This window comes from Phragmites australis, chromosome 7, assembly GCF_958298935.1.
Source record: "Phragmites australis chromosome 7, lpPhrAust1.1, whole genome shotgun sequence".
Classification (NCBI taxonomy): Eukaryota; Viridiplantae; Streptophyta; class Magnoliopsida; order Poales; family Poaceae; genus Phragmites; species Phragmites australis.
Genome location: NC_084927.1, coordinates 3634633 through 3706570, shown reverse-complemented (window position 1 = coordinate 3706570; position 71938 = coordinate 3634633). Strand labels below are relative to the sequence as shown.

Genomic DNA, 71938 nt, shown 5'->3' with positions numbered 1-71938 from the left:
AATCCAATTGTCATCCTGCAATTCTTCTTAACTGATCTATACTTTCTCTTTGCAAGCTTGAACAAATCCGGCCCAATTACTTTTGGGGCCAATCCATCAACCCAGCTTTCATGCCAAAACTTTGCCTTCTCGTCATTTCCAATAGTGACTACCGTGGAAACCATGAAAAAGTCTATCTATTTTGTCACACGGCACTTGAAGCTACGCCCATGGTCATTGCGTGTCTGTCCATTGGTACCACAACCATCTGACTCTTAGAGCTCTTGCAAATTTTTCCAGCTCCAAAATACCTAGACCTCCTAGATCTTTCGGCCTCATTGTGGTGCTCCAATTTACCAGAGAATGTGCCCAGGTAACCTTTTCTGGGGCTTCCCCCTTCCAAAGGAAAGCTCTTCTAATGCGATCGATCTTCTTGGCAAGCCATTTCTGCAACAGGAACACCGTAAGGTGATAAGTCGGTTGTGTCGAGAGAACAATTTTGACTAAAGTGTCTCTTCCCGCTAAGGAGAACAATTAGCCTTTCCAACCTGGAAGTCTACCTCCAAGCTTATCAATCAAAGGTTGAATGCCAATTTTCCTTAATTTCCTTGTGTGCAGTGGGAGCCCAAGGTACTTACACGGGAATGATTTGATCTACCCTGGGAAGTTTGAGAGGAGTTTGTCAATGTTCACATTCATGGCATCTAATTGGAAATAATTCCATCTTAGATAAGCTCGTAATCAGGCCGGAGCATCTCCCAAATGCCATTAGAACCTTATTTAAGGTCTTGAGCTCTTGCTTGTTCAAATTGATGAATATGGCTACATCATCGGCATACAGGGAACACCTTAGCTTGGCCTTTGTAGGTAGCACCGGGTACAGAAAGCCTTTCTCCTTTGCCATCTGCACTAGTCTTTGCAGCAGATCAATCGCTATGATAAAAATCATAGGTGATAACGGATCCCCCTATCTTAGGCCTTGCGCATGGAAAATGTCTTGACCCGCTGCCCCGTTTAGTAGAATACGAGAGGAAGATGAGGCCAGAAGTTGACATATCCAATCACACCATTTGTGGCCAAACCCAAGCCTGACCACACCTGTATTAGATATTGTCAGTTTACGTAATCAAAAGCCTTCGATATGTCAAGCTTCATAAATAGTGACGGTCTCTTTTTCTTATGCAATTTCTTTGTGAAGCTTTGTACGTAAACAAAGTTGTCATGAATGCATCAATTTTTTACAAAAGCGCTTTGGCTTCTTGAGACAATGTCATGGAGTCTTGGTGCAAGTCTATTTGCCAACAACTTGGATATGATCTTGGAAAAACTATTGATGAGGCTTATTGGTCTGAAATCAGTCAAACGTATTGCATCTGGTTTTTTGGAAGCAAACAGACATTGGCATTATTGAGGATAGTGATTTTAGGGCCGGACTGCATGGTGAGGAGCTTGCCAGTTGCAGCTATCCAATATATATGGTGCAATGTTGAAATCCTGCCATTCCTTCACAAGTATTGAAATCTTAACTCCAAACTTAATATGACTTGCTGAATTCACCTGCTATTATGGGTACTACATGGTGCAAGGTTCAAACTGAGCCCTATAATAACCCAGAAATTAACATAACAGATGTCCAGAGACCAAAGTTGTTTTTTTTTCAACATTTTATATTATTTTTTTGACATGGTCCACATATGACACAGACTGAAGATACATATTTGAACAGGGGAATGGAAGTACAACGGGCAGTTGAAATTCGCGAATTCTGAAATTACTATTGGTGACCTACACTACTATAAAAATTATTTCTAGAGGTGGGTGGTAACTCATTTTCATAGGCGTTTAATGCACCCGCCTGCGATCGAAGGCCTGTAGAAATAAATGATTTCCACAGGCGCAAAAGTGACCGCCTGTGGAAATCTATTACCACAGGCGGTTCACTTAAGAAACCACCTGTGAAAATAGGTTTCCTCAGGCAGTTTCTTAAGCGGACCGCCTGTGAAAATTGATTTCCACAGACGGTTCCTTAAGCGGACCGCCTGCGATAATCGGTCCCTCAATCGATATTTTTTTAATCGAAAAAAAGCAAAAAAAAAATTGACCAACCAGGAACCCCCACGCGGTCGCGACGTCGCAAGTCACAAGTCACGCGTTTTTTCGCGCGAAATACACGCGCTATGTGGTTTTTGGCACTCGAACTCGAAACCTGTCAGGTCGCGCGCCAAAAACCACGTAGCGCGCGTATTTTGCGCGAAAAAACGCGTGACTTGTGACTTGCGATGTCGCGACCACGTGGGGTTCCTGGTCGGTCAAAAAAAAATTTGCTTTTTTTTATTCAAAAAATATTGATTGAGGGACCGATTATCATAGGCGGTCCGCTTAAAGAACTGCATGTGGAAATCAATTTTCACAGGCGGTCCGCTTAAGGAACCGCATGTGGAAACCTATTTTCACATGCGGTTTCTTAAGTGAACCGTCTGTGATAATAGATTTTCATAGGCGGTCATTTTTGCATCTATGGAAATCATTCATTTCTACAGACCTTCGATCGCAAACGGGTGTACTAAACACTTGTGAAAACGAGTTACCACCCGCCTCTAGAAATAATTTTTGTAGTAGTGAAACCATCAATCAACTGCTTACCGCGGTGGACGGCAGCAAAGTTAGGGCCTGAGGTTCACTGGCGCTGCCCCATGGTGTGGGGCGGTTTGAGGATGTTGTGTTGGGAAGAAGAAAATCTTTTGACCATTGGATTCTCGTCCAACGGCAGCGACAAAAGTGACTGAGAGCAATTAAATTTTCAGTCAACAGGTTAGGAGGCTGCCCCTAAGAAAATTGGTTTCTTTCATGTAGATATGCATGAACTGGTGAAATATAATTCACTTTCTAGCGTGCATCTATTCCTTTCACTCTTTCGATGCACCATGATGAAATTTAATTAAACATGCAGCTGTGATTGTCCTCTATGGCTCTTGTAAAAGTGTAACCTGTGGAATGTTCTTGTGTTATGCATGACATAACCACTTTATTGATTTTAGAGAACCCGATGACCTGCATGTACGAATTTGACATACCATAAAATTTACTTAATTAATTTTCAAAAACTGAAAATGCAGGAGTCAGGGTCCAGAAAAGTGCATGCATGGTTATATGGAGGACTTCACAAACGAATGATATTAATCAGTCCAAAGAATTTTGACATCCATCAGCCCAATGCTAGTGCTCGTTAGGTCTTCTAGGTGACAACAAGGGAAGGGGTTAGGGTTAGATTTAGGGCTAGAGTTTACACTTCACAGTGGGTGGTGAAGGGGTTGGGGCGATAAGAATCAACAAGTTAGGATGCGGCGGTAGACAGGGTAATATATGAAGGAAGATAAAGAAAGATAATTCTTTATCTGGTTAATGTGGGAGCTGTTTGGAAACTAGTAATTTCACAATATTATTTCACAGTAAACAATTAATGTATTTCGCCCTCCAAACAGGGCCTTAGGCCTCTCCCAGTGCTCCACCCTGACCAGTGTCTTAGGCATTTAAGAGAGGTCTATATAGGCAAAAATCTGACGTGGCAACCGAACTAATGAGAAGAGAGAGGCAACTGATGTCTTCCTGGAAAAATAAGCTATTCGCGAAATTCAACACTGAAGACACTTCTCGGGGCCACGTTGGGGGCACCACGGTTTGCAATTCACACTGCCCCGCTGATCTGTTGCTCCATCCGCGAAGAGCTGGGAGGAAGGAGTGAATTTCCGCGTGGGGGCGCCGAGCAGCTCCATCCGCGTCGGGGCGCTGATCCGCGGCTCCATCCACTCAGCCGCCGCTGCCGAGAGAAGCTCCTCCGCCACTGCCTAGAGAAGCTCAGCCGTCGTCGCCGCAAGGAAGAACTTCTACTGCAGCCGCCGTCGGGAGAAGCTCTACCTTCGCTGCCACCGCCACCGGGGGAAGATCCACCGCTGTTGCAATCATCTGGTTCACATGGGTGGTCGGGAGAAGAAACGTCGAGACCGCGAGGAAGCATCTCATCTGGTTCAATTAGTGGATGATTATTTCTCTGAGAATCCACTCTACTCCGACAAAATCTTTCGTAGAAGATTTCGGATGACCAGACCCTTGTTTCTACTTATTGTCAATGCGCTTTGTGAGTGGTCTTCGTATTTCACTGCAAGAAAGGATGCTCTTAATCGGCAAGGGCTCTCACCACTGCAGAAGTGTACAACGGCAATTCGCCAACTCGGAAATGGCAGCCCTGCAGACCAACTTGATGAATACCTGAAGATTGGCAATAGTACTGTAGTGGAGTGTATGAAGATGTTTGTACAAGGTGTGATTGATAAGTTCAGTGGTAAGTATTTGAGACGCCCCACTACTGTAGATGTTGAGCGATTGTTGCAAATTGGTGAGTCGTGGCTTCCCAGGCATGATAGGAAGCATCGACTGTATGCACTGGCATTGGGAGAAATCTCTCGTTGCATGGAAGGGCCAATTCACTCGAGGTAATTAGGGTGTTCCTACAATCATTCTGGAGGTGGTTGCTTCGCATGATCTTTGGATTTGGCATGCCTTCTTTGGTGTCACTGGATCCAACAATGATATCAATGTTCTTAACCAGTCGACTTTGTTCATTGAGGAGTTGAGAGGGCAAGCTCCACGAGTGCAGTACTATGTCAACTGGAGACAATATGACAGTGGTTACTACCTTACAGATGGAATATACCTGGAATGGGCAACATTCGTCAAGTCAATATACAAGCCGCAAACAGATAAGGACAAAATTTTTGCACAAAAGCAAGAAGGTGCAAGAAAGGATGTTGAACATGCATTTGGTATCTTGCAAGCTCATTTTTGTATTTTGCGTTGACCAGCACGTTTGTACGAGCTAGGCGATCTTGAGAAAATCATGCTAGCTTGCATAATTCTACACAACATGATAGTCAAAGATGAGAAAGAAGAGGCAGCCAATACTTGTGACTTGAACTTGAATGAGCTTCTAAGCACATCAGTCATTTAAGATCCAGAAATATCTCATGAAGATATGTCCGCATTTATGAAAGTACTAGAGAAACATTCCAAGATTCGAGATCGTCCAACTCATATTCAGCTTAAAAAGGATTTGGTTGAGCATATTTGGCAAAAGTTTGAACAAAATTAAAATATTATGATTACTTTGAATGATGTAACTTCTTAACTTATATCTTTGATTACAGTACCATTTCGATGCTATCTATTCCTTTATATAATTTTCATTTGGTATGAACATTAAATATTAATATTTCTTTCATTATCGTATCTTTTGTCAATGTGTAGTTTTAATTGAAATAGATGTACCGGTATAGAACAATAAAAAAGCAACATAAGTGGATACATGAACCAAATGAAAGTTTTGATCACACTACATGCAACTATTAATTGCTTCATGACACCTAAGAAACATCACATAGACACTATGCATTGCAAGCTTGTTTCTAACATCAATGTCTTAATCTCTCTTTCTTCTTTAGATATAAGCTAAGACACTATGCATTGGGAGTGGCCTTAGAGTATATTATTAGTACAAGGATATGGATAGTTTAAGGGTATAACTGAAATCATGATTTTTTTTAGTGCCTGGGAACACCCGATGGCCGACGCTCTTACTGGATCCCCCAGTGATCATAAAGGTGTGTGTCCATAACAACCCAAGCAAACATAAGCCAAAACATCTCAATCTACAATAAATAGAAGAAATTATGAGTGTTTGACAGGATTTAAGGGCAATAAAACCTGTCGCATTACACATTTTTGTATAGGACAAGAATCCGATAATTTAAGGCTCGAGTTACTTGCGACAGAGCGACAACTCGTGTAGTCTTTTGAAGTTATGCTTATACAATTTGTGGTCAGCTTTTGCCATTCCTCATCGCTATTATTTTGGGTTTTCTGTTATTCGTTTATATTGTTCTTGATACGGCGCACGCTAATGCCGTATCTCACAATATTAGATCTGCACCCAAGGGATGCAATGTATAAACAAAGGTAACATGATCTAACAAGTGGTACAGAGAGCCTAACACATTCTATATATGTGTGTGATGACTTAATTTTGTTGCAACACCACGGAGAACATTCTGGCAAGAAGCAGAGTAGACAAAACATCATTAGGATGCACACAGCCAAATAGAGCAACCGTAAACAACATCCAAAAACACACGAATCAATCTCTAAAAAGAGGAAATAGATAGCAGAAGTAACTCTGGTGGATGTGAGATAGAACAACTATTTGACATTGATCTATTCATCTGGCCTAATCCTGGGTTCATCCGGCTGCAGCGGCGGTGAAGCTCCGTAAACACAACGAGATCAGAGGAAGCGTCATCCCTACAAGGTGAGTGAAGCTGCTGGGTGCCTTCTCCCAGGAGCGCCCACAGCAGCGATTCACGGCTTAACTCCCTTGTGCATCGAGAGAAACTTGGTGAAGGTGCTCTATCATAAGCCACAGGACGGTGATCAACTCACCACCATCGTTGAGCTTCTTGGCATGGGAGTCCCTGCTGCATCGGTTGGCTGCGTAGACCAAAATATCTGTCCAAACCTTCAGGAGCAGCTGCAACGACCTGCTTGTATCCCTATTGAGCAACTTTTTGGCGATGGAAGTTGCATAATAAAGACGAGGAGCTTCGAAGCTGAAGGATGGATCCTTTTCGCGTAGGATTCTGGCAAACTTCTGTACCAGTATCAGCCTTGAGTCAGAATTGGGGCCATCACGCAGGCGGAATAAATCCTTGAGCATAGTAAACAAGCCCCATCTGGGATGGGGAGTTGGGAGCTCAGCCTGGTCCCGTATTTCGACCAAGTTCTTGCATGTTTGCTGGTACAACCTATTTTGAGGAAGGCCTGGTAGCATGTATGGGCGCTCCACGAGGAGAAACATCATGTAGTTGGACATTGCCCTGACTGCCTTCACTTCTTCCATTTCATTTTTGACCGCACTGCAGGCGAGGAAAATCTCCGTGGCGATATGCCAGATGATGATGCCCTCCTGGAACTCAATTCCGATAAATTGACTGACATCTTGATACGATATTCCCTCAAATCCATCCTGATGGTCCAATCCTTCCTGAAGCTCGAATGCATCCTGACTCCACGTCTTCCGAAGTACGCCTAGCGCATTCAATCTCCGGACCCCCAACTTGTGCAATCGGTCTATATATTTGTTCACCTCCTTCTTGATCCCCTTTGAAATCTGGGTTTTCCCAGAATAGTGCTTTCTGTCCCACAACTCCTTGAATCCTAACATCTTAGCGAGCCTTCCAAGTAGAGGTCCACCCGGTTTATCACAAAGACTGCAAAAGTGCAACATATTGTATTGCCCCATTGTGCCGGACCACCTTCTCGCTGATCTACGACTGCTTCTTCCAGTGGTTGTCCTGATAAGCAAGCGAAGAGATACAAGTGCACGACGAAGCCGGTCCCACCTTCCATTGCACAAGAAGGTGTATCGAAGCCAGTCCCAGCTCGTGGCATACAAGAAAGCAAATGTCCAGGTCGACGCCAGTGCGTTCAGCAGAGATGTTGTCTCTAGGAGCAAGGCACCAACCAGCAGGACATATGTGACCAAAACATCAACTATGCTATGGCCATCTTTGCGTCTGAAGTAGAATAACAGGAGCGAGGCGACAACGGCGAGCGGTGAGAAGAGCCGGATGCAGTAGCCAAACCATGTGTGAATGACTGCCGCTTTGGTATACAGGATGTCATACATGAGGGAGAGCTCCATCTCCATCAACAACCACATATACCTAGCCCGTGGCCTCCCAAGCTTCTCGGAGGTATCATGGCCATCTGAGTCAATGTTGACCGAAGAATCAACAATGGCACGCTTGCAGATGTGGAATAACGTGTGAGCTCTCCGCAACTGGAATTCTTCTCTGTCCAACCCCTGATCCTGTGGGTGAAAGTGAGTATGTTTGGCGGGTGGTTGCTTCTTGAGAGAGCCCCGGATGCTATCCATGTTGCCACGCCTGAGCGCCCATGTCCTCTCGCCATACTTTACAACACCGACTGCGAACATCAAGATGGAGGCCAGCACAACCAAGGAGCCATTGCCGGCGATGTGCTTGTAGAGCACATAAGCAGTTCCGAGGACCTGCACGATGAGAGTCAGGAGGTGGCGCAGCCACAGCTCGTTGTCCTGGAGCGAATACGCCGTGATGTTGTCCGGGCCACCGAGGTGCAGGAGGAGGAAGGGTGCCCAGAATGCCACGAGTTGGTGCCTGTCTGCCGTGGCGCTGATGGACAGGTGCCCGATGGTATATATCGCGGTCGAGTCGGCCAGTTGGTAGGCAAGCCAGAGGAGGAGCTTCGGCACGGTGGAAGCTTCACCCCTTCGGATCCCCGCGAGGAGGAGCAGGACAACCTGAAGCGCGAGGCTCAAAAGCACCAGAATCTGGGTCGCCCAATGGTTCCAGAGGTCTAGCGGATTCACAGCCATTGCTCCTGCAATATTAATCCACCTGTTTGACGGAACCAACTTATTACTTATGTAAAGTTGTAAGCTGGAAGAAACTAAGCAACAACGGAGCACATAATTTCAAGATAACAAAACTGATTTTGCTCATGTAGATATGCGCGCACTCATGATTAATATATATTGATAATTAATGATCTAAATTTTGTTAAAGTTAATAAAAAGTATATATGCTTGTGGTGTAAAATATGCGGCTAAATTAAATGCCACGGATATACATACCGGGTAGTCAGGTAATTCAAGATCGTGTAGAGGAAGGGACGGCTGGCAGCGAGTAACTGAAGCCAGGAGCATGATGCCAGAGACTTCAGGATGAGTTCAGGCGACAGAACCAGTCCGGCAGGCCCAGCTCGCCGGCTGCTCGTCAAGAGGAGTGTGCGCGCTCGCTCTACTGCTCTAGTAGTAACATAAATATACATTAGTTTCAGACTGAAGACCGGAAAATACAAAAGAAGCGATACCATTATACAAGGCTACAAGCTACATCAATCATTGAAGCATTTGTTATTGTTGGTGCCATGTCAGCAAGCAAGATGCTTTCGATCAACCAACCTTGGATATTATATGTCGGACTCATCCTTTTGTGTTTGATCACTGTATATATCGTATCAGTTCCTTAAATTAATAGCTAATACAACCATATAATACCGGAATTAGAGTCTTACATAAGATATATAATACAGAGTTCATTACATAGCTTTACAAGTTTAAAATAATAGAGTTTCACAGCATAGCGGTGCGGATCTTGAGCCAAGAATTAAGGGGCTCAATCTCTTCTCCCTCTTTTTTTCTGTTCCTCCTCCTCTTCTTCTCTTATTCTTCCATACCAAAAATTGTACCAGGCCCCGCCCCGGTGGATCCACCGCCGCACAACGGAAACATAATGGTAACCTAAGGTCTACATGCAACTTGGGTGTCGATCAAACCATAATAGTTTATTCTTCTTCGTCATCGGCTTAGTTATTTTCTAGCACTTTATTTGAATTCAACGAAGCTAGGATCAATATATAACATAGTCAGTAAGTCCTACTTTCAAAGAATAATTAGATTTATAAGGGATAAACCAAAGTTGAGGCTATAGATCTTTTAGATTATGGCAGAAAGCCAGTGTTTTATGCAGCGGTTTAGTTTGTGAAGTCTAACTCAAAGCTTTTGGGGAAAGCAGTATTTATTTAAGATTATTAGGTTATTAGCCATGAGGGAGATCTATCCTATCCATCCCGTTAGTTCATAAGTTTTTTAGTTGGTGGACATCTAGCACTTCCAAAATACAGTCACACAATCCACTCATACATCAAAAAGATATGCACAGTATAGAGAGAATCATTATGACTGAGCAATATTATGTCCTTGTCCGTAGACGACACATATATGACTGAACCGTAGTATGTACGTCCTTGACCTAACCATACTATATCCTTGTCCGTGGACACAATATGACATTTGTTATGATCGTTGGTTTGGTTCGTGTCGCCACTGTACTTGAGGCTATGTCGGCACACAACTGAATTCCATCGCCAACCATTTTTTTTAAGATTTTTAGATTAAGGGATTTTATTGCATTAAGTAAATAAAAGTGTCCTGATCTCTACATATAATAATGTATATGACCATTCATTGCAAAAATCCAAAATTAGATAACATATATGAGCGTATTTACCGAAATAGACATTATATAGTTGTATTTACGAATTTAGCATCCGTATTTGGTACACGGTGTACCGAAAATCCATTTTTCCTGACAATTTTTTTTTGCGCGTGTTGCTATTTTATGTAATTGCCAAATTTGGTTGTGGCCGGCTGCGGTTTGATTCTGTCATTTGATACTGGCATGTTGTTATTTCATGTAATTGACAATTTTCAACTAAATTTGAAATTATTTGCTAATTTAACTATCATTTGATGCCAGTGTGTTGGAACTTCATGTAATTGGCAAATTTCAATAAAATTTAAAATTATTTGCCGGTGTGTTGTCATTTCATGTAATTGCCAACTTTCAACAAAATTTGAAATTATTTGCTAATTTAACTGTACATTTCAAAATGCGCAATTCACCTTGCATGTAGTCTATAAGGCGGTGGGTAGTCTTAACACTTAGGTATATGTTTGAACATGCACAACATTAACCCTTGTATCATTGATCATCTCAAGATGGCAGTGAAAAGTGATGACGTAAATTAGCGAAAGAATGCCAGTTGTGCCAGTCAAAGCTATCAGGGTAAGATGGTTGTCGTCTCCGAGGTGGTGGTTGGAAGTTATGAGGACAGGTATAATCAAATCCAACATCATCTTCACGGTCATCACTATCCTCCGGAGATAGAGGCCTCGGAGGGAGGGGTTGAGGTGGCATGAAATCGTCGTCGTCGTCATCTTGAGCTATCACGGTAGGAGCACGTCCTATTTTATTGTTGGTTCGGCACCATGTCGATGTGGTGTGTGAACGTCTTCTTGTAGTGTTCGTTGAACCTTCTCCTATATGGCTGCTAGAATGTCGAGGCATTGGTGGCATGAAATCATCGTCCTCATCGGCCTTGTTACTTTTCAGGTAGAATAGTAGAGGGTGCCCTTGTACCCCTTAGGTTCGCTGATCTTTGTCGTCTTCTACGCAAACCAGGTATCACACCCCTACCGAAGAGCATATGCATCACCAAGAAGTGTGGGATTTCTTTGTTGATCAACTCTGCGTCTTCCAGAAATGCCTAATGCGGATGAGGAGCATTCGAATCAATGACAATAAGATAAGTAGGGTGACCAAATAGAAAATAACGAACCTGTATATAGGATGCATACTGGTCGGGCAACATCGCCATTCTTCTATGCCTTATAGAGAAACCTAGCACAGAAGGATAGTCGGCTAGTTCGCATACCCTGAGGTATATTTGGCGGCGCTCGTGCAAGAGGGCCCTAAGATTGTCGGTTGTTACATGTAAGAGCGGAGCGGTCAACGCAGAACAAGGTGGTCTTGCATGCAAATTGGACACAGCTTGGATTAGGTTGCTCTCATTGAAGGGATCATCCTTCCCTCCATGCACAACCTGCAAGGAGGTATTTAGTGCTATATCGACCATTGTAGGTGTCCATGGATAGCTTGTATTAGAATATCCACCATATATGTATTGATCTTTGACTACAACGTTCTTGCTCTGTACCAAAGTACGAATATCTGATTATTTAATAAACATTAAACATGTATTAAATATCATAATTAATATGTATAAATGCTTAATAAGTAACTCATAATTAAGTTATGTGTCCTAATTATTTGACAAATATTATGTAAATTAAATGTAATTACTTTAAAACTACAGTGCATAAGACATAGTACATATGAGTACACAATATAGTGAATAACACATGTGTCAGTAACAAGTGCAAGTGCACCGAATAATTGCACTAGCTCATTAACGACGCCGCCGCCGTATGCAATCCCCAGGAGTGTAAGCGTCTAGCGGGTGTGTGGCCCTCATCCCAGCGGCCTGCGCTAGCCCCTGCCATGTGTGCCCTTACTCGTCATCATCATCGTCGTGCCGTGTTGCACCTCCACCGAACGTGTATCCAGAACCGCTAACTCGGCCATGCATGTACCATGATGTGGATCCTCACGCGGAAGTGTGGATGCCGGTAGTACGTGCTCCGATGGAGTCTGGATTGCCGAAATCTCATCGTGCTGGTACCACTGTGAACCCCCAGGTGCATGAGGATATTGGGGGTACTGGCTGCTTAGTAGCTCGGTGAAGCTGCACGCCTGCAATGCAGCAGCCCAGTCAAAATCTTGTTTGCCGCTACAGGTTGGCGTCTGCTACGTGCAGTCAATGACGTCCTCGTGATGAGTTGATACCACTGGTGGAGGTGTCTATGTAGTCTGAGGAGGTTGTGTCCATTGAGGGGGCTGGGAACCCAGTGTACACTACTGTGGGAGGCACGGGACGGGTCCATGCTGGTATGTCTTACCCTCTTGAACGTGGGGCACAACCACCTAAACCACAAAATGTGGATAACAAGCAAGACCCTCTCGTCCTCATGTAGTCCTGGAGAGGATTCCGATCCCTCCGCGTTGATGACCCACTTGCTTGCTCCGCCTGCGTATGTATTTCGTACCTCACTTCGGTTTGTATTTGATGAGGGTCATGTCAGTAATACGGATGTGTAACTAATGAAAATCTTTAGAAGTACATCATCACTTACCACCACATGAAGAAGATGGGCACGATCCTCGGGGAAGGGTCTGAGGGCCGGCGGTACTAGTCCTCTGAGTAAGGTGGCATGCGTGCGAGAACGGTACCAAAAAAGGTACTCCTAGTACGTGCCGTCGTCGTACTGTCTTGCAGGAACGACGACATCCACTACAGCTAACTCCGTCCACTTGTTTATGTGCTCTGCATTAATCTCAGACTAGTCATGCATTCCTGCGTTCCCCTGTGTGCTCCTCCTGTATGTAACATAAACAGTTATAATTTCATAACATGGATCACCTAACGTAATAATGGTACGTACAATAACACACTTACTCGTGCGCCTGACCAGCGTCTCGTGGGAGAGGTACTGGCACCAACTGTCAGTGACCGAACTGTCTCTGTACACGCTCAGGAGAATATACTTCCATATTGTTCATGTACAGCAAGAAACATCTGGTCATCCTCTCCTCGCGCTGCTACTCATCCTGGCTGCTGCTGCGCCTCCTCGCTGCTCCGCTACTGCTAAATGCTGAACATTGCTACTCCTCCTCTCCTTGCACTACTCCTCCTCACTGTGCTGCTACTGCGCTTCTGCTCAAGCCATTTTATAGGCTGCATGCAAGCGGCATGCAAACATGGACGAATAAAGTGAGCAGCGGAGCAGCAGCAGCCAGCCGAAAGAATAAAGCGAAAGCAAAGGAATAAAGCTAGTCGGCCAAAAGCATCGAATAAAGTCAAAAGCATAAAGCGATGTGACGTGACATGATGGCCAAAAGTAGACGGGACGGTGTGCCGAAAAAGGAATTTTTGGCACATCGTGTGCCGAATATGGCACTCTTCCCTGTATTCGGCACACGGTGTGCCGAATACAGGTGATTTTCGGCACACGGTGTGCCGAATACGGGCAACAGTGCCGTATTCGGCACACGGTGTGCCGAAAATGCCTTTTTCGGTACACCATGTACTGAAAATGGATTTTCAATGCACCGTGTGCCGAATACGGATGCAAAATTTGTAAATACGACTATATGTTGGCTATTTCGGTAAATACACTCATATATGTTTTCTAATTTTGGATTTTTGCCGACCATTAATTATTACAAAAGTGCATGCTCAGGTAAAGGCTTCGCTAGCCCATGAACCAACTGATGACAATAAGGAAAGGGAAATATAAACCAACAGACATATGCATCTCAAACATTCAATTTATTACTAAACCACCACCTGAACTTGGCGAAGATGTCCATCGTGGTGGTCTCCAAACGACGACTTGCCTCCCTCATTCTGTCCCGGCCTTCCCCTTTCTGGAAAAGCGCCCAGAGCCGTATCCAGTACGTGCTCCTGAATATGACCTACATGAAAGTTTGTTTTGGTACCTTGTTAAACACCAATTCATTTCGGCTGAGCTATATAGACCAGCAAACAGCAGTAGCTCCAACCAAAATTTGTTTCTTTAGCCCTTTCTCTGTTCCCCCGCGCCAAGAACTAAACATGTTAATGACATTGTTTGGAGGTTGTAGACCAAAAAAAACTTTAATGATTCTCCATACAAACTTTGCAAAAAAACAATAAAAGAAAAGGTGTTGTATCGTCTCATTGCAATTACAGAAACATCATTTTTTTTATTTCCATGCCAATTTCTCTTGATTAAATTATCTTTTGTAAGAATGACCCTCCTAAGGATAAACCATATGAAGATCTTAATCTTTAAAGGAAGGCACAAGATCCATAGCAAGCTGTTGTTCGGTGTAATTTCATCATTTAGTATGGCCTTGTACATTGTTTGAACCAAAAATTGTCCACTCTGGTGTAGAGACTAGCTAAAGCTATCCGGTTCATTGTCTAACTCAATATTTCCAATCCTAGCTATCAAACAATTCCATGCTTCCAATCTATTACGTACCCACTAAGTATCGGCGAAAGGGAACATTAATCGGTTCATAGCTTAGGACATCAGCCGTAGTAGCATTTTTTCTGGTGACAACATTATATAAGATGGGAAATTGCTCACTCAAAGTTGTAGAACCTAACTATTTATCCTCCCAAAAACAGATCTATGTTCCATTATATAATGTAAGCTTTCCATAGGAAAGGAACATATATTTGACATTCATTAATCTAAACCCAGAATTGTGAATCACCTGGTTTTTTCTCCTTTTGAGTTATCGTTTTATTACCTAGATATTTCTTTCTAAGCAATCGTTGTCATTGCCCATCCTCATTTATCAGCTTGAATAACCACTTACTTAATAGACACTTATTTTGGATTCCTAGATCTTAGATTCCCAAGCCTCCTTGTTCCTTTGTCTACACAAAATGTTCTATTTCGTTAATATATACTTTTTCTTATGATTATCCCCTTGCCAGAAGAACCTGGAATGGTAGAAGTTTAATTTCTTGAGAACCTTTTTGGTACTTTAGAAAAAGATAACATAAATATAGCCAGACCGTTAAGAACATAATTAATCAATACTAGCCTTCCACCATAGCTAGGATAAATACTTGCCCTTCTAACTACTCAATTTCTTTTCGAAACGGTCTTCTATTACTTTCCGATCTTTGTTTCTAATCTTCCTATAATATATTGGTATTCCCAAGTACCTAAAAGGATAGTCCCCCATTCCACAACCAAACAACTGGGCATACTTATCTTCATAGTTTTTTGCCTCTTAATAATAGAATAATTCATTTTTATAAAAGTTGATCTTAAAATCAGACAATTGCTAAAAACACATACATATGTACTTCCAAGGTTGCAATCAGTCGATGCTTCATATTATTTGAGACCAAGGATGCGACGGCAGGAGATGGATGACAATGACACTACAGCCAATAACCAGTGGTGGCGGAAGGGACTGGATTGGCTCCGGTAGATATCCTCTTGATCGATGGCACCAATGGAGCAGACGCCATCTAGGGTCTGCTTGGTCGCCAACAGGCTGTAGTCCATCCAATGGAGATTAAGGATCTTGTGTCTATCTAAGATTATGGGATGCGGGGATTAAGAGCTGGATATTTTATTTTTCTGTGAGAACTTTTAGGCTATTTTATTCTTTCTATTATGGTCAGATGATTAATTATCTGTTTTTATTACTTCTTCTATCTTAAACTAGATGACGTTTAGAGTAGTGCGCAAGTATTAAGGTGATCAATAAAATGACCATCTTACCTTTTTTTAATACTATTTATTGTGTGGAAGATGAGATTTGTATTGAAAATGAAGTTACTTAATGGAGAAGATAAGACTGAAAAATTTGAGCTAAAGTTACCTCAAAATTATAGAACGTCACGTACTTTGAACATTGTAAAAGAGACTAAAAAATCATCTATTTTGAGACAGAGGTAGTGTTAAATACATATATGATGTTGCGCTCTTTCGTTATTAAGGATTATTCACTATTCTGGCCAGACAGAACTTGTATATATGACCATTAATACTTTAATGATGACAGTTGATCAATAGTATGTGATTCTTATTAAAGTTTTGGCAACTATATTTCGATCATTTTTAGCAAACAAATTAATCTACCATCGCTAATAAGTAATATTCTAGTGATAAATCCGATTCATGTTCAAATCGGAATCCAGGTCAATACATATGGATATTGGTGTGTTTTAACCATCCCATATAATCTACTTACATGAAAAATAATCCTATGAGACTTGCCTAATGTATTTAGAGGATAGACTCTATTTATGGTGTGATACGTGGTATTTTATTTTCTTCCTTCTCTCACCTATGATTTCCTTTCACTCACCCATGACTTTTATGGTAACTTACACCATGTGTAAGCGCCAAGAGTTGCGTCTCAGACCAGGTGTCTTTAGATTATTTTCTCAAATAAGATCTAGCCTTCAAATGAATATGTCCAGATCTTATAGTATTATTTTTTATAAATAAGGTCTAGCCTCTAAATGTATAATATTAGATCTCGTAGGATTATTTTTTCTCTATTCACGGTGTAACACGTGATATTTTATTTCCCCACTTACACCCCTATCTTTCTTGGTTGGCATTGTCAGGCTGGATACTAGATTAAATCAGATCTCAGTGAGTTATATATTACTCACCGCCACACTGGATTTGGCATGCTGCAGGCACGTGTTTGAGACTGTATTTATCTACCAAATCTCCTGACTCCAAATGTATATACTACTGTGAAGGTACCTAACGACGAGTCCTTACATTCAGAAAAATGACAAGTTGGTTTTTAAAGACGCAAGCACGTACTTACGCTCACATGTACTTGCTGCCTTGGTATTATTGCACAGAGCACATGCGAGTGAGATTCCTAGGCAACTGTCTTGTTAATTTCTTGTTTGTTTGGCTACTTGTTGAAATTTGAAACTCGATAGCCAGTTCGTATTCCTTGTCGATTAGCATGCATGCTACTTCAGGAGCCAACTACTCCGATCCATGTTCAAGGATACTTACCACAAACACCATTACAGCACTGCTTGTTAGCAAGAGCGAGCTACCAGAAAATCCTACGAGACTTTTTTTTTATTTTAGCAGAAGTATCATCAAGATCGATAAATCAAACACAAAGTCAACATACGAGATGTGATGTTTTTTTAATGAGGTTCGGCTCTCTCCATATTATGTTTCCATCGATCTGCAGTTACAACAGTGGTGCCTTCTATTTAAGAGCCTAGAAAGAGGAGTCCGATTACAACTTTATTCCTCGTTCTACCCAATTATAACTCAAGTATATCTGTAACCGATCCCGTACATATTCGACACATATCCCAACAAACTTTACCTTGGACGAATATGCACGACAAACTTGAAGTTATCATGTACGAACCTCCGTGTACCCAGACTTGAGTCATCCATCTCTTCTGCTCATACCAAACAACCCAACGAGGATGCCTCGCTGCCAGGTACGAATTCCGCAAAATTTGCAGCTCCCACCTCCATGACTTCACTTTTCAGCTTATATATACTGATGAGCTCCCATCTTCTCACCTATCATCACAGTCTTGTCATCGTGCATCACCTTCAAGGTCTTCTTATTTGCCACCGCCTGATAACCTACCTTCTTCATGCAGAATTCCAAGAGAGATCAGATTCCTCCTAACTCCCGACACATGCCGCATATCTTCAAGTAGTACTTCTTATCCATCATACATATTCAGCTTGATATTGCCAACTCTCATGACACGTTAACCCGTGTCATCTCCCAAGTGAGCAATACCAAAGTCACATTCAGAGTATGAAGAGAACCACTCATTCTTAGATGTTGCATGATATGAACTTACCGAATCTAACAGCAACGCTTCACCACAAGACTTTTCACTCAATAGTACGAGAATAAGATCAGCATCGTTCTCTGAGTCATCTTTCTTGAAAACCATAACATTTACCACGTAATTCTTCAGTTTTAAATAATCTCTCTTCACATGTCCCTAATCCTTACATTTATAGCACTATGACCACTTCTTTTTCTTCCTCCTTTGTTCACGAGGAAACAAGTTGCATATATATAGTGCGATAATATGAGCGTTAACACAATCCCACATATAAAATAGCAAAACAGGACATGGTGGATAAACATGATCTCACTAGAAAGAGCCAACAGAACATAAACCAGGAGATCATTTACCATGTTTAGATAAAGAACTGAACAGTAAGAAGTTAAGACAACTATTGCTCTCAGAGGATTCTTAACAGCTGGCCCCAGAACAAATAAAGTTCTGCCCCCTAACTATCCATAAGACACATCATAAATTGAACTAGAAACTGAGATCACACCTAGATGCTGACCCTGAAAATGATTATCTGATTTTATCAAATCTTCTTGGACATTATTACTGAGCAGGTTATCACTTACTGAAAAGAAGAGTGCAAACTCCTTCAGAAACTGAAAGTGACAAAGCAGCAGATCAACCATCACATTCTACTGCTCTATTTAGATACCAATCAAGGAGTACAACAGCATATGTCCAGGGATCACAACAAACCGGCAAAGTGCTGAAAACAAAACAGTCCCAAGCATGGTATACAGAAACTGAATAAAGAGGGACAAAACACAATATTCAGTATTGCCTATGCCGATCAAAATTCAGAGAATCACAAAGGTCAACACCTATTGTACTCAAATAACTAGCCAAATTTCAGTGTATTGGATTATGACAGAGCATTTTTCTTTCTTCACCAAGCCGTCCAGAATAACAGAGAGATGTAAAGGAGTGAACCTAAATACTCACAATGTAATTCGGCTAAAAGCAAAATCAATCGAGGCAAGGCACGGCTCACTGGTAAATGATCTTCACCAAGATTTAGGGCAATAACTGAACTGGACTAGCAGTGGAGGGAGAGAGGGAGGGGGAAGGGGCCGGCGAGCTCCACATCAGTGTGGGGGAGATCATGTTGCGCTCGGCTCGGTTGGAGGGCGGTGGCGAGGTGAATGGCGCCGAGGTGGATGGAGAATAGCGAGGTGGATGGTGGCAACGAGTGGAGGAAGGTGATGGCGCCTGGCTCCTAGAACGGCGCAGCGGAGAGGGCGTGGTGGGTGGGGACGGCGACGGGCTCGGCGGTGATGGTGATGGGCTCAACGGCGATTGTGACGGGCTCGGGGACGAGGATGCTGAAGTTAGGGTTAGGACTTAGAAAAAATGAAACGGGGAGGCAACCTATATATAGTTAACTAATGATAAGTGACGGGTGAACACTACCCCCGTCACTTATTATTTATACCCGTCACTTATAACATATCATAGGTGACGAGTGAACATTATCACCCGTCACCTATGACTTATCAGTGACCGGTGAAGAAGATCATAGGTGACGGGTGAACACTATCACCCGTCACCTATAACTTTTCTTCCATGTTCAAATTCATTACTTTTTATATGGAATTTGACTTTTTTATGTAATTTGATATTAATATTACAAATTTAACATTAATATTACAAATTTGACATTAATATTTCAAATTTGACATTAATATTACAAATTTAACATTAATATTAAAAATTCAAATTTGACATTAATATTACAAATTCGAATTTGATATTAATATTACAAATTTGATATTAATATTAAAAAATCAAATTTGACATTAATATTACAAATTCAAATAACTTGAAACCTAAAATTCAAATTTGACATTAATATTACAAAGTTGACACTGAAATTCAAATTCGCTGTAGCAGGTGGGAGAGGGAAATGACTTGGGCAGAGGAGGGCGCGCGGGGGCTGAAATATATACATAAAGGTCATCGGTGGACATCTTCCCCGCTGAAATGCCTCGGAGGTAACGTTTTCTCCCTTGTGCAATCGAACTGTTTGTCCATGTTTCGGTATGGGTGCTTTCTGGGAAGAAAACATCGATGCTGCATATACACTATTTTCTTTGAGTTGTTCAACCTCAAACTGCATGTGTCATCTAAGCAATGGGGGCAAACTTCACCTTTTCTTTTGCTCTGACCTGACAAGTTACGAAGTGCTGGCAGATCATTGATGGTGACGAACAACATGGCGTGCAAGGTAAAGTACTCTTGCTTGTACTGATCCCAAACCTCGACGCCTTCCGACCAGAGTTTCTTAAGATCATCGACTAAAGGCCTGAGGCACACATCGATATCATTGCCAGGTTGTTTCGATCCTGATATCAAGATCGACAACATAATGTATTTCCGCTTGTTACAAAGCGAGGGTGAAAAGTTGTAGATCGACAATACAACAGGCCACGCGGCTTATGAACCGGCAATGATGCCCATGAGGAACTGGCAGTGATGGACCGGCATAAAAGGCTGGTTATGTAGTAGTGGTGCTATGTGAGGTACTCATGTTACCGAATGGATTCATGCCATCTATGCTCATAACAAACTTAACATTTCTCAATTCTTCAGCGAACCAACCAAATGTGGAATCAACGATTTTTCACTGAGCGGAATCCTCCGGGTGCCGTATCATTGTGTTGTTCTTACGACCCTCTTTATACCAACGCACCAATTGGGCTTCCTTTCTGTTGGCAAACAGACACTTTAGACGGGGAATTATAGGAAAATACCACACCACCTTTCTAGGAGGCTCTTTACTTTTCTTGCCTCCATCCCCGTCACCACCGTCATTTCTACGCGTATATCGATGGGTTCCACAAATAGGGTATTGATACAGCTTTGCATACTCTCCACGAAACAAGATACAATCCTGCTTACATGTATGTATTTTTTCTATTTCCAATCCTAAATGAAAAATTATCTTCTTTGCGTCATAGACGCCCTCAAGCACCAATTTTCCCTCCGGTAGCACGTCCCTTAGCAGATCCAGCAATACTTTGAAACTCTTGTCAGTCCAACTATGAGTTGCCTTCAGCTGTAGAAGCTTTAGATTCCCAAATATCCGCGTATACTTCTCCTTACAATTGGGATAAATGGGCGTCTTGGAATCCCGTACAAATTCCTGAAATTTAGCAAACTCACCATTTGTATACTCATCATGCCGCTAGACATCCCGCACCATCTAGTCCACATTCTCCACAAAATTCTCAAGATCATTATCATTGAAACCTAATATGTCCTCATCCCTAAGATTATGATCCATTTCACCAGGTATAAGTCCTTGATCCACACTGTCGGTATGAAGGGCCCGATCCATCTCTCCCTCGTTGGCCTTCCTCGCCATGTTTGTTCCAATATGTATAATTCTATTTAAATCCACGCATGACCAAGTGTGCATGGATATTATCTAATTTTGGGAACTTCTTATCATTCCTGCAGTTGTGACATGGACAATACATTGTTGTTTTACCACGATCTTTCATATCCGCCAAGGCAGCACTTATGAAATGCTTTACCCCGCTCAGGTACTCCGGACAAGTTCAGATCTCAAGATACATCCAACTTCTATCCGTCATCTACAATTAATGTAAAAACATTCATTATTCATTAACAATTACCTTAATTTCGTGGTTAAACATGCGATTAAAAATTTCATACAAATACACTAGATCTGTGGCATCTCGCGGTAGATCAGGCAAACCTAGTATCAAATCTAACATAAATACAACTCATTTGTACTAAGATTTTGGATAAAGATGCAAAATGGCCGATTACAACTCAAAGCACAACAAATATATCAAATAAGGATTAGAGGAGGAGGAAAGAGGGAGATACAAACCTTCAAAGATCTAGCACCAATTCAAACTTCAAATCAACAAGATATTAGAAAATCTCTAGCGGAGCTGGTGAAAATCGCCAGCATTGTGCGGGCAGCACAGTGCAGTAACTCTTCGCCCGCACAATAACTGGCGAGCTCTTAAAACAGATCCAAGTAATAAGTGACGGGTGATAAGATTACCCGTCACTTATTACTTGTCATTTGTTACTTGTCATATTACGACCCGTCACTTATGATTGGTCCAAAGAGACCTATCACCTATGCCAAGTCATAAGTGGCGGGTCATGACACGACCTGTCACTTATGACTGGTGCAGGGAGACCCGTCACTTATGACTAGGTCATAAGTGACGGTTATAGTAATTACTCGTCACTTATGTGATAAAATGACGGGTAGTATTATGACCCGTCACTTATTACTTGATATCTGTGACGGGTCTATACTCGGTCCCGACTCGAGGAGATATAAGTGACGGGTTGTGTAATGACTAGTCACTAAATTATGTCTCTTTTATCCATTTTTCATATAGTATTTACACATATTGTAATACGGAGTATTATGATTTCACCAACATATTGTGGATGTTCTTCAATGTATTGCACATATACAAAATACGGAGTACTATGATTTCGGCTAGGTTTTGGCTCCTACAATTCGTCTATCATGTATGACCTCGAAGCCAAGTAGATGAATTGTTCGTTGCACCCTGGTCTGTTTGTTCTAACTTGTACACAGGATATTGTCTATTTGATCTAGAGAAGAAGTTCACTTTACTCTTCTAAAGTTTGCTCGTAGTCCAATTAGCCCATAAATTTTTTTTTTTGGTTTGCTTAATCCTTGGTTTGCCTAAAGCAAGTTACTATTCACATGTTGATGGTTTTGGATCCCCATTTTGTCCCAGTAGACTCTTTTCTGATAATAACTTTTTTAGAAGTTGTCAGCTAAAAAGTTAAAAATTTATTGTAAAAATTAACAGCTAAAATTCAAAAACAGTTTTTAAAAAAATCAAAAATATAATTTTTAAAAAACCAAAAATAGAAGCAGCAAACAAACAAACCTTAATTAAACATGCACCATGACGTCATTTAATTAAACATGCAGCTGCGGTTGTCCTCTATGGCTCTTGTAAAAGTGTAGCCTGTGGAATGTTCTTGTTCTATGTATGACATAACCACTTTATTGATTTTAGAGAACCTGATGACCTGCATGTACGAATTTGACATTCCATAAAATTTACTACAAGGATATGGCACTAGAGTATTATTAGTACAATGATATGGATAGTTTAAGGGTATAACTGAAATCATGAATTTTTTTTGAGTGCCTGGGAATACCCGGTCGACGCTCTTACTGGATCCGCCAGTGATCTTAAAGATGTGAGTCCATAACAACCCAAGTAAACACAAGCCAAAACATTTAATCTACAATAAGTAGAAGAAATTATGAGTGTTTGACAGGATTTAAGGGCAATAAAACCTGTCGCATTAGACATTTTTGTATAGGACAATAATCCGATAATTTAGGGCTCGAGTTATGTAATACTGAATTTATTGTCCGGCTTCATCGTCGGTAAAGACAAGTGCCCGGCTTCATCGTCGGTAAAAGCAAGTGAATGTATTGTATGACTATGCTTTAATCTATTATTGGGTTGCCTATATTCTTTAATTACAATGCATTCATCTAATCTGAATGACTGATTATGAGCTGGTTACTATGTTGTTTACTCTTCCAGAAGTTTACTCGATAATTGATTTATGAAGTGCAGTAAGCGCGATATGCCATTCTGCAGTTGTTCATTATTGTTGTATGCAATGTTTTTTTAAGTCTCAAGCATATTCCGGGAGTTATGTTGGTTATGCTTGAAGCACGTCATACTTATACATCTCATGCATTGGAAGTTTGTCGTCGTCTTCTGGCCGCGACCGTACCGGTACAGCACCGTATGTTACCCGAGGAGGGGTACGGTACACACCCTTACGTTACCCGATGAGGGGTAAGGGTGAGGAGAGCATGTCATGTGCATGGTTATGTCTTCTTATGAAATTCAATGGGTTATTCACATCAAATCTTATTTCCTTTAGTTAGCTTGTATATAGTTATATATGCGGTTCCGAAGGCTTATACCAACCGAATGTTAAAATGATTAATGTTACCGTTAGACTTGCTTAGTTATAATTGTTTCTCCTAGTGTTGGCAGTCTGTTTCATTACTAGTTTCTATTTAAAATTGTAAGCACATTCAACTGTGGCTAAATAGCTTTTTGTTAAAGTACCTTTCACTTGTTGAGATTTTCGAATCTCACCCGTGCTTTCTTTCCAGGTTCCTTTTGAGGTGTCAATCGCTTGCGGGATGGGTAGCTACACGTCGTCTGCGTGTTCACCTTCCCTCTTGGGCTAAACTTGATGTCCTGTTAGATTTTGTCTTTTGCCCTGTAATGTATATAGTAAGTTTGATGGTGGTTCAGTTGTTTGGTTGAGGCTTGCACCTCGTTTACTAGGATCTTTATTTTGCTAGTGTGATATTTTTTATCTGTTCTGTCTGGTTTGTTGTTGCCTGTTGTACCTCCACTTTCAGGGGAGGTGCTGCCGAAATTTTTTCTTAGCTTTCGGCAAATTTGTAGGTTGGTCTAAGTGACCTTCCGGACTTGTTTTGGTCCCCGAGGTGTTACAAGTTACTTGCGGAAGTTCTGCTTATACAATTTAGGGCTTGATTTATATTGTTCTTGATACGGCGCACTCTAGTGCCATATTTCACAATATTAGATCTAGATCCAAGGGATGCAATGTTTAAACAGAGGTATCATGATGTAACAAGTGGTACAGTCGTACAGAGAGCCTAACACATTCTATATATGTGTGTGATGACTTAATCTTGTTGCAACACAACGGACAACATTCTGGCAAGAGGCAAAATGAGAACTGAGAGGACTTAGCGTTGGTTCTACAGCAAGAAACACAAGTACATCAATGGATGTGAGATGGAACAACTATTTGAGATTGATCGATTCATCTGGCCTAATCCTGGGTTCTGGGTGAGCGATTAACGACTCGTAGGGAGAAACTTGGTGAAGGTGCTCCATCATAAGCCACAGGACGGTGGTCAACTCACCACCATCGCTGAGCTGCTTGGCATGGTACTCCCTGCTGCATCGGTTGGCTGCGTAGACCAAAATATCTGCCCAAACCTTAAGGAGCAGCTGCAACAAGGAGATCTGAGGCTCCCTGTTGAGCAACTTTTTGGCGATGGAAGTTGCATAAGAAAGACGAGGAGCTTCGGGGCTTCGCGGCGAAGAAAGACGAGGAGCTTCGCGGCGAAGAGCTTCGGGGCTTAAGGGTCCATAATTCTCAAATATGATGTTGGCAAACTTCTGCTGTCCCTGCAGCATCAGCCTTGAGTCAGAATTGGGGCCGTTACGCAGGCGGAATAAATCCTTGAGCATAGTAAACAAGCCCTTTCTGGGATGGGGAGTTCCGCGCTCAGCCTCGACCAACTTCTCGCATGTTTTCTGGTACAACTTATATTGAGAAAGGCCTGGTAGCATGTATGGGCGCTCCACGAGGAGAAACATCATGTAGTTGGACATTGCCCTGACTGCTTCCACTGCTTCCGGTTCATTTTTGACCCCACTGCGGGCGAGGAAAATGTCCGTGGCGATGTGCCAGACGATGATGCCCTCCTGGAACTCATCCCCGCTAAGGTCACTAAGGTTCCGGATGACTTCTTCATCATAACGCTGCAATGGTATCTCAGTCCACCTGTTCCGATATACGCCTAGCTTATTGTACTTCTTATCCTGGTGCAAATCCAATAGGTCTATATAGTTGTTCACCTCGTCCTCGATCCTCTTTGAAATCTGGGTTTTCCCAGAATAGTGCTTTTTGTCCCACAACTCCTTGAATCCTAACATCTTAGCGAGCCTTCCAAGTAGAGGTCCACCCGGTTTATCACAAAGACTGCAAAAGTGCAGCATATTGTATTGCCCCATTGTGCCGGACCACCTTCTCGCTGATCTACGACTGCTTCTTCCAGTGGTTGTCCTGATAAGCAAGCGAAGAGATACAAGTGCACGACGAAGCCGGTCCCACCTTCCACTGCACAAGAGGGTGTGTCGAAGCCAGCAACACCGCGTGGCACACAAGTAAGCAAATGTCCACGTTGACCCCAGTGCGTTCAGAAGAGATGTTGTCTCTAGGAGCAAGGCACCAACCAGCAAGACATATGTGACCACAACATCAACTGTGCTATGACCATCTTTGCTGCTGAAGTAGAATAAGAGGAGCGAGGCGGCAACGGCGAGCGGTGAGAAGAGCCGGATGCAGTAGCCATACCAGGTGTGAATCACTGCCGCCTTGGTATACAGGATGTCATACATGAGGGAGAGCTCCATCTCCATCAACAACCACATATGGCTAGATCGTTTCCTCCCAAGCTTCTCGGAGGTGTCGACCGAAGAATCAACTATGGCACGCTTGCAGATGTGGAATGACGTGTGAGCTCTCCGCAACTGGAATTCTTCTTTGCCCAACCCCTGATCCTGTGGGTGAAAGTGAGTATGTTTGGCGGGTGGTTGCTTCTTGAGAGAGCCCCGGATGCTATCCATGTTGCCACGCCTGAGCGCCCATGTCCTCTCGCCATACTTTACAACACCGACTGCGAACATCAAGATGGAGGCCAGCACAACCAAGGAGCCATTGCCGGCGATGTGCTTGTAGAGCACATAAGCAGTTCCGAGGACCTGCACGGTGAGAGTCTGGAGGTGGCGCAGCCACAGCTCGTTGTCCTGGAGCGAATACGCCGTGATGTTGTCCGGGCCACCGAGGTGCAGGAGGAGGAAGGGTGCCCAGAATGCCACGAGTTGGTGCCTGTCTGCCGTGGCGCTGAGGGACAGGTGCCCGATGGTATATATCGCGGTCGAGTCGGCCAGCAGGTAGGCAAGCCAGAGGAGGAGCTTCAGCACGAGGGAAGCTTCACCCCTTCGGATCCCCGCGAGGAGGAGGAGGACAACCTGAAGCGCGAGGCTCAAAAGCACCAGGATCTGGATCGCCCAATGGTTCCAGAGGTCTAGCGGATTCACAGCCATTGCTCCTGCAATATTAATCCACCTGTTTGACGGAACCAACTTATTACTTATGTGAAGTTGTAACCTGGAAGAAACTAAGCAACAACCCATGAATCCACACGGAGCACATAATTTCAAGATAACAAAACTGATTTTGCTCATGTAGATATGCGCGCACTCATGATTAATATATATTGATAATTAATGATCTAAATTTTGTTAAAGTTAATAAAAGTATATATGATTGTGGTGTAAAATATGCGGCTAAATTAAATGCCACGGATATACGTACCGGGTAGTCAGGTAATTCAAGATCGTGTAGAGGAGGGGACGGCTGGCAGCGAGTAACTGAAGCCAGGAACGTGATGCCACAGACTTCAGGATGAGTTCAGGCGACAGAACCAGTCCGGCAGGCCCAGCTCGCCGGCTGCTCGTCAAGAGGAGGGCGTGCGCTCGCTCTACTGCTCTAGTAGTAACATAAATATACATTAGTTTCAGACTGAAGACCGGAAAATACAAAAGAAGAAGGGCCGAGCTATAGTGTGACGTATCAACGGTCGCAGGTGAGAGGATTATTCTGTCAGATTACATTGGTGAAGGGGAACGAAATCCCCTTGATTCGATTCTGTGTCACAATTGGGGGCGTAGAGAAATTTGGGTTCGGCGGTGGTTGGAGGTGGGTTCCTGGCACGACAGCTGAGACAGTGCATCGGTTGGCTGCGCAAACGGAAGAGTGGCCGCGGTTGGGAATCGGTGGTCCAGCTGCTCCAACGCCACCGTTGTGTTTTGCGGGCATCTTCTCCGCTCAACCAATGGAGGATGGGCGGGGTGGGGAGCGATTCAAGCAAGGGCAGCGCTGGTCAGGTCAGCCATCCCCTCACGGTCCTCCTCAAGGGCAGCGCGGTGTAAGGGTGGAAATGGATGGTTGGATATCCGAATTATCCGATATCTGTATCCGTTAAAATACGAATATGGATATCTGTATCTGTATTTATTTTTAAATGGATACTAAAATGGATACATCCGAATTCGTTTTCGAGATTTAGATTCAAATGTGGATATCCGAATTCGAGATATATCTGATTCGTATCCGTATCCGCCAACCAGAGAACCAAATTTTACTAAAGTTTTAGAAATTTTAGAGGTAAGCGAAATTCCGGCCCAATCAAATTGGAACAAATTTCAGTCATATTTGATCAAATTTCAGTCATATTTGATCAAATTTTATCAAATTCCAGTCAAATTTGGTCAAAAGTTTAAATTTTTGACATGAATTTCGAACCAAATTTCTAAAATTCTATCCCAATCAAATTAGAACAAATTTTAGTCAAGTTTTACCAAATTTCATTCAAATTTTATCAAAAATTTAAATTCCAGACATGAATTTCGAAGATTGAGTAGATATCTGAATGCGAATTCGAATTCGGACTATCCATTTTGTATTCGCATCCGAGAGTATCCAGATCCGTATTCGCATTCGGATTAAAATGTGGTAAATCGTACTATCCGAATTTGATTCCATACGTATTCAATCTGTTTCCACCCCTAGCACGGTGGTCCTCATGGTGGTCCGCATTGGTCTGCAAGGTGGTCCTCCTGGCGGTTCGCTGTCAGGTGCAGGAGGTCGCCCTCAGCAACGGACAGCGCTAATCAGCGTGCGCGACTTCCCAACACGCGGGCGATTTCAGACAGCAAAACGACAAGCCCCTCCGCCACCTCCCCGCCTCCGCCTCCCACCACCCGCAACCGGCAGCGCCCCGCCACCTCGCTGCTCCCCCGTCCTCCCACCGCCGCCCTGCCCTTCACTAACCCATCCCGGTCCTCGCCCCACCGTCGACGCCGCCCACCGCGGTCCTCCACCGCTTGGCCGGTGGCGCCCTCGCCGCCCGGCCTCAGCCGCCCCCTCCCCCCCTCCCGGCCACCTCCGCCTCACCGGTCGCTGCCCCCGGACCTCCCTCTAGGCCCGCCAGGCACTCCACCTGCGAACCCTGAATCCTAACCCTAACCCGGACCTCCCTCGCCGGCAGCGACCAACTCGGACACGGACGAGCGCACCGTGACTTGGGAGTTGGGAAGTCGCAGCGCGCACTCGTATCAGGATTTTCACTAAGAAACACCAAGGTTACAGGGTCTCCCGCAGCGCCCTCAACTTCAAGGTGCTGTTGCAGGATCACCACCTCATGGCGGGCAAGGTGTTCATCTTCAGACCCAGAGCTGTGGCGCAAATGTTCAGCAGGGGAGGACAATGGGGCTGCAACAAAACCAGACAAGTCAAGGTATGCCCCAGGGCCCTCCTGCTTTCGGTAGGTTTGAGCATCAGAACTGTAGGGTTCCTCAGATCGCAATCAGTTTGATCGTAACTATAATCAAAAGTATAGGCCAGTTCAAAAAGAGGATAATTGCAACTCTGCATTTTCTAGCTGTGGGTGCCATAGGTATGCATGAGAAGACCAGTAATCTCAATGTGATGAGCACTAGCAGGGCTGGGCAAGTTGAAAGAGGGATAGTGTTAGAAGACAAACAAAAGGAGGTTGCTGAGGACGCAATCGAGGAAGCAGCTAGTACTGGAATTAAAGGTCAGTGTTTTAGATGTGATGAACCAGGACATGGAATTAGAGTGTAAGAAATCTGTGTTCTGTACTATATGTGGTAAAGATACACATGTTACTTAGAGGTGTGTGTGGCCATCGCAAGCTAAGCCAGTTGCCAAATTGGTTGGTTGGGCTGTCCCTGGTGGGAGTTTCTTTGTTGCTACTTTTGATAGTAGAATCCTCATAAAAGAATGCCAAACCATCAACAATCAACCAGAAGATGAATGTGCTGGCTCTGGTGGAAGTCCTAGATGGTGATATATCAGCTGGTGACCTTGAAAAAGACTTTGAGCTAATGTTTAACTGGAACTGGAAATGGAAAGCTGTGGAACATGATGTGGGGAAGTTTCCGATGAAATTTCCTAATCCTGAAAGAATCGAGGAACTCCACAAGTATACAAAGCTTTTTCTCATTACCTCCGGTGCATCAGTTAAGGTGTCCATGTGGTCAAGTCAAGCGATGACTAAAGGGAAACTACACACTATATGGGTAAGAGCATCAAATGTGCCTGATGACTTGAAAAACTACCATGGTCTGAATGAGGTGGGATCTATGCTAGGAGCAGTTGAAGAAATAGACATGGAAAGTGTCAGGGAACTTGACATGGTCAGAATTAAGGTACTGGTGAAGAGTATTCAGGCCATTCCTCAGTCAGCTGAACTAACAGTAAAGTCTTTCATATATGACATTTACTTCCAGGTTGAGCATGTAGTGGAGCTTGGATATATGCTAAAAGATGGGAATTACAAAAGACCCGCAGAAGGAGGAAAGGAAGACAAGGAAAATTCAAGTAACCTTGATAAGTCTAAAGAGGGAGATAAGCAGCAAGAACAGAGTAGCAAAAAAGATGACTCACAAGGTGATAGAAGCCCCAAGAGACTAAGGGAGATATGCAGCAAGAACAGAGTAGCAAAAAAGATGACTCACAAGGTGATAGAAGCCCCAAGAGACTAAGGAATAATATAGCTACATCTTTGGAGATAATGGGAGAAGCTAGGAAGAGCACAATAGGCTAACATTGCCTCTGTAATCACAGAACCAGGATACTCAGGATAAGGGAGGCCCTACAGAGATTATAAGGAAACAAAAACAGATCGAGATGGATATAGCCATGGCAACTGCTTTACAAAATATAGAAGTGAAAGTCTCCCTACATAAAGCAAGTTCAAGTGGGGCAAAGCCTGAAAAATCAAAAGAGAAGGAAAGTACTGCAGCAAAGGGAGAAAACAAGTGTCATGAAACAGTGAAAGAGGTTAGGGATGCTATAGTAATAAAAACATCTTCACACATAGAGACAGATAAACAGCTAGAGGATGAGGTTATGGGTAGCCAGGACCATGTGCAATTGGAGGGCAGTGAATCTGTGGACTATGATGATTCCCAAGATTCACATGACTTTGCTGCAAAAGTGGGTGTGGTGTTGTCTAGCAGTCAAGAAGAAGAGTTGAGTCAGGATTCACAGGAAGTTCCTGCGGAAACCTACAAGGATGTGTCGAGAAGTGGTGGTGGTGGTGGTGATACAAGGTATGATCATATATCCAAAGTGGTGAATGGAGTCCCACAAGTCAAAAGAAGTGATAGGCTGAGGGATGTGAGATATGACAATATGGAACAAAGGGATGCTATAGGAGCCGAAGGAGAAACAAAGCTGAGCACGAAGCAGCCGAACGTGAACGGATGAGAATGCAGATTGTCGCTGAGGTCGAAACAAGGATGAAAGAATAGATGGATATGCTTGCAGAAAGGATGGAACAACGGGTCGAGGAGCGAGTACGGGCAATGAGGTAGCAGGATGCAGCCACAACACTTGAATCTCCACCGGCTCGGCACCAGAGCAGCTGCGCATGTGCACCAGGGAACGATCCAGATAACATGCTCGATCAACATGACTTCCCTATCGGAAGATTTGACGGTGACCCCACCATCGACGACAATCCAAAAGAGGTCCGTAGCGAGAGATACCCTGTCGACGACATAGAGACGGTCACCAAGTGCAAGCTCATACTGCCCACCACTGTTAGCTCCGATAACATCATTGAGGTTGGCACAGGCTTGGCGTTTCCATGTGGCGGGGAACAGACAATTCATGGAGTCCCGCTGTAGCCTGGTTACGCTAGGGTGTCAATGGACATGGTATACAGGAATTGCACGTCCCTCCCACTTCCTATTCCCCCAGAGGACGACGTCAGGACACTTGGGGTGGCCATCCACTCCTTCATCCAGTGGCCGAAGAAGTTCATAACACTGGTTGCCCCTCCACCTCCTCCGCGGCTTCTATCTCCAGTTTGCGACGGCAGCGACTTCTCTTTTCATCATACTTCGCCGAAGGTCAAATCTCCTTCTGTACCACATGAGCAACAACAATTGTCCATTAAATCTGGCTAACTGTTTGCAAAAACGACACCTCCCAGAAAGCGCAGAGCCAGCAAATAGAAGGGCAAGAGCAAGGAGGTAGAAGAAGAACCTCTGTCAAACACCTACGTGGCAGGCGAGCCGTTACTGAGAAAGAAAGCGTTAGATCAATTGGGTTGGGCAAGTATGATTCTGCACGGCATATACATGAAGAGGTTCCATGAGGAGAAACATCTTTCTCCTTGTTTCAGCGCCAAGTACCAGCAGCAACATTTCCTGAAACCAGGTGGAAGCTTCCTCGTGACCTTTGAGGATTTATTCCAACTCTACCGTCGTGATTCCCTAGACGTTGACCTAATGAGATGCTGGACATTGTAAGTGTTATTAATCGTGGTCTACGCTTAATGAACCATCTAACTTATTGATACGCTCATTCATTTACATTTCTCTTATGTGTAGACATATGATTCAAGAAGTCAGGAGAGAGAATCCGAGAATTGGATTCCTTGACCCATAGGTCGTATGTGGGTCAACAATCACTTGGTCTCCGGGGGAGGTCAAGAAATACATTGCGGAGGCCATGGTTACTCTCTATGGATCGAAGGACCTTGTTCTTCTACCGTACAACTACCGAGACCATTGGATGCTAGTTTGTATCTATATACACAAACAACATTGCATATACCTCGACTCGATGTACTACAACCCAAAGAGGTATTCGGATCTGACAAACTTGCTGACAAGGGCGTTGGAGAAGTATGCTTCGATGAGCAGGCTTGTACGGAGAGATAAACCATCGGTGACCCACCAACATAAGTTTTCGGTAATAATTCCTCCGTCGCAAATCAATTTACTGTTATAATATGCATTCTATAGAACTAAATTTACCGTGCACAAATTTCTGCAGTGTCACAGGCAGCCGCAGGGCACCAACCTTTGTGGGTACTATGTTGCCCAGTATATGATGCAAATTGTTAGCTCTAGTCCACCAGTATATCCACCGGTTAGTGTAATTATAGTATATTAAAATACATTTTCCATCGTTGTGCCTAACTATTTTAATTTTCTTCTACAAACATATAAATTTTCTACAAATAATCTCGAGAAGTTGGATCTCATGTATATTCAAAACGGCTCATCCATTTCATAAATGCGGAGATCTTAAAGGAAAGTGGCGAATTTTATGATCACTAGAACTTTAGGAGCCAAGGTTTGTAATCTCAACAGAGGCTGGTGCTCGCATCTTGCAGTCTATTGATGTATTATAAGTTAAAATGAAGCAAATGAACTCATTACTTCCTTTTAATTCAATGTGCTAAAGCTAATTTGTTGGTTTCTATATTGTCAGGCACGGGGTTAGCTCAAGAATGAAGAATACTTTGCAAATGTTGTGAGGCTTTTGTAGTATTGACATTTTACTTCTGTTTATGTGTATGACTTTGTGACATGATATGTGTATGACTTTGTGATATTGAATGAATATGTTTGATCTACTGTGTGTATGATCTACTGTGTGTATGGAGTTTGAATGTAAATGACTTGCTGTGTGTATGACATTTTACTGCTGTGTGTATTATCTGTTGCTGATATGTCAGTTTACATTCAGAAATATATGAATTCAGTACTGTAAATATGATATTATAGACAGTTCTAGGCCTACAACCATCTGTACAAATGCACAACAGACGACTCATGTTCCTATATCAGTGGCTAGAAACTGGAGTCGTCTGTATTGTATTATAGTACATACGGCTTGTTATTGGAGCCGTCTGTACTATTACTATATCATAGACAGCTCAAAACTTCGAGCCGTTTGTAATGTTCCATAGTACAGACAGCTCGTGATTGAAGCAATCTATACAAATCTTTTGTACAGATGGTTCAAAACCCGTCTGTACAAATCTGATTTGTACAGATTCTTTTCTACAGACGGTTCAAAAAATATCCCGCACGTGGATTATGAACCGTTCGTACAAATGTTTTCTGTAGTAGTGACGCTCACATGCACAGGCTGCAATGCTGTTGCAATGAGCACATGCGAGTGATTCCTAGCCAACTGTCTTGTTAATTTCTTGTTTGTTTGGCTTCTTGTTGAAATTTGAAACTCGATAGCTAGTTGCCTAGTTCGTACTCCTTGTTGATTAGCATGCTACCTCAGGAGACAATTGCATGTTCAAGGATCACTATACAGTTTACTTAAGTTGAAAGGGAGAGAAGGATGAGGAACACCGCACACACCAAGGAGGCAGGGGTGTTGTTTCTATTATGGCCACATGGGTACACAAGATCCTCAATTAGAGGAGATATTCTAGGAAGGTTACAACAAGCCATAATTACATAATATGCAATAATAATCTTCCTAATACCCGCCCGCAGTCGCAACGGGAGGAGTCCGGACGCAAAGACTGGACCGGAACTCTATGAATAGCTTAACAGGGAGACCCTTAGTCATGATGTCTGCGAATTGATGTGAGGAAGGCACGTGAAGAACTCGAATGTGACCAAGAGACACCTTCTCGCGAACAAAGTGGATGTCGATCTCAATATGCTTCGTGCGCCTGTGTTGTACTGGATTAGATGACATGTAGATGGCACTCACATTGTCACAGTAGACCACAGTAGCAGAGGCAAGAGGGACGTGCAGCTCTTGGAGAAGCTGCCGTAGCCAACAACACTCGGCGACGGCATGTGCAACAGTGCGATACTCAGCCTTTGCACTGGCGCTTTGAAGATCAAGAGATGAGATTGTCGCTGAGGTAGATGTAGTAGCCCGAGGTGGAACGCCGGGAGTCAGGGCAACCGGCCCAGTCTGCATCTGAGTATGCGGTGAGAGAATACACCGGGGAGGTGCCAATGTGTAGGTCGGAGTCGATAGTGCCCTTGATGTAGCGCAATATGCGCTTGATCAACGTGAGGTGCGGCTCTCGCGGATCATGCATAAAGAGACATGCCTGCTGAACTGCATAAGCCAAGTCGGGCCTTGTCAGGGTCAGGTACTGAAGGGCCCCAGCGATGCTCCTGTACTCTGAAGGATCCGCCGCAGGATTGCCGTCTGTAGCAGACAGCTTGGTGCGAGTGTCAACGGGTGTCGAAGTCGAGTGACACTCGGCCATGCCAGTGCGCCGGAGAAGATCCAAGGCGTACTGGCGCTGCGAGAGGAATAGGCCGGAGGAGGAGCGATGAACTGAAATCCCAAGGAAGAAATGGAGGTCGCTGAGGTCGGTCATGGCAAACTCTGAATGTAATAGCCGAGTCAGCTTCTGCAGTAGTGCTCCTGAAGAGGCTGTCAGAATGATGTCGTCAACATAGAGTAGCAGATAGGCCGTGTCCTGTCCATCTTTGAGAACAAAGAGGGATGTGTCAGAGGTAGAGGTGCTAAAGCCAATCTGATGAATGTACGTGGCAAATCGCTGGTACCAAGCACGAGGCACCTGTTTGAGACCATATAGAGACTTCTTGAGGAGGCAGACATAATCAGGTGCAGACGGATCAACGAACCTAGATGGTTGCTGGCAATAGACAGTCTCCTCAAGGTTGCCGTGCAGGAATGCATTTTTGACATCAAGCTGATGGATCGGCCAGGAGCGTGAAGCTACAATACTCAGCACAACACGAATAAGTAGAGGGTTTGACCACTGGATTGAAGGTGTCATCATAGTCGATTCCGTGTTGCTGAGAATACCCGCAGATGACCCATCGTGCTTTGTGGCGAGTGAGAGTGCCGTCGGAGTGGAACTTATGCTTGTAGATCCACTTGCCGGTCACAACATTAGCACCAGCGGGCCGAGGAATGAGAACCCATGTTTTATTGTCAATGAGGGCCTTGTACTCATCCACCATCGCTGCACACCAATTAGAATCAGCGAGAGCACTTCGATAATTCACTGGAATGGCGGAAACCGAAGTGTGGACGGCGGAGAGATTCATGCGGTCGATGGGTTTGACGATGCCGGAGGTAGCACGCGTCACCATCGGGTGAGGACCTGGAGCTGGTCGCGGGATCGGCTTGTCTGGCGCGGTCTGGCAGTGGGAGACATGAGCACCTGGATGGTCGCCCGCACCAACAGGGCCAGCACCAAGCTCGGCGGCGCCAGCCTGTCCAGCAGCAGACCCAATGGGAAGGCTGGTGTTGTACATGATGGGATTGCTGGCACACGGTGGCTCGCCAGGTGCATCAGGGGGGTCACAGTAGGAGACGCGTCGGGCGGGGGCACATCAGTGTGCGCGAGGGGCACGCCAACAGCCACCTGGTTGTCGTCAGGAGGGGCTGGGGTAGACTGCGGTTGCTCAACATCTGGAAGAGATGGAGCAGCCGTAGGACGTGCAGGTTTGACACCGGCAGTGTACAGCGCCGGCACGGCGGAATGAGCATTGTCGTCGTCGATGAGGAAGTCCAGAGCGGCATTAGTGTGGACGCCATGCTGACCTGTAACAAGGTTAGCGAAAGGAAAAGAAGTTTCATCGAACACGACATGGCGTGAGATGATAATCCGGCGAGTGGTAAGATCAAGGCAACGATACCCCTTATGAGAGCTAGGGCATCCTAAGAAGACACAGGCGGTGGATCGTGGTGCGAGTTTGTGGGGAGCAGTGGAGGACATGTTTGGGTAGCATAAGCATCCAAACACGCGGAGATGACTATATGTAGGAGGTGTACAGTATAGTTTCTCAAAAGGTGTGGAGTTTTCTATAGCGGAGGAAGGACGACGGTTGAGTAGGTAAGTCGCCATGGTGAGGGCCTCAGCCCAGTAGGAGGGTGGCATGTGGGCGTGCAACAGAAGAGTGCGGGTGACATTGTTAAGGGTGCGAAATGCACGTTCAGCCTTGCCATTTTGTTGTGAGGTGTAGGGACAGGAGAGACGAAGAAGTATGCCGTGGTCTGAAAAGAACTGAGCGGAGGTGTTGTTCACAAACTCAGTGCCATTGTCAGCTTGGAGTGCTTTCAAAGGGAGGCCAAATTGTGTGGTGACATGACGGTGGAAACTCTGGAGGTGGTGAAGGACTTGGGACTTTTGTGTAAGTGGGTAAGTCCAACAAGAATGAGAGAAATCATCGATAATGACCAAATAATATTTAAAACCAGAGTTACTCACGACAGGAGATGTCCACACATCACAATGAATTAACTGAAAAGGCATAAATGTTTGTGAATTGGAAACTGTAAAGGGTAGGCGAACATGTTTGCCGAGCTGACAGGCGTGGCAAATAGTATGGCCTACTTTATTAGATGAAATAAAGGATGATCTATGTAGGGTGTCGAGGGCCGCGGAACCGGGGTGACCGAGACGCTGATGCCAAAGCAAAGATGAAGTGGCGATGTTGGCCTGGGTTGCTGTGGTGGTGGCGGCTGGGAAGGTGTAGAGGTCACCCAAACTATTGCAGCGAAGAATCACGCGCCTGGTCTGAAGATCCTTGACACAGAAACCAAGGGGGTCAAATTTAATGGAACAATGATTATCCCGAGTAAATTGTCGAACTGAAATAAGGTTACGAACAATAGACGGGACAATGAGAACGTTGCCTAGAAGAAAATTAGATGAAGATGCATGAAGCATAGAATGACCACAACATGTGACAGGAATTTGAGAGCCGTTGCCAACCGTGATGGTGGACGGCGGAAAATTAGAAAGATGGGAGTGGAGTATACCATCATGAGAAGACATGTGGGATGTGGCGCCCATGTCGAGAATCCAGTTTCCAGGTCCCTGAACGGCAAGCTGGTTCATGGCGGTGACAAGGGCAGCCTGATCCCATGACGTCACGGATGGCGGGGAGACCTGGGATGGCACGAAGGCCGCATGGTCTTGGGGCGCCTGCGGGTACGCACCGAGGAGCCCTGGTGCTGGGCGCCAGCCTTGGTTCCCTGGCTGCATGCCCCAAGGATTGAAGCAAACCCAAGGTCCGGTAGGTTGTGGTCCTGGTGCAACACGTGGAGCGGTCGACTGCCCGCCCGTGTGCTGCTGGTGACCACGTCGCCCCTTGCCGCCGTGTTTAAATTCGCGTGAGTCGTGAGACACGCCACGTGTGGCGCCCGTGTCACCGGGTTGTGGTGCGCCAGAACCAGGCGCTAAGCCACGGCAGCCACCGGTGCCGCAGGTGGACGTGGAAGAGCCAGCGAGAAGCGCCGTATCCTTGACGACTTTGGACTCGTTGGCGAGCCGCAGTTCCTTCAGTACAAGGGTGGAGCGGGCCTTGCTGAAGGATGGAAACAGTGTGTCGTTGGCGATGCTATCGGCCACGCTCGAGAAGCGCGGGTTTAGACCGCGCAGCATGTTGAGGACGAGCTGCGACTCGGAGACGGCGTGCCCGACGTCGCGCAGGGAGTCGGCCAGCAATTTGAGACGCTGACAGTACTCGGAGATCATGAGATCGCCTTGGACGAAGGAGTGGAACTGATTGTTGAGCTAGATCACGTGCGGTTCTTTGTTGTCATTGAAGAGGTTTTCAATGGCCACCCAAAGATCACGTGTGCGCTGGTTCGGTTCCATGGTGATGTCGAGGATGTTGTCGTGGGCGGAGCTGTAGATCCATCCGAGGACGGAATAATCGGCCTGGACCCAAAGCAGATCGGAGGAGGCGGTCGGCGAGGAGCCGTCGATGTGGTGAAGAAGCCCAAACTTGCCGCAGAGGGACTTGAAGAAGGACGCCCACTTGTTGTAGTTCGGGTTGTTGAGGTCGAGGACAACGGGAGCGTGAGTGTGCATGGAGATAGTGGCATAGGGGTAGCCACAGCCGGCGCAAGGGTGTTGTTGAGGATGCCGGAAGTGGTGGACAAAGAGGAGTCGCTGGTCGTCAACATGTTACGCGTGGCGTCGATACTATTGTGCGGATGAGGGTGCGTTGCTCGGAAGGCAATGCTGGGCAGTGGAGATCGGAAAAAAAGAACTGGCTCTATACCAAGTTGAAAGGGAGAGAAGGATGAGGAACACCGCACACACCAAGGAGGCAGGGGTGCTGTTTCTATTATAGCCACACTGGTACACAAGATCCTCAATTAGAGGAGATATTCTAGGAAGGTTACAACAAGCCATAATTACAGAATATGCAATAATAATCTTCCTAATAACTTACCGCAAACACCATTATAGCACTACTTGCTAACAAGCGAACTACCAGAAAATCGTATGAGACTAAGTCTACTTCTCATCAAGCCTAGACTAAACATGGCCAAATGGGCCATTCGTGCCGGTCCGGCACGGGCCCGACTCGGCACGGCCCGGCTACGGCACGGCCCAAACGGCCCATCTACAGTAACGGGTCGTGCCGTGCCGGCCCGCATGCCTTCCCCTCGGCCCACGGCACGGCCCGTCGGTGATCGTGCCGTGCCGGGCCGGCTCGGGCACGATTTCGGCCCGACGGCCCGGTCGGCCCGACGGGCCGAAATAGATAAAAAAATAGAAAAACATGAAAAAAATATATAAAAAATATATAGAAAATAGATAAAAATACAAAAAATAGATAAAAAATATTAAAAATAGCTAAAAACTTAAAAATATATATAAAAAATAGAAAATACGTGCCGGGCTGGACCGTGCCCGTGCCGGCCCTACTCGGCCGGGCCGTGCCTACCCGTCGTGCTGCACGCTCGGCCCAGGCACGGCCCGTGGCCTCGTGCCGTGCCGGCCCGGCCCATCGGTGATCGGGCCGTGCCATGCCTGGGCCGTGCCTACAGTGCCGTGCCTCGGGCCGGCCCAATAGGCACGGCCCATTTGGACGTCTTTAGCCTAGACCGTCCTTGGACCTTGACACGTGGCAGCACACATCTTAAACTAACAACCCCCTTCTCTCACCCCTTGGTCCCCCTCCAATCTTGTTTGATGCCGGCCGTGCCCACCGCTGCAGGACACCAGGCTGCCGCCCCGAACGGAGAACGCTCCACACGTAAGATCTCTTCGTTGGTCAGCACCCTACTGTCCCTGTTTGTGTCCTCCACTGGCTGTCGTGCAAATAATGCTATGATAAATCTGCGAGTTTTAGCCAGATAAATAATGAAGCTCTGTCTCGGCAGCTTCCAACTGTGGTTCCAGCCAGAAAGATATATATTATTGTCCTAATTATGATAAGCGTGTTTAAATCTATTAACTCTCTTTATTATCACCTACCAAGCCCTCAGAAGTTCTCATAGGTCCCAGTCACATTGCAGTGTAGGCCGTCCCTCTCGCTTTTTGGTGAATATAGAACACATGCTAGGCTCGATAACTAAGAAACACTAATTAGCTTCAACAACTTACTATTGCAGGTGGCCTGGTTCCTGCATAAACACAGTACTACGGTTCTCCAAAGTGTTTGGAACTTGAATCTTACTCGGTGTTGTTAATTAGCGATCATGATATGTTGAGAAGTGGAAGGCCCTGGTCTGTCAAAAGCGGATGCGTTGTTTGCTTGCTTTTCCAGAAAATATGAGGCAGCTTGCGATGAAGATTAGTGCCGGATAATATAACCATAATTAAACTGGTGTACCATTGAGATCAGGGATCGAACAGAAAACAAGACACACAATGTATATATATTCGGACTCCCGATTGGAGTAATACCTTACATCCTGTGTGGATGTTGCTATATATTGATTGTCTCGAGTACAAGCAATGTGGCTAGACCTATTACAATAGAGCGAATTATATCTAAACTAATATAGGGTTGAAGTCGCCGAGTATCTCCGATTGCTAGGGTCTTGGTGTTGCTCATGTCCAGTTGCGTATGCATTCTCCTTTTTTCCTCCTTTTCTCGGGGGTTAGGGACCCCACCTTATATGGGGTTGTGGCACCGTCTTAGTCCCGGCCGTAGTTGATAGGGAGTTCTTCATCTTTTCGGTAAAGGCAAAGCAGATAAATTCGGCACGGATACTAGCTGTCTTTGATCGGGTAACCCGATCAAGGCCTTCCTAGTATATGTCTTAGTGATCTTTGAGTATATCAAGCTCCGTAAATTCAGTTTCGCAATATCCGAAGTTGTTAAACATAAGCATGATGTACCATGTCTGTATACGGTGTACTTCTTATGCATATATACCCTATAGTTAGATACTCGACCGTAGCCCCCTAACTCTGCTCAGAAGGGAGGGCTCCCACAGGTGACCACTCGAGTACCGCCAAGTCTAGGCTTGGTCGAGTAAAGTGGATCAAGATCGTAGTCGAAAGAATCAAGCAGGGAAGGTCTTGTTTCAAGTATCGAGTGGAAACGCAATTGGGTCGAGCATCCTGCCGTTGACCGCACTCGAGACTAAAAAAAGGTGTGAAAACTTGACTTATCGACACCCGACTCTGAGTAGAGTTAAAGAAAACAAATCCAAAATTCGAACCGTTGGGTATAGATGCATTTAATGTACGCTGATGGGCGTGCAAAGATTCGCATGATGCCACCACCCTGTCTTTCGTGCCGAATGAGGTGCCACAGTAACAGGAGTGGTTACCAAAGAGACGGTAAATCTGGCTATTTATCCGTACAAACTTGGATTATAGCCACTTTTTCATCTTCTCGCCATTAGTCTTCTCCCACAAGCTCCCATCTTTATCCGCCCAAGCACACGCCGCCGCAAAGAAACTTAGCCACAAGGCCTCCAACGCTTCCGCGAACGCCGCCGCTCCTTCCTCACCTGAAAAGAAGTCTGACACGATGGTCATCGATGCCTCTCCCAAGCAATTGGACGCGATAAGGCTCCTAACAGAAGTTTGGTCGATCTCGATCACCATGCTTAGCGTGTTTGTTCACCTGTGTGAAGCCTTCCTCGGTATCGTGCTAAGCTTGAATTTATTCCAGTATTTTTATCATTTGAATAGGAATATTGAGAACAAGTGTGTCGGAGGGTGTGGTGTCCAGCTGCGGAATGGAATGAAGAATTCCTATAGTTTCGCTAACCTCCTCCTGGCAAAAAAACTGGAAAAACATTGGTTTCACGTCTCCAACCTTGACCCAGTCAATTCTCCCTTAGTTTCTAAGGGCCTTCATCCCAACCCAACTCCATCTTGGTTAAAGAAGCACCACGAGTCTGACCACATTGCCCATTACGTCAAGAAGATCGATGAACTTAGGCAGAGTGATTTAATCTGGTGGCATGTGGCCAAAGACTTCATTAGTAGGAGGTCGAGCCCCTTGAAAGTATGGGATCACCTTGCCTGGGATTATGCCAGAGATGATGATAGCTCCCGGGACATGACCGGATGTAAGATTTAGCTAGCATTTTGCTACTTCTGTTGCCTTAGTCGAGCTCTTTCGAGTGACTCTTTCTTCTTTCTTTTTCAGCCCTGTCCCTACAAGATACTGCTGCTTGATTGAGCAAGTTATTTGCTAAAGAGACACAACCATTCTCTATTCAGCCTTACTCCCTAAGGAATCCTTGACCACAGGTGGTAATTTTCTAGCTTAAGAAAGTAGTATTGATTATTGCTTGCTTGACCTGATTCATCTTTTTGATTCCAGGTCCCCGCCTTCCACCAAGAGACCAACATCCCCATGGCTAGGGTCCTTGTTCTTGAGGGTGCCCCTCCTCCGGCGCCAGTGACAAGCAAAGCCCTCGCCCTGCAACAAGTACTGTTGCGGAAGAAGCTAAGGCCAAGGGGAAAGCACTGGTCGATCAAAGGGCCGAAGGGTCTCCTCGACTCAAGAGATCGCCCTCACCATATGATCTGTTGCCCCTCAAGAGCACGCGAAGAAGAAGTCTAGTACTGAAATTGAGTCTTAAGGTGACCACTTATTTAGCTGCTACTCTTAGTTATCGAGCAGATAACAACTGACGCCCGATCTAAATGGGTGGCCTTTTTGCAGGAGACATCTGGAACTCCTCCTTGATCGCCTCCTTGAGTGACCGACGTGCCTAACGACTCGGTAAGAAAGGTACCTCGTATCGAGGTTGCCCCTCACATTGGTCATTCCTCTAAGGATTTGCTTGATAAGTTTAGAATGATGATGAATCATTGTGGGTTGGTTTTTTGCAGGCAAACCCCAGGTTGCCCCTCCGACACAACTAGTTCCAGCTACTGGTATGATGAAGAAGAAGCTATCGACCAAGAGGAAGAAGTCGGATGTCCTTTCGAGCATTCCGGTCGCCAAAAGATTTGACATGAGTAGCAATCTTGACTCGAGACCTCTCTTTCCGTTTATGACCTTGTCGATTGTAGGTCTCCACGCCTGGAGAAGTCGAAGGAATAGACGGCAAGCGATCCGACTAGTCAACTGGCTCCAGCTTCCCCTATCGTGACCTCTGCTTCCTCAAATGGAACAACCTCCCATAGATGCACCTAAATCAAGCTTCAAGCCCAACACAGCCGAGACCCTTGGGCGGTGACAGAAGCTCGAGTCTAGGTAATGAATTTCCATGGTTTGATCATATACCCATGCTTCACTTCTCAACCGAGTTAACTCCGTTTTTCCTTTAACAAGGCCATGAAGAAGCAATTCGAGGCATGGACTAGCATGCTTACAGCTGTAAGTATCCAAGAACAATCGCAAAAGATTAGCTTTTAGCGGCCGACCACTCCATTGACCAAAAGGCCCTCGAGGATAAGGATGCACTGCTCTCCACTAGCCAAAAGAAGATAATGGTTATTTTAACTATAGATCACTGGTACAAGATTTGATCGCCAAACAACCGATGATGAATTTCTTTTGTTTGCCGCAAATGCAAGAAGGATCCTAATGGCTTCTAGCCTAGCTAACAGTGCAAAGGTCTCTCCAAAGTCTGTCCCCTCTATTTGAGTGAAGCCTTGAGCGACAAGTCTAGCCTTGTTTCTCACTACTGACCTATCCTCCCCCTGTTTGTTTTTGAAAACTCATTTTGTGCCTATGGAGTGAATATTTAGGGGTGGGTCTACAAGGACCCAAACTTAGTTTCTCTCAAAGTTTTCTAATTCTTCATGTATGGTATTGACCCAATTTGAATAAGATAAAACATATCCAACATCATGAGGCTCAAAGGAAGTAACAAATGCAGAATCAATGGAATGAGCATGATGAGCAGATTTAGACCTTGTTACTCTCTCATGAAGTTCTTTGATCATCATCTGTGGAGGGTGTCGCTGTTGAATGTATTGAGGAGCTCACGCTGCGAAATGATCTCTCCCTCAAATGTAGCTAGTGCAGGCTCGATGGCAGCTGAAGTGGAATTAGAGGCTGCAAGACCCTCTGCCAGTGTAGAAGAGGCAGGAACCAGCTCAGTAACAAGAGTGGTAGTAGGAAGTAGTGGATCATCCTCACCATCCCCGAGAACTGGAAGGTCGTTATCTACAAAGATACTTTCGGTGATAGCCTGATCACCTGCACACTCAAGAACAGGGCTAGCACAAGGGGTTGATTCATCAAAGGTCACATCACAGGACTCTATGATGGTATTAGTGTCAAGATTAAGAATCCTGTAAGAATACCATGAAGCGAATACCCCAAGAAAATATCATCGAAAGAACACGACTCGAACTTGTCAAGATTGCCACACTTTAGGATGAAGCATCGACAGCCAAAAGCTCTCAAATGAGAAACCTTCGGCTTCCTCCTAAAACACAAGTCATAAGAATTCAAATCCAAGATCGAGCGCAAGAAAATTTGATTGGAGATGTAGCAAACGGTGCTAATAGCCTCAGCCCAATACTTCCTAAGAGTCATATGCTCATCGAGCAGCATCCTAGCCATCACCACCAAAGTCCAATTCTTCCTCTCAACTATGTTATTCTACTGAAGAACACGTGTGGCAGAAAACTGATGTTCAATGCCATGTTCAAGATAGAAAGCATCAAAGAGATAATTCTTGAACTTGGTGTCATTATCACTGTGAAATGCTTTCAGTGCACCAGGAAGTTCTTTGAACAATCTCAAAGCCAAGCTCCGAAAGTGTGAGAACACTTCATCCTTGCTCACAAGAAAGTATACCCAATAATAGCGAGAGAAATCATCAACAATGACAAGAATATACCACTTTCCACCCGCCAAACGAACCCGAGAAGGACCAACGGTGTCCATATGGAGAAGTTCTCCCTGTCATTCAGTCGACTGGTGGGTGATAGGCGGCAACCATCTTGTCATGCTGACAAGGAGCAAAAACAAAGCTCTTCTCAAACTTGAGCTTGGACAATCCTCAGATCAAGCCTAGGGCACTCAAACGAGTAAGCAAATCAAAGCTCATATGCCCTAGCCTCCTATGCCACATCCAAAGCTTAGAAGAAGGTTGAGCAATCAAACAATGAGAAGAACCAAGAGACTCATAAAAATAAGCTCCAAAAACTCATCCAACTTTGGCAATCCGGCAAATCAAAGCGCCTGAAGAATCAAGAACTCAAGAAGTCACGTTTGAAACGCACTTCCAAGTCCTCATCCAGCAACTAAGATACAAAAAACAAATTGTATCCCAGATGCTCCAGCAAAGCCACATCCTTGAGAGTAAAACTCTCATTTACTCTTACCATACCTTTGTCTTTCACCCTTCCTTTCCGATCATCCCCGAAAGTGATGTACTCGTGTCACTTCGTCGGGATGAGGCTGGAGAACTGTGATGCATCTCCGGTCATATGGCGCGAACAACCAGAGTCAATAAGTCACTTGCTCTCCAGGCCTTCGCCTACCACCTACAAGCGAGAAGAATAGTAGGTGGATGACTCAGTACTGGGGTTAGTCCTAAACTTCTTGGGAATCTAGTACTAGGTCATCCACCCTGAAGTAGTAAAAGTATGTGCATATAAATCAACACTAGCACGCTGGGGGCGAGAACCACGAAGAGCAAAGCGTGGTCTGCCAAAGCGCTGGAACTCAAAGCCTTTTACACGTGGAGCAAAACCATATGAGTCATGGTAAAATCCACGTCGGGCAACACCCCTAGGAGGAAACTAAAAAGCGTCTAAACCTCGTGGGCGGGAGCGAGGAAAAGGCTCAGGTACACCAACAGAGGAGTGGTACATGTCTCGGGTGCTCCACTCCCACTCACATCGTTCATCCCTCCTATGGCGAAAGCAAAACCAATCTAGGTGACCCTCTCTCTGGCAATACGTGTAGTGGTAGTGTCTCTAGGGAACTCGACTGCCAGTCACTCTAGACTCTCTCATAGGGAACCTCATCTTGGGCTGTGGAGCTCTCTTGGGTTGTGGTGAAGAATTCTTCTTTGTGGGTTGTGGCATGGGTTTATTCTTTATGGGTTGTGGTAGAGTATTGATCTTGGATTTCTCAACCTCAATGGTAGTAGGTGTGGTGAAAACAGTCTTACCATCCTCATTGTAAGCTACTCTCTCAAAACACAACCTCAAAGGTAAACCCATCTTATCAGCACACATCTTGGTCTTGGCCAAGATCAAATTCATTTTCTCTTAACTTCTGAGCATTTCTCCACTAGAGAAAGGAGATACTCATTCTTAGTCAAGAGCTTCTAAACTTTCCCTCTAACCCATCTAAGTTTTTCCTAAAAGATGGTGTAGGTGGAGCAATTCGGTTGCACATCCTTAGAACTCCCAACACTCTTCAATCTAGATTCTAGCTCTCTAATGCGCTTGTCTTCCAACTCAACATCCTTTGCAAGCAAAGGACAATTCTTGCAAGCGCCTAAGAGAGTAGACCTAGAATCCTCCTCAAGGAGCTTCTTCTCGGCACTCTCAAGTCGACTTGTGACTTTAGCATGCACATTATGAAGCTCGGCAAGTTCAGCCATAACCACCAAACAACTCTCACGCTCCTCATCATCAGACTTGACCTAAGTAATGCAAGCTCAGTAGAAACAGACTCATACTTAGGCCTAAGTTCCTTTAACTCACGCACCGCTTTCTTAAGTAACCTATCCTGGCTAACGAGAGCATCATTCAAGGTATCGACTCAGACGGAAAGCCGGTCATAGGAAGGTAATACCTCGGAGGGATCAAGCTCGGTGTCGCTGTCGTTGTTGTTGTTCGCCATGAAGCAGAGTTTGGTGAAGTCCTTGTTCTTCTTCTTCTTGTCCTTCACCAGCAGCTCCTCATCCTCTGAGCTGCCCTCCTCGCTAGAAGAGGTGTCGATGTTGCTAAGAGCTACCACAAACGCCTCGAGGCCGCCTTGGCTGCCTTCTTGGCCATCTTGTTGCGGTTCTTGAAGAATGACTTCTTGTTCTTCTTTTTGTACTTGTCATAGTCGTGTTCTTCCTTCTTCTTGAGCTTGGGGCAGTCTGCCTTGAAGTGAGTAGTGTCACCACACTTAGAGTAGGCATGAGAACCACCCCTCCTCTAGTCTCGGTGATTGTTGTAGAAGCGAGTGAACTTCTTCACAATGAGAGCAAGGTCTTCATCATCCAGTGTGTCCACCTGCTCCTCTGTGATAGAAATCAAGGAAGACAAAGCAAATCCACTTGGTGAAGTGTTAGCATAAGAAAAGCTAGCTCCATCCTGATTGCCACCATTCGATCTGAAAACCAATGCCATGTTCTGAGACAGGGGGTTTCAAAGACCTATCCGAACTGTCTTCGCTATCTCGGTGGACTTGAGCTTGCTGAAGAGTTTATCACATGTCAATGTGTCATAACTGAATGACTCTTCAATGCTCGAGATCTTCACTTCTCATATGCTACAATCAAGAGTATAGAGAAGCTTGATTGCCCTCTTATGATTAGAGTAGGGAAAAACACCAGTGGATATAAGGTTGCTAACAATTCCATCAAATCTAGCGAACATAGCATCCAAAGATTCAACGGGTCCTTGCACAAACATTTGATATTCTTGGTGGTATGTGCTTTGGTATCTAGCCTTAATCTGATTAGTGCCTTCATGAAAGACAATCAGAGTAGACCAGATCTCCTGGGAAGTACAGAGGTGATGGACCTTGTCGAACTTATTCCAACTCAGGCTTTTAAACAAAATATTTCTAGCCTTGTTGTTGGCCTCGTACTGTTCGATTTGAACCTGAGCCGTGCGAGTAGCAGGGATCTCATAGTTCGAATAAACTATTTCCCAAATTTCACTTGGCTTAGGAGATAAGCATCCATGCGCACCTTCCAGTACGAGAAATCTCGACCATCAAGCAACAGAATCTTTCCACTTCTCTCCATTATCGCGTACGGATCACAAAGTCGGTTAAGGTCAACAAGTGATCAAACCAGCTCTGATACCAATTGTAGGACTGAGAACAGAGACTACAAGGGGTGAATAGGCACCTCACAAAATTTCTTTCGAGATTGGATAGTCTTCTCCTATTTTGATCACCCAACTTACCTCAAAACACAAGCGGAAGCAAAACGGAGAAAAACCTTAGTTTCACGAGAAAACTTCGGGATATGTGTCGGTGTATTCAGAACCAGGGGTCCCTAAGTCCCGAGGCCAGGCCGGCTATCCACCACATGTCACCACCCTGCGAGGTAAGAAAAAGCTAAGTCCCGGGAGAAGGTGCTCGGGGCCGCCGCCTCTGGTTCCCGAGCACCCTAGTTCCCCGATGATCTGCAGGGTCCAAATACTAAGACCGAAGTGCTCGGGAGAGAGTGCTCGGGGCTGCACGTGGCAGCCCCCGAGGACTCGGTGCCCCAAGGGCCCCACCAAAGTGCTCGGGAGAGAGTGCTCGGGGCTGCACGTGGCAGCCCCCGAGGACCCGATGCCCCGAAGGCCCCACCAAAGTGCTCGGGAGAGAGTGCTCGGGGCTGCACGTGGCAGCCCCCGAGGACTCGGTGCCCCGAAGGTCCCACCGAAGTGCTCGGGAGAGAGTGCTCGGGGCTGCACGTGGCAGCCCCCGAGGACTCGGTGCCCCGAAGGTCCCACCGAAGTGCTCGGGAGAGAGTGCTCGGGGCTGCACGTGGCAGCCCCCGAGGACTTGGTGCCCCGAAGGTCCCACCGAAGTGCTCGGGAGAGAGTGTTCGGGGCTGCACGTGGCAGCCCCCGAGGACTCGGTGCCCCGAAGGTTCGCGCAAGATCATTCAACGACCCGAAGGGTCCCGTCGTCAGGGTGTCATCCAGTCAAAAGCCCAATGCCGCATTTAATAGGCACGCGCGGTCTGACATCCTGACATCCTGACATTCTCAGCTGCCCACGCCCCAGTGTCGGACCCTGCCATGCACTAGCAGGGGGCCGTGGGTCCATTAAATGCACGGGTCCCGTCCCGTTTCATCCAGGTGCCTCGGGATAACGTTGCCAGAATCGAAGCACTCCGCCTGCCACCCTGCCCTGGCAGAAGAACAAGACAGGGTGGGCGCACTGGGCACCTCTGAGGCTGACCGGTGGGCCCCTTTTAGGGCGCCCCGAGGCTTCCGCAGCGGCTGGTGGTCGAATGCGCGCCGCATTTCTCCACCGCCCCTGTCACTTCGCCAAAATGAAATGATTACGCCTTTCTCCGTGGCACCTTGGCATTCGCGTCCCCTCTTTCCCATTCAGGATATGTTGAGGTCGGCGCGCCTATAAAAGGAAAGGATGGAGAACACTAAAAGCAAGGAAAAAAGGCCTTCGACCACCAGACGACCAACAATCTCCGACGAACCAGGCCAAAGATAGATCGACAGACACTCGAACCAGCTCAAGTTAAGCTAGAACATAAGAGCCTCAAGCTCTTTGTAAACAGCTCTCCCCTTAGAACCAGATACCTCCTTGAAGAATTCCCTTCAAGGATAAATATAGTGCTCATACAGGAGTAGGGTGTTACGCCTCCGTGCGGCCCGAACCTGTCTAAAACCCGGCGTACCCACTTTTTCTTGCATTAGGGTGATCGTCTCCCGCCGGCCATCGCATTTATTTCCGTTCCCGCTTATTTCCCAAACAAGTTTTTCCAGGATCATCCCCCCGGCCGAATCTCTAAAAAGGGGTCTCTCGGGATCCCTGCGATAGGAGTTCACTCTCCGACAGCTGGCGCGCCAGGTAGGGGGGAATATCCCTGGATTGTTTGTTTCACTTTTTTCTCCACAGGAAAAGATGGTAGGTGGGCACCGTCTCCAGCGTTCCGGCTCCACTTCCAGTAACGGAACGCTGCCCCACGAAGAAAGCCCCGTCGCTGCTGCGTACCCGCGGCAGCCGCCATCCACGCGTGCGGCTTTTCCCGCCCAAGGGGATCAAGGCGCTGGGCCCATCAGCGCCGCCGCCGCTGCCAACGTACTTTCCGACCCCCAGCAGGTGGTCGGGACCCCGGCCGCCAGGTCTGCCTCTGGACCACGTCGGGTGCCGCCTCGGTGCAGGCTCGCTTTCAGTGAGGCCAGCCCAGGGAGCGCGTTGCTTGCAGCACAAGCTCTCCTCAGACACCCGCCCATTCAGGCCACGCCAAACACTCCGGAAGGCCGGTGGATGCAAGACGTCGTCGCTTTGGTCGGCACTGCTCGTCGCCAGGTGCAGGCCGGGAGTCCTCGCGCCACTTCTCAGCACGGTGCCGCCAGAGCCGGCTCCTCAGCGGGCAACACCCGCACGGGCCGAGGGGTCTCCAGGCGGAGTGCCGTCCCCCTGGCCATGTCCGGAGCCCGGGACCTTCGTTTGCACCTTGACGAGCGGAGGGGCCACGAAGATGCTCGAGTCACTCTCGAACGTCAGCGGGAGACCCGGCAGGGGGTTGGGGCAGAGGACCAGGCTTCCTCTCTCCCGGCCCATGACCACCGGGGATCCCCGGCTCGCCGCTTCTCGCCACCAAGAACCCCCGCTCGTGCTGCGGGGTACGGCACCGGTTGCCGTGCCTTCACCACCGAGCTCCGCCGGGTGAGGTGGCCTTCCAAGTTCCGCCCCGAGCTGCCGGAGAAGTACGACGGGTCCATCGACCCCGTCGAGTTCCTCCAGATCTACACGACGGCCGTCCAAGCGGCCGGAGGCAGCGAAAAGGTGATGGTAAACTATTTTCATGTTGCCTTGAGGGGTTCCGCCCGCTCTTGGCTTATGAACTTACCCCCAGGATCTATCAGCTCCTGGGATGACCTGTGCCACCAATTCGTGGCCAACTTTCAGGGCACGTTCGCACGTCCCGGTCTGGAGTGCGACCTCCACGCCGTCCAACAGCAGGAAGGGGAGACGCTACGGCGATTTATACAGCGTTTCAGCCAGGTTCGCAACACTATTCCGCGAGTGGCCCCCCATGCTGTTATTGTTGCTTTTCGGCAGGGCGTCCGTGATGAGCGGATGCTCGAGAAGCTAGGTACGCACGAGATCGAGACCCCTGCGGAGCTTTTCGCACTGGCCGATAAGTGCGCCAAGGCTGCGGAGGCCAGGGCATGGCATGCTCCTCGCCCCGTTTCCGACCAGCCAAGTTCTTCCCGCTCTGATAAGCGGGAAAAGAAAAAGAGAAGGAAGCGCGAGGCCGCTCCCGTTGAGCTAGCCCAAGTCCCCGCTCACAGGGAGCCGCAAGAGCCCGATCGCCGGCAAGAGCGTCGGCCGGGTGCCGATCGGCGCCCCGTCAGGGCCCCTGCTCGGGCTCCTCCTCGGGCCTCTGTGCCCGCGAGGGCCCCGGCACCGGCTAGGGCGTCAGCTCCAGCAAGAGCCCCGGCCCCTGGCCGAGCTCCTATTCCAGCGAGGGTCCCCGCTCCCGCGGGGCCCGAGCCAGGTAAATGGTGTCCCATACACCTGACCAGATGGCACGACCTCACGGAGTGTCGTACGGTCAAAGGACTCGTGGAGCAGCGCCAGAGGGAGCGCGACGAGTCCCACGGAGGGGGCGATGCCGAGGTCGTCCCCAACAACACCGAGCTCGGCTTCCAGGAGCCCGAGCATGCGGTTGCCTTCATCGACGGGGGCGCTTACACACCCTGCTCGCGCCGTGGCATCAAGGTCATGCGGCGCGAAGTGTGCTCGGCAACCCCGAGCGAGGAGGCCACAAGGCCCCTGAGGTGGTCGGATGCTCCGATCACGTTCAGCATGGCAGATCACCCCGTCAGTACTGCAGCCGTGGGATGGCTACCTCTGGTTGTGTCTCCCACTATCTGCAATGTTAAGGTCGGCAGAGTGCTGATCGACGGTGGTGCCGGCCTCAACCTCCTTTCCAAGGAGGCTTTTGAGAAGCTGCAAGTATCTTCCCGACGCCTAAAGCCGTCACTCCCTTTCTGTGGAGTAACTCCCGGGCACTCCCTGCCCCTCGGGCAGGTTGAGTTGCCTGTCACATTTGGGAGCCGGGACAACTTCCGCACGGAGTGCGTCCTCTTCGATGTTGCGGAGCTCCCTCTCCCCTACAACGCCATCCTCGGGCGTCCGGCGCTTGCCAAGTTCATGATGGCCGTGCATTATGCATACCTTACGGTTAAGATGCCCGGCCCCGCAGGCTCTATCTCCGTGGTCGCCGACTCCCGCGGCGCCGTCTCCTGCGCCGAACAATCATACATGGCTCTGGTCTCAGCACAGGCCGAGGTTGATGGCTCTTCAGGGGGCCCGGGACCCTCTTCATCCAGACCCCGACTCGCCGCCGACACCTCTGTTCCAACGAAGGAGGTCGAGGTGGGCGAAGGCGCTACCCAGGTTGTCCGAATCGGCAGCGACCTGGGCAGCAAATAGGAAAGCGCGCTCGTCGCCTTCCTCCGGGCTAACGTGGACGTGTTTGCCTGGCAACCGTCCGACATGCCCGGGATCCCTAGGGAGGTGATCGAGCATCACTTGGCCGTGCGTCCGGACGCCCGCCCGGTGAAGCAGAAGGTCCAGCGGCAGGCGCCAGAGCGCCAGGAGTTTATCCGCGAGCAGGTCCGCAAGCTCCTCGACGCCGGATTCATCCGAGAAGTCCTCCACCCCGACTGGCTAGCAAATCCAGTCATCGTCCCGAAGGCCAACGGCAAGCTTCGCATGTGCGTGGACTACACCGACCTTAACAAGGCTTGTCCTAAAGATCCCTTCCCCTTACCTCGCATTGATCAAATCGTAGATTCAACTGCGGGATGTGATCTTTTGTGCTTCCTAGATGCAAACTCTGGGTATCACCAGATTCGCATGGCCGTAGGGGACGAGGAAAAAACTACTTTTACTACCCCGGTGGGGACTTATTGCTACATGTCAATGCCTTTCGGCCTGCGCAACGCTGGATCATCCTTCCAGCGCGCCATTCGTATCACTCTTAACTCGCAGGTTGGCCGCAACGTCGAGGCCTACATCGACGATCTCGTGGTCAAAACCCGAGACCGCGCCACCCTGCTCGAGGACCTTGCCGAGACTTTCAACAGTCTCCGCTCTACCCGCCTCAAGCTCAACCCGGAGAAATGTGTCTTCGGGGTCCCGGCGGGCAAGCTCCTTGGTTTCTTGGTCTCTGGCCGAGGAATCGAGGTCAATCCGGAGAAGATCCGGGCCATCAAGCAGATGCGACCCCCGGTTCGACTCAAGGAGGTCCAGCGCCTCGCTGGCTGCATGGCCGCCCTCGGGCGCTTCATCTCCAAGCTCGGGGAGCGAGGGCTCCCCCTCTTCAAGCTTCTGAAAAAATCCGGTCATTTTGACTGGACGCCGGAGGCCGAGCAGGCCTTCCGCGACTTAAAGAAGTACCTTACTTCGCCACCCGTGTTGGTGGCTCCTTCTCAAGGTGAGCCCCTGCTGCTTTACGTTTCAGCCACTCCTCAGGTTGTGAGCGTAGTATTGGTGGTGGAGCGAGACGAGTGTTCAGGGCCAGGTGCTGGGTCCCAGCTCCCAGAGGCCCCCGACCACTCACCTGTCCTCGTGGCTCCCCCGGAGCGAGGGGTCGAGCCCGAGCACACTGCTCTTCCCAGCCAAGGAATCGAGCTCGAATGCCCGGCCAACCCCGACCATACCGCCGACCCTGGGAGCTGTGGCAGCCCCCCGGGTGGGGCCACCATCCGGGCCCGCCGGGTACAGCGACCGGTGTACTTCGTCAGCGAGGTCCTCCGGGAGGCCAAGACAAGGTATCCCCAAGCTCAGAAGCTGCTCTATGCCGTGCTCATCGCCTCCCGGAAGCTGCGCCACTACTTCCAGGCGCACAAAGTCTCGGTGGTTACCACTTATCCACTGGGACCCATTCTCCGGAACCGGGAAGGCACCGGGCGCGTTGTCAAATGGGCAGTAGAGCTGGCGGAGTTCGACCTACACTTCGTCAGTCGCCAGGCAATTAAAAGCCAGGCACTCTCCGACTTCTTGGCAGAGTGGACGCCCGTCCCCTGCGTCGTCCCAGAAGAGGTTTCTGCCTATCCCGGGCACGACGCACCCGGGTACTGGGTCATGCACTTCGACGGCTCCCTCTCGCTGAAAGGCGCAGGGGCCGGAGTGGTTCTCACCTCCCCAACGGGTGAAGAGCTCCGGTACGTCGTACAGTTGCAATTCCGCGCATCCAACAATATGGCAGAGTATGAAGGTCTCATCGCCGGCCTCCGAGCTGCGGTGGGGCTCGGGATTCGTCGCCTCCTGGTCAAAGGGGACTCCCAGCAGGTCGTCAACCAGGTGTCCAAGGAGTACCAGTGCACGGATCCTCAAATGGCGGCGTACGTGGCTGCAGTCAGAAAGCTCGAGAGACGCTTCGACGGCCTCGAATTGCGGCATATCTCTCGCCGCGACAATGCTCCGGCCGACGAGCTCTCTCGCCTGGCCTCATCACGTGCGCGCGTCCCTGCCGGAGTCTTTGAAGAAAGACTCGCACGGCCTTCCGTCCTGCCTGCCGAACAGGATGAAGGGGAAACCTCGAACTCAATTCAGGAGACCCCGGCGGTGCCCTCAGTGGGAAGCCCCGTCAGGGCGCCGCCGTCCGACGAGTGCGCTGTGCTCGCCGAATGTTCTCAAGATGCCTCATGGATGTCTGACATCCGAGGGTACTTGAAAGAAAAGTTCCTACCCGAGGATGAGGCGTCTGCCGAAAGGGTTGCTCGGCAGTCCAAACGCTATGCCATTGTGGATGGGGATCTCTACCGACGTAGCGCAGGAGGTATCCTCCTGAAATGCATCTCTCGGGCAGAAGGCGGCGATCTTCTCGCTGAGGTCCACGAGGGCGAGTGCGGTGGCCATTCATCGTTCCGCACGCTGGTCGGGAAAGCCTTCCGGCAAGGTTTCTACTGGCCTACAGCTCTCCAGGATGCTTCCGAGCTGGTTCGGCGCTGCAGGGCATGCCAGTTCCATGCAAAGCAGATTCACCAGCCAGCTCAGGCTCTCCATACCATTCCCCTGTCATGGCCTTTCGCGGTCTGGGGTTTGGACATTCTGGGTCCATTCCCCCGAGCAGTCGGGGGCTATGCATACCTATATGTCGCTATCGACAAATTCACCAAGTGGCCGGAGGCGGTCCCAGTCATCAAGGTGACCAAAAACACGGCGCTCCAGTTTATCCGCGGCATCACTAGCCGCTTTGGCGTCCCGAACCGAATCATCACCGACAACGGCACCCAGTTCACAAGTGCCTTGTTCGGCGACTATTGCGAAGATCTCGGCATCAAGCTCTGCTTCGCTTCCGTCGCTCATCCTCGGAGTAACGGGCAGGTCGAGCGCGCCAACGCGGAGATACTAAAAGGCCTCAAAACCCGGACCTATAACGTGCTCGCTAAGCACGGGAAGGGATGGGTGGACGAGCTGCCAGCCGTGCTATGGGCCAATCGGACTACGCCAAGCCGCGCTACCGGGGAGACTCCTTTCTTCCTCGTCTACGGCGCCGAAGCAGTCCTCCCCTCCGAGCTCACTCTGGGCTCCCCTCGAGTGCATGCATACTCTGAGGGTGAGCAGGAGCATCAAAGGCGCGACGACATAGACTACCTGGAGGAGCGCCGGTGGCGTGCTGCTGTCCGGGCGGCTCTGTACCAGCAGAGTCTGCGGCGTTGTCATCTGCGCCATGTCCGGGCCCGGTCTCTCGAGGTGGGGGACCTAGTTCTCCGACGCATCCAGTCGCGCGAAGGAATGAATAAGTTGTCCCCTGTGTGGGAAGGTCCCTTCACCGTGATCGCGGTCCCCCGGGCAGGTTCTTTCAGGTTGGCGACGGAGGAAGGACAGCCACTCCCGAATCCGTGGAACATCGAGCATCTTCGACGCTTCTACCCGTAGATGGTCGTGCTCGCGGTTCAGGTTAGTAAGGCCGGGGGCTTCTCCCCGCCCGAGCAGTCTGAAGGCTTCGCCCCGTGGGGTAAGTCGATGTCACCCAACCTTGTAAATATTGCACATTAAGTTTTTCAATAAGCAATCGCTATATCAAAATACTTTTTCTGGATTCCGTATGTTTAATATGTCTGGTGAGGAGCTCGGTTGTGCGAGAAAAAGTTCGCTCTCTCTTTTTTCCCGCTGACAAAAGAATCCCGATCAGTATGCATGCGAGCAGTCGCCGCTGACCTACGTCCGGCATGGTAGGCTGTGGTGTTCGGTGTTGTGGCAGGCTCCCGGGCACTACCAAGTTTCGGGGTGCTCTGGGTAATCCAATCGCTCGAGCTGCTCGAGTAGTCCGGAGCTCGGGCCCTCGGAGCGGGCTGTCGGTGCTCGGTCTGGTCTGTCATACCCGGACGCCACCGAACCATAGGACCTCTAGGTTATGCCTCTGTCCGCTCTTGTTCGCCGGTTTGGGTATTCGAGAGGTCTCGGGTCAAAAACGAGAACAGTCTATAGCAAGTACCGCACTAACAGAGCGCACCAGACAAAGAAATTCTATATTCTCTCTCAAGTCACAGGCTGGCAATCACAAGCAGTTCGGCCGCGAGGGCTTCAATGCCCCGGTCTCTGGTCGGCTCCAAGGGTCTTCGGGTGGTCCTACCACTTAGGCTTGGGTGGTCGAGGCCACCCGACCCTAGGAGCCTCGTATGCCTCTGGGCCCTCGGGCGCTCCGTTGAAAGAATCAAGTCCCCGGGCCCCCGAGCTCGGAAGCACACCCCTCCTGGATCGGTTGGCCGGAAGGCCGACAGCTGTCCGGTGAGTGGTTATATTCAGACAAGTCTGCTTTCAGTAAATTTATGTTCCCGAGTCATTCTCGGGGGCTCTCGCGCTTTAATCTGTTCGGCGAGGTGGTCTCCTTGCACGCAAAAACCCTGCCGCGTGTCTACTTTTTTCCAGAACGACATAGCGGTTTGTAGAAAGGAGTACCGTGCTTGCGATAATGTCTGACCGAAGCCCTTCGTGGTCGTCGTGGTGTTCGGTCTGCTTTTATGGACCCCGAGCACTACCGAGTCCTCGGGTACCCTGGGTAATCCTATCGCTCGAGCTACTCGGGTAGTCCGGAGCTCAGGTCTCGGGGGCAGGCTGTCAGTGCTCGGTCCGTCCCGTTTCAAGCCCGGGCACCACCGGACCGCGAGGACTCTTGGTCACATTCTCGCCCGCACACGTCTCCCTTCTACTAACTGAGTGGTCGCAAAGTGAAAAAGTGTTCATTAGGCACGGCGTGTTCCGAGCAGGATCGATCTATCTCCCGGGCAAGGGAGTCTGTGTCTTCGTTTCTTAACCTAGGCAGTGCGGACTCGCGAGAGCTTGAGGGCTGGCTGCGCCAACGCCAGCGACCGGAACAACTTCATTTCTCGGGGATGGGAAGGTCGGGAACGGCCCGACTGAGTACTCCCCGGTACTTCCAGGCAGAGCACCAGAAGAAACATCAAACACACAGAGAAATTGGAGTTGCGAGCCCAAGGAAAAGCTGCCATTATATTCACAAGACATATACAAGGCGTTTTCTAAGGGTTCACTCCTAATATTCACTCCTACATCTACAACAAAAGAAAAGAGGGCACAGAAGGCCTAGTCGGCGGCAGAGGCGTCGGCTGAATCCTCCGAGTCGTCCCCGGGGGCTGGCGGCGGCGGCACCTCTCGCCTGAAGCCGGCCGCCACCACGGAGGCGGTACTCCTAACCGCTGCCCGGGCGGCCTCCTCCTCAGCCTCGACTACTCCCTCCCGCACCGGCTCCAATGGGAAGTTCGGGTCCCTGCTTCGGTAGCAGGCCAGGACGTGCTCGGCCACGGCACGTGCCAAGCCACGTCCCTCCCGGGCGGCAAGTTCCTGAACTGCCCAGGGCAGGGTCTCGAGGCGCTCGCAGACCTGCTGCAGCCCCAACACTTGTCGTGCGGGGCCGTCGCCCTTCTTGTCGTCGACAAGCCGTCCGAGACCACCCTTCTCCACGGCCCGTCGCATCCGCCGGAGGATGTCCTCCAGCATATGCTCAAGGTTGACCCGCGAGACAAAGGCGGTCTCGAGCTTCTCCTTGGCGGCCCGCAGCTGTGCCTCGAGTCCCTGGTCCCTGGTCGGACCAGAAGAACCGCCAGCTGCGGCGGGGACGGCAGCCTGCTTCGCCTTGGCCACCATCTCGGACAAGGCGCGCTCACGGGCGGCCAGTTCCGCCTCGTGCTTCGCATTCTCTTCCGCCCTGGTAGCCGCGGCGGCCACCGCAGCAGCAGCTTCGCCCTCTCGGCGACTCAGTTCGCCTTCTCGGCGACTCAGCTCATTCTCCCGCCGGGCCAGCACATCCTCCTGCTGGACCACCGAATCCTCCCGGGCACCGAGTTCAGACGCCGATAGCTCGTTGTCTACTTCCCGGATGGAGACTTCCTCTTCCCAGCGCTTGATTTCTTCTCTGATCTTCCGGAGGTCGTCTTCCCAGCGCTGGAGGTCGGCGCGCGTCTTCTCGGCCGCGCCCTCCCGGCGGGTCAGCTCGGCTTGCCGCTCCTCCGCAGCCTGCTCCCGGGCTGCGACTGCCACCTCCCTCTCCTGCGCCTGCCCCATCCTGGCAAGGGCCTCGGCAGCTTGCTGCCTCGACGCCTCGGCCAAGCGGGTGGCGTCTTCTTGTTCCCGCGCGGCTTCTGCCCGCGCGGTCTTCAGAGTTTCTCGTTCCCGCGCGGCTTCCGCGCGGATGTCTTCTAGGAGCTTCTGCTCCCGCGCGGCTGCCGCACGGGCCTCCTCCTGGGCGCCCGCCAGCTGCGCCTTCTCCAGTGCCAGGCGGGCGCGCTCGGCCTCGAGCTCCCCCTCCTTGGCGTTCACCACTGCGCCCAGCCGCCCAACCGCTACTTGAACGCCTTCAATGGCGGCCAGGAAAAGATCGGCGGGCTGACCGGGCACCGGTGGGGCCCAGGCTTCTCCGCACAGTGCCTCCAGGGGGGCCGAGCTCTCCGCAGGGCCTTGCACCGCCATCCGCCCCGGGCTCTGCCTGCCCGGGGTAGGCTCCGCCGGAGCCAAGGTCTCGGACGGCGGCCGCGTTCCCGCATCGGCCGCCCTGTCCACCGGCCCCGGCAGAACATCCGCCTCCACCGTTATCCGCCCCGGGCTCTCCGCGCCCGGGGTAGGTTCCGCCGGCACCCTTCTTTCGGCTGCCACCTCCGCCTCTCTCCCAGGGGCCGCCACGTCGATTGGCACCTCCGCCGATCCTATGCCGGCCTCCGCCGTCGCAGCGGGCAGGCTCGGCTCTGGCTCCGGCGCCTGCTCTCTCTCCGTCACAGCAGCGCCTGCAGCTGGCCTGCGGGAGACAAGTGAAAGTTGTCAAAACTTAGTTCGGGCCGAAAATGCCCATGGAAAAGCAAGAAAGAAGACTCACCGATACCGCCATTTGGCCGCTGGGAGTCTGATGTCCGGGTCCGGTGCCGTCGGTCCGGACTCCTCCCGCCGCCTCTTCCGCTGGGGGCTCGGCTGAGCCACTACGCAGGCCACGGGCGCCGTCGTGCGAACCTCGGGTGCCGCCGGACGGGTCTCGATCTCCGCCGTACAGGTCGCAGGCGTCGATGCAGGCCCCATCCGCACCAGGCGCGGCTCCAGCACCGGAAATGCCGCCGCTGCCGTCGGCGACGGCGGAGAATCCGGCACTAGGATCAAGGCCCGGGGTCGCTTTCCCCGGTCTCCCGGCGCCAACTCTTCAACAACTTCAGTGGCGCCCTCCTCTCCGGCACGGCGGCTGCTGCTTGCGGCGGCCCCGTCGCCAGCCCGCGCCAAACTACCAGCGACCTCCTCGCCAAGAAGTTCCTCCAGGCCGGGGAGGTCGGAGGCCTCGGGACTCCGGCTTCGTGGCCGGTCCACGGGCCCCTGGGCATCGAACTCCGGCAGCCCCGCCATGATGGCCACCCGGTTGAGATTGGCGCAGAGCGCCATCTCCGGCCACGGGAGCTCCGCCCGGCTCATGTCCTCCGTCCCGGTGATCACTCGGGTCATCCCTCGCAGCTCCGCCTGCCCCAGATCCCAGCTCGCGCCAATCTGGGTCCTGGTGATGTCCTCCGGCCCGGTGTAGAACCAGCTTGGTCGGGCCCGCTCTCGCAAGGGTGCCAACCGACGACGCAGAAAGTCCACAACCACCATGACTGAGGTCAGCCCGGACTCGCGCAGCTCCAAGATGCGCTCCAGCACCGGCTTCAGCCTCGCGTCTTCTGGCGGCGGCGCCTCCCACGTCGATCGCCGAGGTTCCGCCGCCCTCTCTGGCAATTCGAGGCGCTCGTGGGGGTCGATGTCGACGAAGAACCAGTCCCGCCGTCACTCCTCCCACTTGCTGCGCAGCACCTGGGGAATGTAATGATCCCCCAGGCCTTCCCGGAGCCGAAGGTTGCAGCACCCCGCGACGTCCGCCGTGGAGTGCCCCCTCTTCTTCCCCACCGGCCGGAGAACGAAGAAATGGCGAAGCAGCGTCGCCGACGGCATCACCCCCACGAACATTTCGCAGAGATGCGCGAAGACCGCCAACGCCACGACGGAATTGGGGCTTAGGTGCGCCATTTGTATGCCGTACGTCTCCAAAACTTGCAGAAAGAAGGCGAAGAACGGCGGCACTAGCCCCGCCGCCACGAAAGAGGTGAAGAGAACGGTCCGCCCAGGGACGGTCGTCGCCGGCGTCAGAGTCGCCAGCCTCACCACCACGGCACCTTCCTGACCCTCCGGTACCAACAGCTTCCTAATCTTATCCGCCGCCTCCTCGTTCCTCAGACGAGACTCCGGCAAGATGCTGTCCGAAGTCCTATCCCGGCGTCCTCCTCCAACCCTCGTCATCTCAACAGGGTGGAAGGTGTTTTTTGGTGGAGAAGAGGGAGAAGGGAGAATGCTCCGGTCGCCTGGGATTTTCCTGAGGGCTTCGGAGCACCAAGAAGGCAGGAGCGCAAGTGCAAGAGAGCGTAAAAAGGGGAAACAGACCGATCCGTTCCCCCTTTTATATCTCAAAATTCGAAAACTGCCGCCCCAGACGGTTCGCTCGGCGAAGCGTCGCCTCGATCGACGCAACTGTCAGACGAATCTCCCGCCGATCGCACGATGTCAGCGGTTGCCAGGCGTATTTTCCTCGATCTGCGCGGCGACCGCGCGTGCCGCCCGTATGGTTATCATACCCTTCGGAAGTTGTGTGGACACGCATCCACTCATTTTCCCGTTGGAACGTACTTGAGGTCTAGGTCCGCAAGGGCCACCTCTCGAAAGCTTGCCACATGGCGTCCGCGCTAGCCTTGGCCTCGGTCGCGACGAAGGGCCCATTCGCAGTCTCCGTCCCATCGGCTACCAACGGGCCCGGGGGCTACTGTCGGTGTATTCAGAACCAGGGGTCCCTAAGTCCCGAGGCCAGGCCGGCTATCCACCACATGTCACCACCCTGCGAGGTAAGAAAAAGCTAAGTCCCGGGAGAAGGTGCTCGGGGCCGCCGCCTCTGGTTCCCGAGCACCCTAGTTCCCCGATGATCTGCAGGGTCCAAATACTAAGACCGAAGTGCTCGGGAGAGAGTGCTCGGGGCTGCACGTGGCAGCCCCCGAGGACTCGGTGCCCCGAGGGCCCCACCAAAGTGCTCGGGAGAGAGTGCTCGGGGCTGCACGTGGCAGCCCCCGAGGACCCGGTGCCCCGAAGGCCCCACCAAAGTGCTCAGGAGAGAGTGCTCGGGGCTGCACGTGGCAGCCCCAGAGGACTCAGTGCCCCGAAGGTCCCACCGAAGTGCTCGGGAGAGAGTGCTCGGGGCTGCACGTGGCAGCCCCCGAGGACTCGGTGCCCCGAAGGTCCCACCGAAGTGCTCGGGAGAGAGTGCTCGGGGCTGCACGTGGCAGCCCCCGAGGACTTGGTGCCCCGAAGGTCCCACCGAAGTGCTCGGGAGAGAGTGTTCGGGGCTGCACGTGGCAGCCCCCGAGGACTCGGTGCCCCGAAGGTTCGCGCAAGATCATTCAACGACCCGAAGGGTCCCGTCGTCAGGGTGTCATCCAGTCAAAAGCCCAATGCCGCATTTAATAGGCACGCGCGGTCTGACATCCTGACATCCTGACATTCTCAGCTGCCCACGCCCCAGTGTCGGACCCTGCCATGCACTAGCAGGGGGCCGTGGGTCCATTAAATGCACGGGTCCCGTCCCGTTTCATCCAGGTGCCTCGGGATAACGTTGCCAGAATCGAAGCACTCCGCCTGCCACCCTGCCCTGGCAGAAGAACAAGACAGGGTGGGCGCACTGGGCACCTCTGAGGCTGACCGGTGGGCCCCTTTTAGGGCGCCCCGAGGCTTCCGCAGCGGCTGGTGGTCGAATGCGCGCCGCATTTCTCCACCGCCCCTGTCACTTCGCCAAAATGAAATGATTACGCCTTTCTCCGTGGCACCTTGGCATTCGCGTCCCCTCTTTCCCATTCAGGATATGTTGAGGTCGGCGCGCCTATAAAAGGAAAGGATGGAGAACACTAAAAGCAAGGAAAAAAGGCCTTCGACCACCAGACGACCAACAATCTCCGACGAACCAGGCCAAAGATAGATCGACAGACACTCGAACCAGCTCAAGTTAAGCTAGAACATAAGAGCCTCAAGCTCTTTGTAAACAGCTCTCCCCTTAGAACCAGATACCTCCTTGAAGAATTCCCTTCAAGGATAAATATAGTGCTCATACAGGAGTAGGGTGTTACGCCTCCGTGCGGCCCGAACCTGTCTAAAACCCGGCGTACCCACTTTTTCTTGCATTAGGGTGATCGTCTCCCGCCGGCCATCGCATTTATTTCCGTTCCCGCTTATTTCCCAAACAAGTTTTTCCAGGATCATCCCCCCGGCCGAATCTCTAAAAAGGGGTCTCTCGGGATCCCTGCGATAGGAGTTCACTCTCCGACAGCTGGCGCGCCAGGTAGGGGGGAATATCCCTGGATTGTTTGTTTCACTTTTTTCTCCACAGGAAAAGATGGTAGGTGGGCACCGTCTCCAGCGTTCCGGCTCCACTTCCAGTAACGGAACGCTGCCCCACGAAGAAAGCCCCGTCGCTGCTGCGTACCCGCGGCAGCCGCCATCCACGCGTGCGGCTTTTCCCGCCCAAGGGGATCAAGGCGCTGGGCCCATCAGCGCCGCCGCCGCTGCCAACGTACTTTCCGACCCCCAGCAGGTGGTCGGGACCCCGGCCGCCAGGTCTGCCTCTGGACCACGTCGGGTGCCGCCTCGGTGCAGGCTCGCTTTCAGTGAGGCCAGCCCAGGGAGCGCGTTGCTTGCAGCACAAGCTCTCCTCAGACACCCGCCCATTCAGGCCACGCCAAACACTCCGGAAGGCCGGTGGATGCAAGACGTCGTCCCTTTGGTCGGCACTGCTCGTCGCCAGGTGCAGGCCGGGAGTCCTCGCGCCACTTCTCAGCACGGTGCCGCCAGAGCCGGCTCCTCAGCGGGCAACACCCGCACGGGCCGAGGGGTCTCCAGGCGGAGTGCCGTCCCCCTGGCCATGTCCGGAGCCCGGGACCTTCGTTTGCACCTTGACGAGCGGAGGGGCCACGAAGATGCTCGAGTCACTCTCGAACGTCAGCGGGAGACCCGGCAGGGGGTTGGGGCAGAGGACCAGGCTTCCTCTCTCCCGGCCCATGACCACCGGGGATCCCCGGCTCGCCGCTTCTCGCCACCAAGAACCCCCGCTCGTGCTGCGGGGTACGGCACCGGTTGCCGTGCCTTCACCACCGAGCTCCGCCGGGTGAGGTGGCCTTCCAAGTTCCGCCCCGAGCTGCCGGAGAAGTACGACGGGTCCATCGACCCCGTCGAGTTCCTCCAGATCTACACGACGGCCGTCCAAGCGGCCGGAGGCAGCGAAAAGGTGATGGTAAACTATTTTCATGTTGCCTTGAGGGGTTCCGCCCGCTCTTGGCTTATGAACTTACCCCCAGGATCTATCAGCTCCTGGGATGACCTGTGCCACCAATTCGTGGCCAACTTTCAGGGCACGTTCGCACGTCCCGGTCTGGAGTGCGACCTCCACGCCGTCCAACAGCAGGAAGGGGAGACGCTACGGCGATTTATATAGCGTTTCAGCCAGGTTCGCAACACTATTCCGCGAGTGGCCCCCCATGCTGTTATTGTTGCTTTTCGGCAGGGCGTCCGTGATGAGCGGATGCTCGAGAAGCTAGGTACGCACGAGATCGAGACCCCTGCGGAGCTTTTCGCACTGGCCGATAAGTGCGCCAAGGCTGCGGAGGCCAGGGCATGGCATGCTCCTCGCCCCGTTTCCGACCAGCCAAGTTCTTCCCGCTCTGATAAGCGGGAAAAGAAAAAGAGAAGGAAGCGCGAGGCCGCTCCCGTTGAGCTAGCCCAAGTCCCCGCTCACAGGGAGCCGCAAGAGCCCGATCGCCGGCAAGAGCGTCGGCCGGGTGCCGATCGGCGCCCCGTCAGGGCCCCTGCTCGGGCTCCTCCTCGGGCCTCTGTGCCCGCGAGGGCCCCGGCACCGGCTAGGGCGTCAGCTCCAGCAAGAGCCCCGGCCCCTGGCCGAGCTCCTATTCCAGCGAGGGTCCCCGCTCCCGCGGGGCCCGAGCCAGGTAAATGGTGTCCCATACACCTGACCAGATGGCACGACCTCACGGAGTGTCGTACGGTCAAAGGACTCGTGGAGCAGCGCCAGAGGGAGCGCGACGAGTCCCACGGAGGGGGCGATGCCGAGGTCGTCCCCAACAACACCGAGCTCGGCTTCCAGGAGCCCGAGCATGCGGTTGCCTTCATCGACGGGGGCGCTTACACACCCTGCTCGCGCCGTGGCATCAAGGTCATGCGGCGCGAAGTGTGCTCGGCAACCCCGAGCGAGGAGGCCACAAGGCCCCTGAGGTGGTCGGATGCTCCGATCACGTTCAGCATGGCAGATCACCCCGTCAGTACTGCAGCCGTGGGATGGCTACCTCTGGTTGTGTCTCCCACTATCTGCAATGTTAAGGTCGGCAGAGTGCTGATCGACGGTGGTGCCGGCCTCAACCTCCTTTCCAAGGAGGCTTTTGAGAAGCTGCAAGTATCTTCCCGACGCCTAAAGCCGTCACTCCCTTTCTGTGGAGTAACTCCCGGGCACTCCCTGCCCCTCGGGCAGGTTGAGTTGCCTGTCACATTTGGGAGCCGGGACAACTTCCGCACGGAGTGCGTCCTCTTCGATGTTGCGGAGCTCCCTCTCCCCTACAACGCCATCCTCGGGCGTCCGGCGCTTGCCAAGTTCATGATGGCCGTGCATTATGCATACCTTACGGTTAAGATGCCCGGCCCCGCAGGCTCTATCTCCGTGGTCGCCGACTCCCGCGGCGCCGTCTCCTGCGCCGAACAATCATACATGGCTCTGGTCTCAGCACAGGCCGAGGTTGATGGCTCTTCAGGGGGCCCGGGACCCTCTTCATCCAGACCCCGACTCGCCGCCGACACCTCTGTTCCAACGAAGGAGGTCGAGGTGGGCGAAGGCGCTACCCAGGTTGTCCGAATCGGCAGCGACCTGGGCAGCAAATAGGAAAGCGCGCTCGTCGCCTTCCTCCGGGCTAACGTGGACGTGTTTGCCTGGCAACCGTCCGACATGCCCGGGATCCCTAGGGAGGTGATCGAGCATCACTTGGCCGTGCGTCCGGACGCCCGCCCGGTGAAGCAGAAGGTCCAGCGGCAGGCGCCAGAGCGCCAGGAGTTTATCCGCGAGCAGGTCCGCAAGCTCCTCGACGCCGGATTCATCCGAGAAGTCCTCCACCCCGACTGGCTAGCAAATCCAGTCATCGTCCCGAAGGCCAACGGCAAGCTTCGCATGTGCGTGGACTACACCGACCTTAACAAGGCTTGTCCTAAAGATCCCTTCCCCTTACCTCGCATTGATCAAATCGTAGATTCAACTGCGGGATGTGATCTTTTGTGCTTCCTAGATGCAAACTCTGGGTATCACCAGATTCGCATGGCCGTAGGGGACGAGGAAAAAACTACTTTTACTACCCCGGTGGGGACTTATTGCTACATGTCAATGCCTTTCGGCCTGCGCAACGCTGGATCATCCTTCCAGCGCGCCATTCGTATCACTCTTAACTCGCAGGTTGGCCGCAACGTCGAGGCCTACATCGACGATCTCGTGGTCAAAACCCGAGACCGCGCCACCCTGCTCGAGGACCTTGCCGAGACTTTCAACAGTCTCCGCTCTACCCGCCTCAAGCTCAACCCGGAGAAATGTGTCTTCGGGGTCCCGGCGGGCAAGCTCCTTGGTTTCTTGGTCTCTGGCCGAGGAATCGAGGTCAATCCGGAGAAGATCCGGGCCATCAAGCAGATGCGACCCCCGGTTCGACTCAAGGAGGTCCAGCGCCTCGCTGGCTGCATGGCCGCCCTCGGGCGCTTCATCTCCAAGCTCGGGGAGCGAGGGCTCCCCCTCTTCAAGCTTCTGAAAAAATCCGGTCATTTTGACTGGACGCCGGAGGCCGAGCAGGCCTTCCGCGACTTAAAGAAGTACCTTACTTCGCCACCCGTGTTGGTGGCTCCTTCTCAAGGTGAGCCCCTGCTGCTTTACGTTTCAGCCACTCCTCAGGTTGTGAGCGTAGTATTGGTGGTGGAGCGAGACGAGTGTTCAGGGCCAGGTGCTGGGTCCCAGCTCCCAGAGGCCCCCGACCACTCACCTGTCCTCGTGGCTCCCCCGGAGCGAGGGGTCGAGCCCGAGCACACTGCTCTTCCCAGCCAAGGAATCGAGCTCGAATGCCCGGCCAACCCCGACCATACCGCCGACCCTGGGAGCTGTGGCAGCCCCCCGGGTGGGGCCACCATCCGGGCCCGCCGGGTACAGCGACCGGTGTACTTCGTCAGCGAGGTCCTCCGGGAGGCCAAGACAAGGTATCCCCAAGCTCAGAAGCTGCTCTATGCCGTGCTCATCGCCTCCCGGAAGCTGCGCCACTACTTCCAGGCGCACAAAGTCTCGGTGGTTACCACTTATCCACTGGGACCCATTCTCCGGAACCGGGAAGGCACCGGGCGCGTTGTCAAATGGGCAGTAGAGCTGGCGGAGTTCGACCTACACTTCGTCAGTCGCCAGGCAATTAAAAGCCAGGCACTCTCCGACTTCTTGGCAGAGTGGACGCCCGTCCCCTGCGTCGTCCCAGAAGAGGTTTCTGCCTATCCCGGGCACGACGCACCCGGGTACTGGGTCATGCACTTCGACGGCTCCCTCTCGCTGAAAGGCGCAGGGGCCGGAGTGGTTCTCACCTCCCCAACGGGTGAAGAGCTCCGGTACGTCGTACAGTTGCAATTCCGCGCATCCAACAATATGGCAGAGTATGAAGGTCTCATCGCCGGCCTCCGAGCTGCGGTGGGGCTCGGGATTCGTCGCCTCCTGGTCAAAGGGGACTCCCAGCAGGTCGTCAACCAGGTGTCCAAGGAGTACCAGTGCACGGATCCTCAAATGGCGGCGTACGTGGCTGCAGTCAGAAAGCTCGAGAGACGCTTCGACGGCCTCGAATTGCGGCATATCTCTCGCCGCGACAATGCTCCGGCCGACGAGCTCTCTCGCCTGGCCTCATCACGTGCGCGCGTCCCTGCCGGAGTCTTTGAAGAAAGACTCGCACGGCCTTCCGTCCTGCCTGCCGAACAGGATGAAGGGGAAACCTCGAACTCAATTCAGGAGACCCCGGCGGTGCCCTCAGTGGGAAGCCCCGTCAGGGCGCCGCCGTCCGACGAGTGCGCTGTGCTCGCCGAATGTTCTCAAGATGCCTCATGGATGTCTGACATCCGAGGGTACTTGAAAGAAAAGTTCCTACCCGAGGATGAGGCGTCTGCCGAAAGGGTTGCTCGGCAGTCCAAACGCTATGCCATTGTGGATGGGGATCTCTACCGACGTAGCGCAGGAGGTATCCTCCTGAAATGCATCTCTCGGGCAGAAGGCGGCGATCTTCTCGCTGAGGTCCACGAGGGCGAGTGCGGTGGCCATTCATCGTTCCGCACGCTGGTCGGGAAAGCCTTCCGGCAAGGTTTCTACTGGCCTACAGCTCTCCAGGATGCTTCCGAGCTGGTTCGGCGCTGCAGGGCATGCCAGTTCCATGCAAAGCAGATTCACCAGCCAGCTCAGGCTCTCCATACCATTCCCCTGTCATGGCCTTTCGCGGTCTGGGGTTTGGACATTCTGGGTCCATTCCCCCGAGCAGTCGGGGGCTATGCATACCTATATGTCGCTATCGACAAATTCACCAAGTGGCCGGAGGCGGTCCCAGTCATCAAGGTGACCAAAAACACGGCGCTCCAGTTTATCCGCGGCATCACTAGCCGCTTTGGCGTCCCGAACCGAATCATCACCGACAACGGCACCCAGTTCACAAGTGCCTTGTTCGGCGACTATTGCGAAGATCTCGGCATCAAGCTCTGCTTCGCTTCCGTCGCTCATCCTCGGAGTAACGGGCAGGTCGAGCGCGCCAACGCGGAGATACTAAAAGGCCTCAAAACCCGGACCTATAACGTGCTCGCTAAGCACGGGAAGGGATGGGTGGACGAGCTGCCAGCCGTGCTATGGGCCAATCGGACTACGCCAAGCCGCGCTACCGGGGAGACTCCTTTCTTCCTCGTCTACGGCGCCGAAGCAGTCCTCCCCTCCGAGCTCACTCTGGGCTCCCCTCGAGTGCATGCATACTCTGAGGGTGAGCAGGAGCATCAAAGGCGCGACGACGTAGACTACCTGGAGGAGCGCCGGCGGCGTGCTGCTGTCCGGGCGGCTCTGTACCAGCAGAGTCTGCGGCGTTGTCATCTGCGCCATGTCCGGGCCCGGTCTCTCGAGGTGGGGGACCTAGTTCTCCGACGCATCCAGTCGCGCGAAGGAATGAATAAGTTGTCCCCTGTGTGGGAAGGTCCCTTCACCGTGATCGCGGTCCCCCGGGCAGGTTCTTTCAGGTTGGCGACGGAGGAAGGACAGCCACTCCCGAATCCGTGGAACATCGAGCATCTTCGACGCTTCTACCCGTAGATGGTCGTGCTCGCGGTTCAGGTTAGTAAGGCCGGGGGCTTCTCCCCGCCCGAGCAGTCTGAAGGCTTCGCCCCGTGGGGTAAGTCGATGTCACCCAACCTTGTAAATATTGCACATTAAGTTTTTCAATAAGCAATCGCTATATCAAAATACTTTTTCTGGATTCCGTATGTTTAATATGTCTGGTGAGGAGCTCGGTTGTGCGAGAAAAAGTTCGCTCTCTCTTTTTTCCCGCTGACAAAAGAATCCCGATCGGTATGCATGCGAGCAGTCGCCGCTGACCTACGTCCGGCATGGTAGGCTGTGGTGTTCGGTGTTGTGGCAGGCTCCCGGGCACTACCAAGTTTCGGGGTGCTCTGGGTAATCCAATCGCTCGAGCTGCTCGAGTAGTCCGGAGCTCGGGCCCTCGGAGCGGGCTGTCGGTGCTCGGTCTGGTCTGTCATACCCGGACGCCACCGAACCATAGGACCTCTAGGTTATGCCTCTGTCCGCTCTTGTTCGCCGGTTTGGGTATTCGAGAGGTCTCGGGTCAAAAACGAGAACAGTCTATAGCAAGTACCGCACTAACAGAGCGCACCAGACAAAGAAATTCTATATTCTCTCTCAAGTCACAGGCTGGCAATCACAAGCAGTTCGGCCGCGAGGGCTTCAATGCCCCGGTCTCTGGTCGGCTCCAAGGGTCTTCGGGTGGTCCTACCACTTAGGCTTGGGTGGTCGAGGCCACCCGACCCTAGGAGCCTCGTATGCCTCTGGGCCCTCGGGCGCTCCGTTGAAAGAATCAAGTCCCCGGGCCCCCGAGCTCGGAAGCACACCCCTCCTGGATCGGTTGGCCGGAAGGCCGACAGCTGTCCGGTGAGTGGTTATATTCAGACAAGTCTGCTTTCAGTAAATTTATGTTCCCGAGTCATTCTCGGGGGCTCTCGCGCTTTAATCTGTTCGGCGAGGTGGTCTCCTTGCACGCAAAAACCCTGCCGCGTGTCTACTTTTTTCCAGAACGACATAGCGGTTTGTAGAAAGGAGTACCGTGCTTGCGATAATGTCTGACCGAAGCCCTTCGTGGTCGTCGTGGTGTTCGGTCTGCTTTTATGGACCCCGAGCACTACCGAGTCCTCGGGTACCCTGGGTAATCCTATCGCTCGAGCTACTCGGGTAGTCCGGAGCTCAGGTCTCGGGGGCAGGCTGTCAGTGCTCGGTCCGTCCCGTTTCAAGCCCGGGCACCACCGGACCGCGAGGACTCTTGGTCACATTCTCGCCCGCACACGTCTCCCTTCTACTAACTGAGTGGTCGCAAAGTGAAAAAGTGTTCATTAGGCACGGCGTGTTCCGAGCAGGATCGATCTATCTCCCGGGCAAGGGAGTCTGTGTCTTCGTTTCTTAACCTAGGCAGTGCGGACTCGCGAGAGCTTGAGGGCTGGCTGCGCCAACGCCAGCGACCGGAACAACTTCATTTCTCGGGGATGGGAAGGTCGGGAACGGCCCGACTGAGTACTCCCCGGTACTTCCAGGCAGAGCACCAGAAGAAACATCAAACACACAGAGAAATTGGAGTTGCGAGCCCAAGGAAAAGCTGCCATTATATTCACAAGACATATACAAGGCGTTTTCTAAGGGTTCACTCCTAATATTCACTCCTACATCTACAACAAAAGAAAAGAGGGCACAGAAGGCCTAGTCGGCGGCAGAGGCGTCGGCTGAATCCTCCGAGTCGTCCCCGGGGGCTGGCGGCGGCGGCACCTCTCGCCTGAAGCCGGCCGCCACCACGGAGGCGGTACTCCTAACCGCTGCCCGGGCGGCCTCCTCCTCAGCCTCGACTACTCCCTCCCGCACCGGCTCCAATGGGAAGTTCGGGTCCCTGCTTCGGTAGCAGGCCAGGACGTGCTCGGCCACGGCACGTGCCAAGCCACGTCCCTCCCGGGCGGCAAGTTCCTGAACTGCCCAGGGCAGGGTCTCGAGGCGCTCGCAGACCTGCTGCAGCCCCAACACTTGTCGTGCGGGGCCGTCGCCCTTCTTGTCGTCGACAAGCCGTCCGAGACCACCCTTCTCCACGGCCCGTCGCATCCGCCGGAGGATGTCCTCCAGCATATGCTCAAGGTTGACCCGCGAGACAAAGGCGGTCTCGAGCTTCTCCTTGGCGGCCCGCAGCTGTGCCTCGAGTCCCTGGTCCCTGGTCGGACCAGAAGAACCGCCAGCTGCGGCGGGGACGGCAGCCTGCTTCGCCTTGGCCACCATCTCGGACAAGGCGCGCTCACGGGCGGCCAGTTCCGCCTCGTGCTTCGCATTCTCTTCCGCCCTGGTAGCCGCGGCGGCCACCGCAGCAGCAGCTTCGCCCTCTCGGCGACTCAGTTCGCCTTCTCGGTGACTCAGCTCATTCTCCCGCCGGGCCAGCACATCCTCCTGCTGGACCACCGAATCCTCCCGGGCACCGAGTTCAGACGCCGATAGCTCGTTGTCTACTTCCCGGATGGAGACTTCCTCTTCCCAGCGCTTGATTTCTTCTCTGATCTTCCGGAGGTCGTCTTCCCAGCGCTGGAGGTCGGCGCGCGTCTTCTCGGCCGCGCCCTCCCGGCGGGTCAGCTCGGCTTGCCGCTCCTCCGCAGCCTGCTCCCGGGCTGCGACTGCCACCTCCCTCTCCTGTGCCTGCCCCATCCTGGCAAGGGCCTCGGCAGCTTGCTGCCTCGACGCCTCGGCCAAGCGGGTGGCGTCTTCTTGTTCCCGCGCGGCTTCTGCCCGCGCGGTCTTCAGAGTTTCTCGTTCCCGCGCGGCTTCCGCGCGGATGTCTTCTAGGAGCTTCTGCTCCCGCGCGGCTGCCGCACGGGCCTCCTCCTGGGCGCCCGCCAGCTGCGCCTTCTCCAGTGCCAGGCGGGCGCGCTCGGCCTCGAGCTCCCCCTCCTTGGCGTTCACCACTGCGCCCAGCCGCCCAACCGCTACTTGAACGCCTTCAATGGCGGCCAGGAAAAGATCGGCGGGCTGACCGGGCACCGGTGGGTTCCAGGCTTCTCCGCAGAGTGCCTCCAGGGGGGCCGAGCTCTCCGCAGGGCCTTGCACCGCCATCCGCCCCGGGCTCTGCCTGCCCGGGGTAGGCTCCGCCGGAGCCAAGGTCTCGGACGGCGGCCGCGTTCCCGCATCGGCCGCCCTGTCCACCGGCCCCGGCAGAACATCCGCCTCCACCGTTATCCGCCCCGGGCTCTCCGCGCCCGGGGTAGGTTCCGCCGGCACCCTTCTTTCGGCTGCCACCTCCGCCTCTCTCCCAGGGGCCGCCACGTCGATTGGCACCTCCGCCGATCCTATGCCGGCCTCCGCCGTCGCAGCGGGCAGGCTC

At 50.6% G+C, this 71938-nt stretch overlaps 2 protein-coding genes across 2 annotated transcripts; both read right to left on the bottom strand.

Annotated features, from left to right (window-relative positions):
* Positions 1-6096: 6096 nt before the first annotated feature.
* LOC133923410 (uncharacterized) lies at positions 6097-8443 on the bottom strand. The gene has a single exon (XM_062368721.1). It carries the CDS (start codon positions 8441-8443, stop codon positions 6395-6397), a length of 2049 nt encoding a protein of 682 aa, XP_062224705.1. The 3' UTR covers positions 6097-6394.
* A 16324-nt stretch (positions 8444-24767) lies between these two features.
* LOC133923781 (uncharacterized) lies at positions 24768-30353 on the bottom strand. The gene is made up of 3 exons (XM_062369040.1): positions 30289-30353; positions 27133-27301; positions 24768-26883 (listed from the first exon to the last, which is right to left on the bottom strand). The coding sequence occupies exon 3, from the start codon at positions 26859-26861 to the stop codon at positions 24768-24770; it is 2094 nt and encodes a 697-aa protein (XP_062225024.1). The 5' UTR covers positions 26862-26883; positions 27133-27301; positions 30289-30353.
* Between the last annotated feature and the right edge of the window lie 41585 nt (positions 30354-71938).

What these genes read in the sequence shown, in the direction of transcription:
- LOC133923781 (XM_062369040.1), bottom strand. Translation starts at nt 26,861, where the DNA reads ATGGCTGTGAATCCGCTAGACCTCTGGAACCATTGGGCGATCCAGATC.
- LOC133923410 (XM_062368721.1), bottom strand. Translation starts at nt 8,443, where the DNA reads ATGGCTGTGAATCCGCTAGACCTCTGGAACCATTGGGCGACCCAGATT.